Source organism: Solanum verrucosum, unplaced genomic scaffold (assembly GCF_900185275.1).
Source record: "Solanum verrucosum unplaced genomic scaffold, falcon-dt-bn FXZP01000023.1, whole genome shotgun sequence".
Taxonomy (NCBI): Eukaryota; Viridiplantae; Streptophyta; class Magnoliopsida; order Solanales; family Solanaceae; genus Solanum; species Solanum verrucosum.
This window is the reverse complement of record NW_026019842.1, coordinates 612,325-684,413: the sequence shown is the minus strand read 5'-3', so window position 1 is coordinate 684,413 and position 72,089 is coordinate 612,325. Positions and strand designations below refer to the sequence as shown.

The 72,089-nt window shown below is 37.6% G+C and overlaps 3 protein-coding genes across 3 annotated transcripts; 2 read left to right on the top strand and 1 right to left on the bottom strand.

Annotated features, from left to right (window-relative positions):
- The first annotated feature begins 6,350 nt into the window (after positions 1–6,350).
- Positions 6,351–7,633, top strand: LOC125816458 (uncharacterized). Its single transcript, XM_049496072.1, has 2 exons — positions 6,351–6,413; positions 6,497–7,633. The coding sequence occupies exons 1-2, from the start codon at positions 6,351–6,353 to the stop codon at positions 7,631–7,633; spliced, it is 1,200 nt and encodes a 399-aa protein (XP_049352029.1).
- Positions 7,634–48,608: 40,975 nt separating this feature from the next.
- Positions 48,609–53,937, top strand: LOC125816274 (sodium-dependent phosphate transport protein 1, chloroplastic). Its single transcript, XM_049495862.1, has 9 exons — positions 48,609–49,129; positions 49,211–49,366; positions 49,458–49,673; positions 49,934–50,143; positions 51,375–51,512; positions 51,873–51,974; positions 52,307–52,372; positions 52,579–52,663; positions 53,456–53,937. The coding sequence occupies exons 1-9, from the start codon at positions 48,665–48,667 to the stop codon at positions 53,551–53,553; spliced, it is 1,536 nt and encodes a 511-aa protein (XP_049351819.1). The 5' UTR covers positions 48,609–48,664; the 3' UTR covers positions 53,554–53,937.
- Positions 53,938–58,204: 4,267 nt separating this feature from the next.
- Positions 58,205–59,378, bottom strand: LOC125816300 (josephin-like protein). Its single transcript, XM_049495886.1, has 2 exons — positions 59,237–59,378; positions 58,205–58,882 (listed from the first exon to the last, which is right to left on the bottom strand). The coding sequence occupies exons 1-2, from the start codon at positions 59,330–59,332 to the stop codon at positions 58,418–58,420; spliced, it is 561 nt and encodes a 186-aa protein (XP_049351843.1). The 5' UTR covers positions 59,333–59,378; the 3' UTR covers positions 58,205–58,417.
- Between the last annotated feature and the right edge of the window lie 12,711 nt (positions 59,379–72,089).

Below are 72,089 nucleotides of genomic sequence, written 5' to 3'. Positions count from 1 at the left end.
TACCTTTGAGGCATCATGGAAAGCCGCTTCAAGAGTCTCATAGTGCTTAAGCTTCAAGGAATTCAAGATATCATACCTCAAGTTTGCCACGAATCGTATCACCGTACATTCCATATTCTCTTCAATTTAAGACTTCATTTGCAAGTTCTCAAACTCATCATAATATTCTTCCACAGTTTTGGTACCTTGCCTCAACATGTACACCTTCTTGAGAACCTCTTGGTAGTAATTTGGAGTCAAGTATCTCAACTCCAAAAGTGCAATCAACTCTTGCCAAGTAGGTAACTCATAGTTATGATGGCTCTCCCTTTCCCTCCTCTTGGACTCCCACCAGGTTGATGCGTACCCCTCAAATTGCGTGAGAGCATACTTCGCCTTCAAAGTTTCTGAGATATTTTTTGTGAGAAAGATCCGCTCACTTTGAATTTTCCATTCCAAGAACTCATCGGGGTCACTACTTCCTTTGAACCTTGGAAGTGTGACCTTGATAGTGTTCAAGCCCCTATCTTGATGATCATTCCTCTCCCTAAACCTATTTCCTCTATTTCCCATCCTATCGCCTCTATATCCCATCCTATCTCCTCTATATCCCATTCTATCTCCTATATTCCCATATTCTTGATCTCCCATGTCTTGGTCCCACCACAAGTCCCGAGGTCGTACTCCTTCCCTTCGTACTCCATTTCCATCCCTACCCCTAAGCTCCCAAAACTCATCATTATTGAACTCCTCATGAATTTCATCATAGAGAGGATTTTGGTATTGGTAGTCTTGGTAGGGCATTTGTGGTGCATTTTGTGGATGTGATGTGGGTTCATGAAAAGATGCATTTGAATCATTTCGAAATGGTGTTTGGTATTGGACTTGGTTGGCCACAAAAGGAAGATTCTCCTGTGGCGGGTGATAGGGTTGTGGATTTGGATGTGGCGTAGGCTGTCTTAAGTGGTTTGGAGGGTTGGGAGTTTGGAAAGTGGGGCGTTGGTAATTTCGGGTTCAGCTTTGTGGAGGAGAACATAGATTATGAGCTTGTCCCGGAGCAAGGGTGGTGGAATGCACCGATGCCCTCCTTATCTCCTCATATTCGGGTTGAATTGCTTTCCTTCTATTCTCATTTTCCACCCGTACCAACCTTTCCTCCATACCTCCCATCCTTCCATTCATTTCCGCTACTTGCTTAGAGATGTTGGCGAGAACCTCCATGATGTTCTCCAAGCTCTCCCCAATTGGACTTGTATTAGACATGATACCTACAAAACTCAACAAACGAGATTAGTAGAAAAGCCTCACGTCACTCGTATGTAGCTCTCAACTCATCTTCTATGGTGTTGTCTCAAAATTGATAGCGAACTAGCTCCGTTCAATCAACTCAAGATCACATATCCTTTGTGATGGAGTGGATTCTTGCGACTCTTGAAAGAAGGACGACCCAAAAAAAGAAAAAAAAACTAACGGACTTGAATCAAGAAGGTTATCAACGAATTAAGATGACAAAAGTAGAAGAAGAAGTACCAAAAAAAATTCGGACTCAAAATAAACCAAGTAACAAAAGTAGAAGAATTACTTCTTGTTACTTAATTTGAAGGATCAAAGAAAAGATTTGATGATTAAAACTAGTTAAAAGTAATTAAAGATGTTAATTAATTGTTAAATAGCTGAAAATTAGAAGAAAAATGAGTTTAGAGGAAGAAGAAGTGAATTTGGACACTTAGAAAAGAAATTATGCCTCAAAGAAGTCCATCACTTGTAAGACTTTGATTGGATGATTTGATGATTAAAACTAGTTAACAAGTAATTAAAGATGATAATTAATTGTTAAATAGTTGAGGAATTGAAGGGAAAAATGTTAGAAAAAAGAATCACGAAGTTTGGACACTTAGAAAATTTTCTAGGTCCAAAAAACTTCCATACTTGGAATATTTTTGGGGTCTTAAAAAAAACCTGCAGGTTTTGGTCTCTGAAACTGACGCACACGCGCGTCAGGTGCGACTGGGCGTCGCTGGCAGGTTGTCTGTTGTGCTGGCTGCTGATGTGTCGATCCACGTGGCACTTTTTTTTTTTTTTTTTTCAGATTTCGTTTTTTTTTCTTTGTTTCTTTCTTTCTTTCAAAATTCCACTAATGGACCCCAAAAAAAACACCTTTGACCAACTTTGACTTGAAAAGTTGGATCAAATGTACTTTCTTCTTTCTTCTTCTTCAAGAGCAAGTTGAAGACACCAAGAACACATAGAAAACCAAGAACACACACTAAACCCCAATACACTAAAATCAACTCGAAATTGGCTCAAAATTTAGAATTTTCTTCCCTTCAACTAAGAGAACAAAACCCACTAATTATTAACCTTCAATTTCTCCTCAATCAAAAGACCCATTTTCAAAATTTGAAGAGTTTAAAAAGCATGAAACACTTCAATGGTAACTTCACTTCTACAAATCCAAATTGAACAAAATTTGAAACCTAGACTCAAAAAACACTAGGGAACAAGGATCTAGTGTCAAAAAACAATAAATCAAAACAAAAAAAAAATTAAAAAAATTCAGATTTTTTTTTTTGACAATTTTTTGGACTCGTTTTTTAAACCAAGACTAGATTTGTAAGAACAAATCTAAACCTAGGCTCTTGATACCAAATGATAACGATCAAGGAAGGAAAGGAATAAAGAAAGAAAGGATATGTGGATTAATACTCAAGTTATTGAAATTATGGGCAACAAGGGACTAAAACCCTCACCTCCCAATTGACTTCAACAACCTAAATTCAACCCAAGGAAGAATAATCAAATGAAACCAAGAATCACAAAGGGGTAACACTTTGATTAATCAAACACAAGAAGTTAACAAGCAATCCCAAGAGTTCACCCTAATTACTCACTAATTACTCACTAAGAAGATACTATAATTTGAGAGTCAATATTCAATATAGTCTAAGTCTTCCCAAAATAAAAGAGACTACTATTTATACTAAAAAAATAAACAAGACACTTTTTGACAATTTTACCCTTAATAAGATAAGGGCCTTGTTTGGTTGCCTTCTTTTGTGAATTCTTGAATTCATGAAAAGGTCATTTCCACACATGGCCTCTTTCCTTCTTCCTTCTCATTTTGATGTACCTTACACACATTGTATGTTTTTCTTTGGTGACCTTCAAGCTTCTCTAATGCTTCCCTTTTCATGAACATTGCTTGTAGGCCTTGGAGATCCTTTGCTTGACTCCATGTGAATGGTCTTGAGGGGTATATGCCACTCATGTTAGTGTCATTCATGCTGCCTATGTTATCATATAGAGGTCGGAAAACGGAACAAAAATTGTTTCTTTAACTTGGAACCTTACAAACACAGTAGTTTTTTTTTATCAATAGTGGGGCAGGCCTTTTTATTAAATAAAATAAAATTAAACCCTCCCAAAAAAAAACCCTAGTAAAACACCAACAAAAAAAAACACTCAAAAACAAATAAAAATAAAAATAAAAATATATGACAAACAAAGAAAATGAAAAGATTCTAGAGTTGTGAGAAAATGCTAGGAAATGTTTTAAAAAGGCTTTGAGGGTAGTTTTGTAATTATTTAATCTAATGCAAGTGTTAAAATGCTATGTATTACTAATACCTAGAATTACTTGGTATTAGTAATATATAACTTAATACACAATAGAGCGTATAACTAATGCTTGCATTAGTTATACATGACATGAAAAAGTGTACCAAACAAGGTACTTCTAATACACACACCTAAGGCATGCATTATATTTTCTAATACACTCTACCAAACGACCCCTTAGTGTGAATTGGGGGAAGATGCCTAGTTATTCTTACTCTCCTTCTTAGATACAATGTTTTAGGATTGATCGACACTATTTTGGGTTTGGTACCAGCTAGTTGAGGGTTTATATGTGATGCTGCATGTTGTATGTACTACTGATGAGTCCATGATTTGTACTCATTTAGGCTTTATTTGGATAGATTTAGTGTCCTCAAATGCTTCTTTTGTGTTAATAACTGATTCCAGGTATTTGGATTCAGGAACAAAGCCTGGACACTAATGTGCAAAAAAGGAACGAAGCGAGCTAAAGGAATGAAGAAATGAAGGCCTGGTGATCGCCAATGCCACTCGGCGAATCACCAAGTTTCCACTCTACCGCCTAAAGTTATAGAATGTTGGAGCTGAAATGGGGGTAACTTCGGTGAGCAGCAGTTCCATTCGGCGTGTCGCTGATCACTTCGGCGAGGGATGACCAGGTCGCCAAAAGTGCTGATGGGCGAGATAAATGGAGAAAGGGCGACTCACAAAATAATTCGGTGATCCCGATTTGGATCGCCTAAAACTACAGTAGTTGGACCAAGAAGAAATGAAAAATGAAGGTGAGAGGAAGGACAATTGGTGGGTCACCGAACTGTCGGTGAAGCCCAACTTACCTCACCGATTGGACTTAAACAGTCACACATCAGAGTTGTTAAAATTGATTTTTGCTAGAGAGAGAAAACATTTAGAAATGTGAGGAACACAAGATTGAGAGTAAAATCACTACCATTGTGGATTTCAAGTGATTTTAGCAAGGTTTTTCGTTGAAATTTTGTAATAGAGAAGATTGTCGTTGATTTTAAATTTTAAATTTTCATTTTTACCTAGTTATGGTAAGCATGGCAGATGTTGATTTTCATCTTTTTCCTATGATTGGCTAAAACCCTCTCCTTGGAGTTTTGACTATGTGACTACTAAGTGGTTGTCATTGATTTGTGAATAATGGTGTTAATTTGAAGTGGGTCTAATTTGCTGCTGTATTTTGAGCTCATCTTGCATGATTGATGTCACTAGTTCAGTGTTTTGTGCTTGCTCGAGAGAGAAGTGTAAAGAAAAAGTAGCAAGTCTAGCATCCTTAGTAGTGGGTCGCCATGATTTCAGCTTGAGAAAGTGAAACATGGAACCTATCCTTTGTATCTAGCTCGAGAGAGTGGATTTTATGAGGACAAGGGCTGGGCATCTTCCGTCTAGTGTTGAAGTTTGAGAGAATTCGACAAAGATAAGGTAATTGTTTGAGAGAAAATTGCTTTACATATAGTCCTACCTACCCACGACAATTTATCCCATTGTGAGCATCAATGTTCATCCACTAAGTTGAACTCAATAATTAGTTGGTCAATTCCCCATGTGTTACCTCATTATTTTATCATTTCATGTTAAGTGTTGAATTGGATGGATAATAATAACCTTAAATTCGAAGCTTAAACCAAAAAGGTACAGTAAGTGTTTAGTTGAAAAGATTATTGTCATACTTCTATAATTGAATTCGAAAGAGAAGCTACTCTGTGGGATCGACCCCAACTCATTTAGTTGGGTTATACACTTACTAGCTATCTTTGACACTTAGAACTGGATGAAGTGTCATTGAAACGTTAATCAAAATGGTGCCACTATCGGAGAGAAGCGGTACTTAGAATTCTTTGATTGAACATTTTATTTGTGAAGTATTTGGTTGTAGTTGAATTGGCTTAGGCTACATTGTGTAGTGTTGGTTGTACTACATAGAAGTACAAATGAGTGAGGAAGAGGTGAATAGTAGTTAAGCAGGTCATCGGGACGATATCGATGATATAAATAGTGTTTAAAAACCATCTCATGCAGGTAAAATAGGTGCAATTTGCATACCACAAGCTGATGGGAATGAAATATTTGAGGTCACTGGCACGACTCTTCATCTATTGGAATGAGAGGACTCTATGGAGGGCTAGAGCATAAAGACCCACATGAGCATGTAAGAAGTTTTACAGAGGTGTACATCCCGTTGTCATTCAACAATGTGTCACAAGAGTCAATTTGACTTCGGTTATTTCCACTCTCTTTGACAGGGGAGGCTAGCAAGTGGTTGGCCGAGTTACCAAACAACTCCATCACATCATGGGAGGAGTTGATTATAGCATTCAATACAAGATTCTTTCTCCCATCAAAGATGATGAAGCTTAAACACGACATTCAAGGTTTCAAGCGATGGGAGGGTGAACCCATCCATGAAACGTGGATGAGGTTTAGGAAACTCTTACTTAAATGCCCAACTCATGGGCTACCAAACGATCTGCTCCTCCAATATTTTTACCGGAGTCTTGATTCGATTAATAAAGGAGTGGCTGATCAATTGGTACGAGGGGGAATAATGTTACGATCATTTGAGGTGGCTTCATTTCTTCTTGATGACATGACTAAAATAAATCAAACGTGGTACACTCAAGAGGATCAAGTCTCTCAGTTTTGTTTTAGATTGACACAAGAACAACTTGATAAAGAGAGAGAGAGGGATGAAAACATCAAGAATATGTTGACCCAAATGGAATTTCTACAAGAGCATATGAAGGAGACATATGGAGTGTTTAGAGTTGAGGAAGGTTCTTCCTCCGATTACTCAAGGCCGGGGGAGAATCAAGGTTTGAACTCCAAGAGATACGAGGAGGGTTTCTACCCACGCTATTTGCAGTGGGGCAGGAATCAAGGTTGAAACTATCACAAGGGAGAAGAGCAAAGAAGATACTATCAAGATTGGGCTGAGCAAAGCGACTATTGGAAAAGAGAGGAGGATCATGAAGAGGACCACACTCACACAAGTGAGAGCCCTAAATCGAGAGGGAGTGCAAGTAGTCCGAGGGTGAATGATTTCTTGTCACGCATCCTTGATAAAGTCGAAGGCTCAGATGACTTGTTAAAAGGGATAAAATCCGACTTTTCATCATTGAACAATAAAGCGAACTCTCACGTAGATGCAATCAAGATACTTAAAGGTCAGTTGAGTTCACTTTCATCACAATTGAAACCAAAAATGATAATGAAAGATGATGTTAGAGAGCTGGTTGTGGTGACTCGAAGTGGAAAGGTAGAAATAGGCGATGTGAAGGGAAATGAGGAAGCTCAAGTGCATGAAGAAGACAAAGGGATGGATAAAGACGAGGCACCTATCCATCAAAGCATTGCCAAAGGACCACAAAAGAATATGGAGAAACACAATAAAAGCCCAAAAGTTATGCAACCTTTACCCAAAATAACTCATCCATTTCCTCAATGTCTAAAGAAGAAGAATGAGGATGAGAAGTTCAAGAAATTTTTATCGGTGTTCAAGACATTATCTATTAATCTTACCCTAGTGGAAGCATTGTTGAAAATGTTGGGGTACGCCAAATTTATGAAGGAGTTAGTCACAAAGAAAAGGAGCTTGGATTTTGAAACAATCGAAGTCTCCCATAGTTGTAGTGCAATTATGACTAAGGAGCTAATCAAAAAGAGAGAAGATCCTGGAGCATTCACCATCCCGTGCACCATAGGCATGCTCCAATTTACTAAAGCCCTATGCGATTTAGGAGCAAGCATCAACTTGATGCTATATGCGATCTACAAACAACTTGGGTTGGGGGAACCAAAAGCCACAACAATGAGACTTTTGATGGCGGACCAATCACTTAAACATCCTGTGGGGATACTATATGACATCTTGGTAAAGGTTGACCGATTTATTTTCCTGGCTGATTTTGTCATTCTAGATTGTGAAATAGATGTTGAAATTTTCATTATTTTGGGAAGACCATTCTTGGCAACCGGAAGAGCGTTGGTGGATGTTGAGAGCGGAGAATTGAAGTTTTGGGTGAATGAAAATTAAGTGACCTTTAATGTGTGTAAGTTAATGAAAGACCCAAGTGATATTCGTGTGGTCTCCACTGTTGATGTTATTGATGAGGCGGTGGCTAGTGTAAGCCATTTGATATGGATGAGTGAGCAACTTGAAGTCGTGCTTGCTAACTATGACGAGTTCAAAATTCAAGGTTATGAAGAGGTAGTAGCAGCTCTATCAGGTTTGGGGGGTATTCAAAGACTTTGTTGAAGTTGGACATTGATTTAAAAAATTGAGAAATTCTTTGTGCAAACCCATCAATAGAAGATCCACCAAATCTAGAGTTGAAAGTACTTCCCTCCCATCTCTAATATGCTTTCTTGGGGGCAAATAAAAATTTACCGGTGATCATTGCAGTTGATTTGCTTGATTGGCAGATAAAATTACTTCTTGAGGTGTTGAGAAGGCATATCAAAGCTATAGGGTGGACTATCACTGACATAGTGGGCATTCCTCCCAGTATTTGCACTCACAAAATTCAGCTTGATAGTGATTGTAAGCTAAGTGTTGAACATCAGCGGAGATTGAACCCACCGATGCAAGAAGTGGTGAAAAAGGAGATAATAAAGTGGTTGGACGCAGGGGTAATCTACCCTATTGCGGATAGCAAATGGGTAAGTCCAGTACAATGTGTACCGAAAAAGGGAGGCATCACGGTAGTCCTAAATGAAAAATGGGAGCTTGTATCTATGAGATCGGTGACCAGGTGGAGAGTATGCTTAGATTATCAGAAGCTAAATTCGTCGGCTGAAGAGGATCACTTTCCTATGCCCTTTATGGATCAAATGCTTGATCAACTCTCCGAGAGAGGTTGTATTGCCTTTTAGATGGATATTCCAATTATAACCAAATCTCCATTGCTCTGGAAGACCAAGAGAAAACAACATTTACGTGCCCATATGGTACTTTTGCCTTCAAATGGATGTCGTTTGGTTTATGTAATGCTCCAGCTACATTTCAACGTTGCTTGTTAGCTATTTTTGCTGACATGGTGGAGGATTCAATTGAAGAATTTATGGATGACTTCTCGATTGTGGGTGGCACTTTTGAAGCATGTTTAGAGTACTTAGGACAAGTTCTCCAAAGATGTGTGGAGACAAATTTACTCCTAAATTGGGAAATGTGTCATTACATGGTTAAGGAAGGTATAGTGCTTGGTCACAAAAGGGGTTAGAGGTTGACAAAGCAAAGATTGAAGTGATTGACAAGTTACCTCCACCAATTTCGGTAAAGGGTGTTCGTAGTTTTTTGGGACATGTCGGGTTTTACCAGAGGTTGATCAAAGACTTCTCAAAGATTGCTCATCCTCTATGCAAACTCTTGGAGAAAGAGGTGAAATTCCACTTTGATGATGTTGCATGATAGATTTCAAGTGCTTGAAAGAAAAAATTGTTTCCACCCCAATCATCATTAGTCCTGATTGGTCAGAATCTTTCGAAGTAATGTGTGATGCAAGCGGCACGACATTAGGTGTTTTATTGGGGCAAAAATGCAACAAACTTTTTCACCCTATTTACTACGCAAGAAAACCTCTAAACAATTCTCAACGTAACTATACAGTTACTGAACAATAGTTACTTGCGGTAGTTTATGCATTTGAGAAGTTCCGGGCATACTTGCTAGGTACTAAAGTGATTGTTCATACTGATCATGCTGCATTGCGTTACCTGATGGCAAAGAAACACGCCAAGCCAAGATTGATAAGGTGGGTGCTTCTATTGCAAGAATTCGACTTTGAGGTCAAAGATAGAAGAGGTTGTGAAAACCACTTATCAAGATTGGAAGGCAAGGAGAATGACGAGCTAGAGATCGACATAAATGATGTTTTCCCTATGAGCAGGTATTCACGGTAACTCTCAAACAACCTCTTTGGTATGTAGATTTTGCCAATTATGTAGTTTTTGGATTAATGTCGGATAAACTGAACTTCTACCAAAAAAAGAGGTTCTTATTTGATATTAAGAAGTTCTTTTGGGATGAACCATATTTATTCAGAGAGTGTGCTGACCATATTATTAGAAGATGTGTTCCGGAAGAAGAAGCCATTGAAATTTTCCATGCTTGTCATGCTTCACCGGTTGGAGGTCATCATGGTGGTGTACGTACAACTGCTAAAGTTCTACAAAGTGGGTACTACTGGCCGTCTCTCTACAAAGATGCTCATGAGTTTGTTAAGAAGTGCACTCAATGTCAGAAACAAGGTGGAGTGTCCAAGAGACACGAGTTGCCTCTTACGCCCATTTTAGAAGTTGAGCTATTTGATGTTTGGGGAATAGATTTTATGGGCCTATTTGTGAGTTCATTTGGTAATAAGTATATCTTGGTGGCTGTTGATTATGTTTCAAAATGGGTGGAGGTTGTTGCACTTCCAAACAATGAGGGAAAAAACATTATTCAATTCCTAAAACGCTGCATCTTTGCGAGATTTGGTAGTCCTCGGGCTATTATTAGGGATGGGGGATCCCACATTTGCAACAAGTGGTTCTCAGCTGCATTGAGCAAGTATGGAGTGAAACACAAAGTAGAAACTCTGTATCATCCCCAAACAAGTGGCCAGGTCGAAGTATCAAACCGGGAGATCAAAAGCATCTTGGCCAAGAGAGTGAATGCTAATAGAACTGATTGGTCTTGAAAACTCGATGATGCATTAAAGGCATATCGTACCGCATACAAAACACCAATCGGGATGTCTCCGTATCAGCTAGTTTTTGGTAAATCTTGCCATCTACCAGTTGAATTGGAACACAAAGCACTGTAGGCATTGAAAGCTTTAAATCTAGACTGGATAAAGACCTCAAAAGAGAGAGTAGAGTAGTTATATGAGTTGGACGAATTCAGATTCGAAGCTTATGAAAGTTCATCCCTTTACAAGGAAAAGATGAAGAAATGGCATGATGCTAAAATCCTTAAGAGGGAGTTTAGAGTGGGAGACTGGTGTTACTATACAACTCTTGACTTAGACATTTTCTAGGAAAGCTCAAGTCCAAATGGTTAGGACCATCTAGAGTGACACAAGTGTTCACAAATGGTGCCATTGAGGTTGAAGGTGAAGAAGGACCTGCATTTAAGGTGAATGGGAAACGCTTGAAATTATAGTTTAGCGAGTGCCAAGAGATTTCTCTAAAGAGGTGGTGTACTTGGAAGATGCTTGAGAGCATTTCCACGTCGTCCTATGACGTTAGATTAAGGTGACTCTTAGAAGGCAACCCAAGTAGTAGTGTTTTAAAATAATGTGTGTTGATTTTACAGGTGCGAGATTTTGTGCTAGAGGAAGATGCTATTGGCGAATCGCCGAATCCATTCGGCAAGCACAACATTATCCGCCCTATGGACTTCATAAATGGGGCTGAGATTCTGGAACATTCGGAGGGGACCTTCATCACTTGGCGAATCGCCGATGTGATTAGGGAACCTAATTTTTCTCGCCCTTTTACTTCATCGCTGACAGCGTATCTCAATGATAGATCAGCAAAGTTCTAAGTCCATTATGCGAGTCGCCGACCTGTTCGGCGACCTCCTGCATCCCCACCAAATCTCCCCTTTCTGGAAGTGTCACCCACGGGAACAAAAGGTAATATTATGCTCATTGGGCGAACCGCCGAAGCATTCAACGACTGTTTCATTTTCTTGCCAACTGGGCGCTTAGTGAAGATTCCTTGTCACATTGCTTTGCATATTTACATACTAGAATTTTATCTTTATTTGCTAGTTTTCTTTTATTATTTTATTTTGCTTTTTGTTTTATTTGCGGTAGTGTCCATTCTCAATCACATTGGGGACAATGTTGCATGATTTCGGTGGGGGTAGCACTTGGTCAATGAATTCCTCTGTGTTCTTGGACCCTCTGGATTGCATTTAATTGTAGCAATTCTCTTGCAAATTTGAGTATCGGTCTTGATCAATACCGATGACTTGAATAGTGCTCATAATCAAACAAAAATGAATGTGCGTCTAGGATGAGGCCAAATGAAGTTGCATAGGCAATATGTGAACTTTTTGCATCTCATTGTGGTTAGCTGGTTATTGAATGAGTCTCTTATGATGAGTATTGCACACTACAGAAAGTGTGAAGTCTTGTTTGACATTGGTAGAAATGCCTTGTGTGATGAGCTTACCGTGAACCATGTGTGATTACACCTAGAATTTGCCTAGTTGGTCCGGTTGACTAAGTGATGCAATCTCTTGAAGTGATTTTAGGCAACTTTGAAGAGTGAAACAATTTGCCATTATACCTCTTTTGTGGCCTACCTGGTGAGTATGTGATCTTTGCTTGAATACCCTTTGAGCCTTAACCCTTTTCTTGGAAGAAACTTGATGAAATTGTGACTTTTCTTTATTCCTCACACATAATCCTCATGATTTGAATAGCCAACTTAGGCCAAAAGCCTAAGTTGGGGGTGTGGTGGAAGGAAAAGGTAAATCAAGAAATGCAAAGAAGTCCACCTTTGAGCCACAGTTTTGAAAAATATGGAACCCCTCCATACAAGAAAAAGAGGGGAACAAGAAAAAAAATGAAAAACCGAATAAAGTTGCAAAAGAAAATGGGGTGTCCAAAGTTTCATGGAAAATGAATAATGGAGTGAATTTTTTGAGCATGAATGAGAGTTGTGGAAGAAAAGGAAAGAAAGTGTTGTTCAAACCATATTTCATGAGGACAGCAGTCACTAAACCTAAATGACCATACCTTTGCACTCAGGCCCATTACAATCCTTGAAAAGACCTTTTTGATCTTGAGTAAGTTGAAACAAGTGTTGATTGGAAAATAAGGGCAAACCTATGGGTGAAGTCATGCATGTGCTCATCTTTGTGAGTGTGAGTGTTGTTTTTTATTTCAGAACTATAAATTGTTGAACCATTGTGTGTAAATAAGGAATCATTCTTTGTGTGAGGGCATTTGAGTACCTTTGTTGAGCTTGAACTTGCATTTGAAGCAAGTATTGTAAACTTGAGAATCTTTGATAATGGTGAGTCACAACTTGAATATTTGAGAGCACAATTGATCCATGTATGAGTAAGTTGAGTCTTTTTGTGTGCATTCATGATTGAGTCTTGTGTAGCACCATTTGAGACATTCCTTTTGAACTGCCGAACTTGAGTTTTGCTTGAGGACAAACAAAACTTTAAGTTGGGAGGTGTTGATGAGTCCACGATTTGGACTCATTTAGGGCTTTATTTGGATAGATTTAGTGTCCTCAAATGCTTATTTTTGTGCCAATAACTGATGTAAAATCCTTGATTTCCAAGTATTTGGATGTAGGAATAAAGCATGGACACTAATGTGCAAAAAAGGAATGAAACGAGCTAAAGGAATGAAGAAATAAAGGCCTGGTGATCGCTAATGTCACTCGGCGAATCGCCAAGTTGCCACTCTACCACCTAAAGTTATAGAATGCTGGAGCTGAACTGGGGGTAACTTCGGCGAGCAGCAGTTCCATTCGGCATGTCGCCAATCGCTTCGCTAAGGGATGACCAGGTCGCCAAAAGTGCTGATGGAGATTCAAACAAGTGTTGATGGGCAAGATAAAAAAAGAAAGGGTGACTCGCGGAATCATCCGGCAATCCCGATCCGGATCGCCTAAAATTACAGTTGTTGGACCAAGAAAAAGTGAAAAATGAAGGCGAGAGGAAGGACAATTGGCAAGTCACCGAACTGTCGGTGAAGCTTGACTTACCTCGCCGATTGGTCTTAAATAGTCACATATCAGACTTGTTTAAATTGATTTTTTCCAGAGAGAAAGCATTCAGAAACGTGAGGAACACAAGATTGAGAGTAAAAAACACTACCATTACAAATTTCAAGTTATTTTACCAATGTTTTTCTTTGAAATTTTGTAATAGAGAAGATTGTTGTTGATTTTAACTTTCAAATTTCATTTTTACCTAGTTATGGTAAACCTGTTAGATGTTGATTTTCATCTTTTTGCTATGATTGGCTAAAACCCTCTCTTTGGGGTTTTGACTATGTGACTAATTTTTGAGTTTTACTAAGTAGGTATCATTGATTTGTGAATAATGGTGTTAATTTGAAGTGGGTCTGATTTGCTGCTGCATTTTGAGGTCATCTTGCATGATTGATGTCACTAGTTCAATGTTTTGTGCTTGCTCGAGAGAGAAGTGCAAAGCCAAAGTAGCAAGTCTAGCATCCTTAGTAGTGGGTCGCCATGATTTCAGCTTGAGAAAGTGAAACATGGAACCTAGCCTTTGTATCTACCTCGAGAGAGTGGATTTGATGAGGACAAGGGTTAGGCATCTTCCGTTTAGTGTTGAAGTTCGAGAGAATTCAACAAAGATAAGGTAATTGTTCGAGAGAAAATTGCTTTACATATAGTCCTACCTACCCACGACAATTTATCCTATTATGAGCATCAATGTTCATCCACTTAGTTGAACTCAATGATTGGTTAGTCAATTCCCCAAATGTTACCTCATTATTTGTTCATTTCGTGTTAAGTGTTGAATTGGATTGATAATTATAACCTAAAATTTGAAGCTTAAACCAAAAAGGTGCAGTAAGTGTTCAGTTGAAAAGATGATTGTCATATTTCTATAATTGAATTCGAAGGAAAAGCTATTGTCTGTGGGATCGAGCCCAACTCATTTAGTTGGGTTATCTACTTATTAGCGATCGTTGACACTGAGAACTGGTTGAAGTGTCTTTGAAACGTTAATCAACTACTTGCATTAGTTACTTATTAATTGAAGCATGACCGGCCTTAGTCTAGGATATACTAGAATGACCTTAGACTCGCGAGCCTTGTAGCCATGTTATTGTATTCGGCGTCATTTGGATGGACTAGATCTTTATAGACTGGGTAGCAGACTTGGGTCTGATAGTATGAGCCGTATTTTAGGTTTTTTTGCAGCTTGTGGACTTTCTATCTTTTCTCCCTATTTTTGCAGCTTCGATGCGTTCTCAGAGGTTTTACGCTTTCTCGGTATTGGAGTATTTCAGGCTTGGAGCCTTTTCATGATTCTTTGTGAGTGGATGTAGATCCATGGTTGCTTGGAGCCTATTTTAGAACCTCTTCAGAGTCCATACGCCCCTGGGTCACTCTTGCTAGTTGTGCATCTTACTCCCCTGGGAGAAGACTGGCTGGTTGGGCGGCCTTGATATTTGATATCCTCTTTAGAGTCGACATGCCCCTCGGTCACTCTTACTAGCTGGACTGGAAGTAGAATCGCTGGCTGGGTGGCCTATATTGATTGTCACTCTTTCTAGATTGGTTCAGAGTTGACTGGATATGATGGTTACTTGGGCTGGGAGTTCGGCTTTCTATTTGTGGTACTTATCTCTCAGTATACTCAGTTATATTGTGTACTTGTCTGGCCTATGGAGTCCATTCTGGTTTTATTTAAACTTGCGCCCAAATGTACCTTCTGGCTTATGGGGTCCAGCTAGATTTAGTTTAGTTATACTGAGATTTACTTTCTGTATGCTCGTATACTTTCTTTATTATTCGTCTTTCCTATGCAATCGGCCTATGATGCCTACTGGAGTAGCTTTGCTTTGGTACTTATGCTACACTCTAAATCATTTTTGTGAAAAATGTCCTAGTACCAACTGCCACCGGTGACCCTTTGTGCTATCTTTTGCAGCTTGTGGGGATCGGAGACGAGGGTGAGTACTTAACATCCTGGACCATCCCGTCTGCTTCTATTTTTATGTCTAGCTAGTATTTTTCCTTTGATACGGCTTTTTGTGGTTCACTTTTGGGACTTGTATTTTCTCGTGTTAGAAAACTATGTGCTCCTGACTTCTAGGTTTTGGGAGGGGTTTCTACTGTATATATTTTGATTTTCTTCTATTTTTGTCTTATTTTTCTTACTAGTGTTACTTTTGTCTAGTTCTACCGTTATACTCACTACTTGTCAATCTGGGTACAGGGTTGGCTTACCTATTTATATGGGTTGTAGTAGGTGTCACCATGACCTGTAAAATGGGGTTGTGGCAAGTTGTTATGATAGCTCCAGGTGTATCGGTCTAACTTGTACAGAGCTAATACCTAATAAAGTTCAGTGGATATGTGCGGTGACGTTTGTATCCTATCTTTTGGAGGCTACAGGGTATCTTTAGGAATTCTTATTTTTTGTATCACTTTCGTGCAACATGTGTGTTATTGGTTTCTTGGAATCTCACTTGAATCACTATTTTCGTAGGATCGCTCGTACGTGCCCCACGGTGGCACGGGGTAGGGGTTGACCTCCCCTACCTGGTAGGGATGAAATACCACCAAGATAAAGAGAGAGGTCTGGAGATGATAACGTTCAAACTATTCTCTAAAACCAATCTAAAGAGTAAGCGATCATCGTCAATATAAGTACCTAACTAAGAGTCGGGGTCGAATCCCATAGAGAATGATACAAGGCAAGGAATTCTACCAAGAAATTGAGAGTGTAAATCAATTCATTTGTAGCAATCAGAATAAAGGGTGGATGATTCGACCAAATTTACGAAAAAGGGTTTTGTTATCAAGATTCAAAACTAAACTAAGATTTAGAAATTCAAATAAGTAACAAGTAATCTAGGGGTGCGGGTATTGGAAATTGATATCACGTAGGGGTAATTGCGGTGCTCTATAGTGATGAACACTCATAGATAGGATTGGTCATCTTCAATGACACTAATCTTCTATCAATCTCATAGCATCAGTTCATAGAATCTCCTTTCAGCCTCATCTTTGCGCATAACTAATAACCCAATACCTTACACTAGTATATCTTTTGATGTAGGGCAAAAATATCTGACGTATAATCTCTATTTTCAAGAAAATTATAGAACTCAAACCTAAATTGAAAGATATCGAACTAATTACCCACTCCAATCAATCTCTTTCGAGCATTAACTCGAGATCGGAAATAGGAATTGAGTTTGCAACCTTAACCTAAAAGTTAACCCCATGCTAATTAGCCGAAATCCATATATGAACAACAACAAACAGAGCATAACACAGTACCCGCTACATTAAATCAACACCCAACCTCATAATTCCACCCCTAGACTTTGGGGTATTAGCCACCTAACACAAAGTGTAAAGAAATTATACATTTCATGAAAAATGCCATGGGTAATATGAAATTAAGCAATTATAAGCAATACCCACTTTGAATTCAACTTCAATTTATCAATTTCAAGAGCAAAGTTGAAAACCCCAAAACTAAAAGTATTCTTACAAATAAAATGGTTCTCTCTCTAAAATTCTATAAAAAGTTTTCAGACTAGTGTCTCTAAAAGATTTTGCTCTCTCCCTTAGATTCAGAACTTCTCTTTCTCACCTTTGGGGTATTTTAGTTTCCCAAAAATTTGGCCCAAAACTCAATGTGTGACCATTTCAGCAACGTTAGTCGAGCTTGCCGAGCACATTCGGTGAGTCGCCAATTGTTCCTTATCTCGCATTTCTCTTTCTTTAGACTTCATGTGTTTGAACCTCAATCGGAAAGCTCGTTTGAGTCCACCTTTCACATTTGGCGGATCATGGAGTACCACCTTTGTTCGTCTTTTCATCCTTCAATTTTCTCCATGTACTGTCACCTTTGGCGATGGTCAGCAAGTTTACCTTTTGCATTTGGCGAATCTTTGTTCTTGTTTGAGTTTGCCGATCTGCCTTAGTTACTTCAAGTGTTGAGCATTGTCAATTTGGGCGAGATCGTGCAAATTTGATGACCCACCCTTTCTATTAAGCGATCAACATTGTGGAGTTTACAGTTCTTTTCATATTTCTGGCCATTTTTTCAAACATTCATCTTTGCCTTGTCCCTTAGCATTCATACCTGCAAATCCTCAAAATATCATTAGAATAGGACCTAATTAGGAATCGAGGACATGAACTGTTGAACTAAATAGGCCTCAAATAAGTGTAAATCTACCACTCATTAACACCCCCAACTTAAACTTTTGTTCGTCCTCAAGTAAATCAAGAACACAATTAGTTCAACAAGGGTGTCTACAACAGTTCTCAATGAGAGTTAACATGCAAGTTTCATTACAAGACTAATCTCAATAACATGCTACACTCAATCATGATAAAAAAAAAACTTCAAATAATTACTAGTCAGTATGAAACCAAGCTCAAGCTCACTATAGCTTCTTTTCTAATGTAAGACCATGTTTCAATGAACGCATTCAAGTTCCCTCACATCAAGAATGATTATTTTCTCTCACAAAGAAAATCAATAAAGAAGTAAGGAATTAACACAACTCTCACTCTCCTAAAAGAAAAATACATGCAAGCTTCATCTCATAGGTTTGCCCATATTTATAATCATCACACAAGCTAGTTCATACAAGATCTCAAGGGTCTTTTAGGCTTGTAATGGAGCTAAGAGTTAAGGTATGGTCAATTTGGCTTAGTGACTTTACCTTTTCAAAGCATTGTTGCAATAACCTTCACCACTTCTCAAGTTCTTTTCATTCTTTTTCATTTGAGAACTCAAACTTTAACTTGTCAATAATTTTATTGGAAATCCCTTTTTTATTTCACCAAACTCTATTTTTCATTACAATTTTTCAAATGTTGTTCATCACAATTTTTTTATAAGGAGAGGTACCTTCTTTTTGTAATACACTTCAAAGTTGAGTCTCATCTCATCTTTCTTTTTCTTTCACTTGGCTTTCCTTCCTCCTTCCTTTCCAAACCCCTAACTTAGGTTTTTTTGCCTAAGTTGGCTATTCAAACAAACAAATACTTTGTAAAGGATTTTGGGTGTGAAGTTAGGGACAATTTGGTTCAAAAGGTTTCAATATGGTTGTCCACCAATGGTTTAGGCTCAAATGGTGCCAAAATTATTGCACACCCTCACAAGGTAGTCACTAAAAGGATATGGATATTTGGGTTCCCTCTCAATATTTCTGCCTAAGATCATTTCCTACACTTACCAAATATAGACAATTAGACTAACAAGGCAAATTCTAGGATTTCACAAGAATTCTTCCAAGTAAAACCTTACCACTAATGGCACTTCATACATAATCATTTTTCACAGCCCAACAAGATCAAAAGCTTACATGCAATGCTCATTGCAAGGCTCACATCAAAATGCAGCTAGTCAACACAAGATTCAAAAAGATCACTCAAAAGTGCAACCACATCGATTTCTTCCTTGGAACACAAACATTGGACACCATGCTCATCATGAGTTCTATTTTAGATATTAATATTGAATGCAATCGATCCCTGAATTATTATCAATAAAAACTCAAGTATTTCACGTTTTTCAAAACTCTTTGGGAAAAAGATAATTTAGAAAGAGACAAAGTGAGATCAACCAATCGAACCACTATAAAAGAAACAACCAAAATAGTACAATCATCCAAAAATAAGTTTGAAAGTAACAAAATACAATAAAAGTGGGAATATTGGCACAGGTGCCCTCACCCCTAATGAGTCCACAAATTGGACTCATTTAGGGATATATTTTGATAGAATTAGTGTCCTCAAATGCACATTTTATCTCAATAACTGATGAAAAACCTTGAGTTTCAGGTATTTGAGTTGAGAGACAAAGCATGGACGCTATCGAGCAAAAAGGAACAAGGCAGCTAAAAAGAATGAAGAAATGAATGTCGGACGATCATCGAGCCCAGTTGGCGAGTCGCCGATAGGCCTGAAAATCGTCTTTTGTTCTAGTGTACTAAGCACTGAAGGGAAAGATCAAGTTGGCGATGAAATGAAGCAGTCGGCGTGTCGCCAAGCAGTTCCGCGAAGCAGTACCATATCGTCCAACGACTTAAAATGTGAAGAGGTTGAAGACTAAATCAGGAAGGCGATGAAATCGACCAAAAGACGAATTGCCGAGTGTATCGGCGATCCTGACTAACTGCGTTGAATGGTCCTCCACAACACAAATTTTCAAACACTATAAATACTTATTTTAAATTTCTAGCTTACTATCATTTCTATTATTCGAGCTTTTTATAGTTTTTGGGAGATTTTAAGTTTTAGAGGGTTTTGGAGACTTTATTCTAAGACCTTGAATATTCAAAGGGTTTCAACTTCAAGAAATTGGGCGTGGGTCTCGAAGATTCTTCACTCTTGATGTGTTTTAAGACTTAATTCTTCATACCCAGTTGATGGAAATTGATATTGGTATAAATGTTTATCTCTTTTACATGTCTAGCTAAAACCCCAATTCTTGGGGTGTGATGTGAATATGGGCTAAATTATCTGTTGGGTCTTGCTTGTTGATGGTTTATTTGTTGTTTACATGTGATTTCATTTAGTAGTTGTGTATGAACTTAATGGGATTGTAGTTACAAATACGATTTCATCTTTGTGTTTTTGGCTTGCTCGAGAGAGAGGTTGTAAAACTAAGACTACTAAATTGATAGCCGGTGGTATTGGGTCGACATGGGTTCAGTTCGAGAGACTGAATCCTAGTCCTTCTCCAACATATTCAGCTCGGGAGAGTGAATGGGCTAAGGTAGAGGTTGTGCTTAATGCGGTAACTCGGTGTTCGAGAGAAACCGAGTTAATTCGGGGTAAATTGCTCGAGAGAGAATTTACCCATACTATAGTCTAGCCTAGTCACAAATGTTCAACAATTTACTATCAAAATCATGTGCTCGATAGTCTAGTTTATCCCGTATTCCTATAGCATCCCAAGAATCTCGTCTCCCTATCTCGTTTCCTCATAATTTTGCTCTTTTTATTGATTAGTTAATACAAACCCCCCATTGATAATTGACGATTGCGTCACCCCTTAAAGTTAGTATGTTTGTATTCGATAATGTTTATAGCTATGACTAATTAGAACTTAATTTTATTTTTCTATTAATTCTCAAAATCACTCCCTGTGGGAACGATCCCAACCCTTGGTTGGGTTGTATCACTACAGACAGTCGTTGGCACTTGAATCGAAGTAGTGTCCTGATACGTGAAGTCAAAATGGCGCCGCTGCCAGGGAGTGGTGTCCGTTGTGAATTTTTAGTTTTGTAAATTTTTTGTTCTTGTTAGTTGTAGTTCCACTTACTTAATTTTTAGTTTTGTTTTATTTGGTTCTGTGACTATTTTAGGAAGCATTAGTGTTAATGGTAGCAACGGCAGCCAGGTGGGCCACCAAGATGACATCAGAAATCTCAACGATGTCCAAGAGCCCAACATTAATGACCCCATCTCATGGGAGGTACTGGGGCCATCCGTTTACCTCCAACTGAGGGAAATGCAGTGTTCCACATAACGAGCACTATGTTGCAACTCTTGCAACTAAAGGGACTTTTCAGTGGATTGGCTCATGAGGATCCTCACGAGCATCTTCGAAACTTCGAGAATGTGTGTGGACCATTCTCTTTCAAAAACATCTCTCATGAGTTAGTTTGATTAAGGTTATTCCCTTTCTCGTTGGTGGGAGAGACGTGCAAGTGGCTGGCGAAGTTGCCACGCGAACCCATCACTTCTTGGGAGGAATTGGTAAACGCATTTCAAGTGCAATTTTCCCTCCCTCGAAGATGATGACTCTTCGGGACAACATTCAGAGTTTTAAACGTCTAGAGGGTGAGACAATCCATGAGATTTGGTTGCGATTCAAAAAAGTTAGTGCTCCAATGCCCAACTCATGGTCTGCCCGACAATGTTTTGCTGCAGTACTTTTACCGAAGTTTGGACTCGGTAAACAAAGGTGTTGCTAACCAACTTTCACCTAGAGGCTTGATGCAGCAACCGTATGTAATAGCAGCCCAACTTTTAGATGGCATGATGACCATAAACAGAGCGTGGTACACTTGTGAAGACCAGGTCTCCCCTCTCACATTCAAGCTATCTAAGGAGCAGATGGAAAAAGATCATGAGAGAGACCAACATGGCCAAAATCATGACACAGCTTGACATTTTATCCAAAAATGTCATAGGGGCTGGTGCCCGTAGTGTCAATGCCGTGGGGGTCGGGTGTGCAAATCCTGAGGAGATAAAGTTTGAAGCCTTGTATAATGAAGAGGTAAATTTTCTAGGCAACCAAGGCAGTGGTTATCGTTCAAACTACCCGATGGAGGGTGGCAACAAAGGTTGGGCTAGAGAGGATGGTTGGAAGGATCGCGACAGAGAATGGAGGGACAAAAATCCTAAATGGAAGAATGGGGAGAATGACAGATATGTGCCTCCCCATGAGCGCCAAAAGCCGAAGGATTCGGAAGGTGGTAGGTCTGAGGATATGCTCTCTCGTATTCTCAACAAAATTGAAGGGTCAGACAAAATTTTAAAAGAAATGAAAGAAGAAGTGTCCACCCTTATCCAGACCGTCACCACCCATTCAGTGTCGATAAAGCAGTTGGAGACCCAAATGGGTCATATATCGTCTCATCTCAATCCTAGACAGAAGGGGGGTTTGCCTAGTGATACTATGGCTAACCCCAAGAATGAGGTTTGAAGGTGGACTTGCATCGTGCCACGATGTTAACTAAGGCGTTGTTGGGGAGACAACCCAAAACCCTTTATTTATTGCTTTTTGTTTGTTGCAAAATAATGGTGTGTTGGTTGTGCAGGATAAAGTGTGGAAAATGCTAAGAAATAAGGAGATTGGCGAGCAAAATGGTCCAGTCTGCGCATCGCTGAAGAGGTCGGCGACCCCGACTCAGACCGCCGTCTGACTCAAGACAACTTTAATACTCTGTTTGGATCATTGTTACCCATTGTATTGTATTGTATCGTTACTATACCTACAATGTTTGTTTTGATTGTTACTTAAAATAAATTGTATTGTATTGTTAAATTTTGTTGTTACGTAACAATGAAAACCCCCATTTCATGGAACAACCAATTTGGTGTGTTCCCATTATTACTTAATTTCATTTTCCAATTATATCTTTACATAATATTTCATAATACTATTTTACCATTTACCTTATATTTAATTCTAGTCAAACTTCCTACCCTAAAATAATTAAGGATATTTAGTAAATTTATAAATTACAATACTATTCGATACAGTCAAACCAAATAATAAAAATATTATTAAACAACAACAAACAATACAGTCTAGTCAAACATTGTATTTACCATACAATATAGTACAATAGAGTACAATACAATACAATACATTATGAAACAATGGGTAACAATGATCCAAATAGAGTGTAAGAGATAATCTGTAAAACTCGATGGGCCGAAGAAATTATTAGCGAGTCGCCGACGAGATCGGCGATTCCTATTTTTATCGTCGTTTGAACTCCCAAATTAACTAGGGGGTTCTGTAAAACTCGGCGAAGTAAGTGATTGCTCGGCGTGACGCCGAATGGTTCAGCGGTCACGACTAATGTCACCGAGTGGCCAAGAACTGGACGATCTTTGAAGCCAAAGGTTTAAATTCTCAAACTCTTTCACTTTTATGCACTTTCACTCTCCCAACCACACACATGCACTTTATTCCCTATATTCTTGCATTCTCTAAGTGTTTTAGTCTCGATTTGTGCTCGGAACTCAGATTACATTGCTGCCTAGCGATTCAATCCCAATTTATTCAGTATCAAAGGGTTGGTTTCTGAATCCTGAGCCAGTTTTATGGATTTTATAATCAAATGCAATGATATTATCGTGTTGAATTGTGTTGGGTTTCTATGTTAAGAGTTAATTTGTTTGAATGCCTGATTTAATTTCATAATCTTGCCCGTAGTATTTTGATTGTCAAGTTCCCGTAATTGTATGCCTTAAAATGGATTAAAATTCGAAGGGTTTTGTTTGGGTGTTATGGGTCCTACCTTAATTTAACTAGTGCATGATTTGATTTTGTTTTCGGGGGTTGCAGGGTTGACTTCGAGAAGTTGGGTTGAAAATAGGCATGTTGAGTCATTTAGCGAGCTGGGTCGAGCTCGTCGAACCACTCGGCGGTTTGCCTAACGTCCCCATCTCGCCCTTGATTTTATGCTTTATTTGATGATTGATTTTGAAACCTTCGGCGAGAAGCCTGATGTCGCCAAAAACACTCGGCGACTCACCGAAAGGCTTTTTTTTAGCCCTTTGTCTGCACCCCTGGAACTTTTTGCACTGTAACTTTCGGCGAGATTGTCCTTGTTCGCCAAAAGCTATCGGCGACCCACCGAATGGTTTCCCACATCGCCCTCTTTCTGCAGTTTTGAGCCAATTCCTTCGGCAAGCTCGATCTAGCCCGCCTAAGAAACTTAGCGACTCGCCAACTGGTTTGGTGAAGTCTGTCTGCAAATGTTTTGTTGTGCTTTTGTTTAAGTTTTTCTAACTTCTGTTCAAGATTTTGCAGTCATGACTAAATCAAAAGTTGTTAAAAGAATAACACCAGCCCAAGAGAAGTCCAAAGGGATTGTGATAAATGAGGATGCAGCTACGTCGAAAGGCAAAGCTACGAAACTACCCACAACTACTCGGAAAGGCAATGGCAAGAGGCCCACATCTGCCAGGAAGACCATTACCCTAGACCCTAATATTCATTCATGGTCCCGGGGATTCTGCAGGGCGGTGCATGTTTCTGGAGGACTTACACTCAACAGAACTTGGTGAATCTGGCATTGTAGTTCCTCCTGAGGTGACTCCGGGCACTAATGCCCAAGTCCAGAATGCTACTCCAGGCGTTGAGGCCCAAACAGATGGAGAGACTGCATAGACAGGATCCCCTCTTTACCTAATTATGTTTGCATTTGAGGACAAATGTTTTCAAAATATGGTGGGGTGAGGCCCATATTTGTGTGCTATTCATGAGTTTTCGTTTTGATTGTGTGTTTGGTTCATTGAGATTAAATTGTGTTTTAACACTACTTTTTGTTGATATTTAAGCTTATGGCTCCATCTGTTTTTATTGCAAATGATTTTGACCCTTCCAAAAAAAAAAATCATTTTTGCCACCTCTTGTATGCACTCGAATGTGGTTGTTCTTTAGCAAATTTGAGTCTCGGTTTTTATCAATACCGATGAATTGAATAATGCTTATAATTTAACGAACATGAATGTACGACTACGATGAGACCTGATGAAGTTGCATAGATAGTATGTGAACTCTTTCCATCTCGTTGTGATTAGCCATTTATCAAATCAATTCTCTTGAGATGACCATTTCACACTAGCGAAAGTGTGGAGTCTTGTTTGACTTTAGTGTCGATGCCTTGTGTGATAAGCTTACCTTGAACCATGCATGATAACACCTAGAATTTGCCCCGTCGGTCCAGTCGACTAAGTAAGGCTATCTCTTGATATGATCTTAGGCAACTTCAAAGAGTGTGAGCCAACTTGACATATACCCATTTTGTGGCCTACTTTTTGAGTGTGTGAACCTCTTTTGAACACCCCTTGGTCCTTACCTTTCTTTGGAAGAAACTTGATTAAAACATGACCTTTCTTAATCTACTACCTATAAGCCTCTTGAATTGTGGTTGATCAAATAGCCAACTTAGGCCAAAAGTCTAAGTTGGGGGTGTGGTGAAAAGAGAAAACAAGTCAAGAAGTTTGAGAAAAGTCCTTTTTAACCCATGGTGTTGAAATAAAATGGAACCCCTTCATAAAAAAAAGAATGAAAAAGTTGTGGAATAAAGTACGAAAGATATGGGGGTTCCGAACAATCCATGGAAGTGAATAATGGATGACTTACGAGTACTAAATAAAATGATGAAAAAAGAAGAAATGGAGTGTTAAAAGCACCACATTTCACGAGGATGAAAGTCACTGAGCCTAAAGGACCATACCTTTGCACTCAGCCCCATTACAAGCCTTGAAAAGACCTTTTTTATCTTGAGTGAGCTGAAACAACTGTTGATTGGAAAATACAAGCAAACTTATGGTGAAAGCATGCATTGTGTTCTTCTTTATGAGAGTGAGCATTGCATTTTATTTTGGAACGTTAAATGATTAAACCATTGTGTGTGAATATGGAATCATTCTTTGTGTGAGGGCATTCAAGTACCTTTGTTGAGCTCGAACTTGCATTTGAAGCAAGTACAGTGAGCTTGAAAATCTTTGATAATGGTGTGTCACAACTTGACTCTTTGGGTATACAATTGATCCTTGCATGAGTAAGTTAAGCCTTATTGTGTACATTCATGATTGAGTCTTGTGTAGCACTGTTTGAGACATCCTTTTTGAACTACTGAACTTGAGTTTTACTTGAGGACAAGCAAAATTCTAAGTTGGGGGTGTTGATGAGCCCACAAATTGGACTCATTTAGGGCTATATTTTGAAAGAATTAGTGTCCTCAAATGAACATTTTATCTCAATAACTGATAAAAAACCTTGAGTTTCAGGTATTTCAGTTAAGAGATAGAGCATGGACGTTATCGAACAAAAAGGAACAAGGCGGCTGAAAAGAACGAAGAAATGAAGGCCTGAAGATCGCCGAGCCTAGTTGGCGAGTCATCGATAAGCCTGGATATAGCGTTTTGTTCCAGTGTGCTGAGCCCTGAAGGGAAAGATAAAGTTGGCGATGAAATGGAGTAGTCCGCGTGTCACCCAGCAATTCCGCGAAGCAGTACCATATCGCCCAACGACTCTAAATGCGAAGAGGTTGAAGGCTAAATCAGGAAGGCGATGAAATCGACCAAAAGGCGGATCGCCGAGTGTATCGGCGATCCCCACTAACTGCGCCGAATGGTCCTCCGCAACTAAAATTTTCAAACAATATAAATACTAATTTTAAATTTTTAGCTTAGTATCACTTCTATTATTCGAACTTTTTTACAGTTTTTCGGAGAGTTTAAGTTTTAGAGGTTTTTGGAGACTTTGTTCTAAAACCTTGAAGATTTAAAGAGTTTCAACTCCAAGAAATTAGATGTGGGTCTCAAAAATTCTTCACTCTTGACGTGTTTTAAGACTTAATTTTTCATATCCAGTTGATGGAAATTGATATTGGTATAATGTTTTATCTCTTTTACATGTCGAGCTAAAACCTCAATTCTTGGGGTGTGATTATGTGAATATGGGCTAAAATATATGTTGGGTCTTACTTGTTGATGGTTTATTTGTTGTTTAAATGTGATTTCATTTAGTAGTTGTGTATGAACTTAATGGGATTGAAGTTGCAAATGCAATTTCATCTTAGTGTTTTTGGTTTGCTCGAGAGAGAGGTCGTAAAACTAAGACTACTAAATTGATAGCCGGTGATATTTGGTTGACATGGGTTTAGCTCAAGAGAGTGAATCCTAGTCCTTCTCCCACACATTTAGCTCGAGAGAGTGAATGGGCTAGGCAGAGGTTGTGCTTAATAGGGCAAATCGGTGTTCGAGAGAAATTGAGTTTCGGGGTAAGTTGCTCGAGAGAGAATTTACCCCTACTATAGTCTAGCCTAGTCACAAATGTTCAACAATTTACTATCAAAAACATGTACCAATAGTATAGTTTATCCCGTATTCCTATCACATCCCAAGAATATCGTTTCCTCATAATTTTGCTCTTTTTATTGATTAGTTAATACAAACCCCCCATTGATAATTGACGCTTGCATCACCCTTATAGTTAATATGTTTGTATTCGATAATGTTTATAGCTATGACTAATTAGAACTTAATTTTATTTTTCTATTAATTCTCGAAACCACTCCCTGTGGGAACGATCCCAACCCTTGGTTGGGTTATATCACTACATGCGATCATTGGCACTTGAACCGAAGTAGTGTCCTGATACATGAAGTCAACCCCCACCAAAATAGTAAAAGCAGTGTCCTCAATACGAAATAAGTAAAAGAGTATGGGAGGAGAGGTAAAATTCCTTTTCATAAGCTATGCCTATGGAGTGCTCTCATCTGGAGTCTCGGGAGGAGTGTCATCATCCTGGGCATTAGTGCCCGACAATATGATCACATGAGATAGCAATGTAGGATCAATAGTGCCTGACACATCAATAGGAGGAACGGTGGAGTCTGTAGGAACTCCATTGGTGCCAGCTGTGGAGGTATCCTCAAGAAATCTCTCTAATGTCACGTGGACCATCGTCTCCTCAATGTCGTGCAACTTAGTCAATGCCAGTGCAATCCTCTACTCATCCTTCTCTCTCTAAATCTCCTCCTCATCAATTTTTTCAACCAAATAATCATTCACTCTATCATCCTCTCTCTCATCACTTGCCTCAAAAATTGTAGCATCAAGAATCCCCACATCACACCCACTCGGTTACACAACCACACTTGGAGGAAGCTTACCACTAGGCATAATTAGGGGCATAGATAGGCGCATCAAGTAGGGGAACCTCGCCCCAGAACATCGATATATCTGTAGACCTCAGTTGGTCTACATTAGCCCTTAGAGTATTTATCTAACCCCTCATCGAAGATAGCATAGTCGAACTAACCTCAACCTTCTCGGGCCTCGAGCCTAGAGGTGAGGTTATCCAACCTCACAATATGTGACTCAATAGAGGCCTCACACTAAGTGAACCTAACCCTTAGTGGAGCTAAGAAAAACTCAATAGCCCTATCAATCATCTCGAGAAAATTTGTTTCAACCTTCATATCCACAGACCAAGAAAAATTGCCAATTTGATAAAACATAGCCTAGGTCAATGGGGGATGGGAGATAGGAGTCGGGACAGGTGCAACAGTAACAGTGGAATTAAAAGTTACTAAGAAAGGTTGTGGTATACATGACTGCTCCATAAAAAAAGCAGATGGAGTGGCCTCATCAACAGGAGTAGCAGGATCAACCACGGGCATAGCGTCGGGTGGCGGCGGATTTCTCCGAGCCGCATCATCCCATAGACAATTAGCCTTAATCATGTGGATGTCATTAGAAGAGGTTGGGTTGATCCACAGTTCCCCCGAAATGGAACTCCAGCAACTTCACATAACTGAGTGATCACAATTGGGAATGGAAACGAAGTTTGCTCTTGCTTGACCCTCATTAATATCTCATCAGCAATAGTTGACCCCACATTAATCTTCTCTCTATTGATAATTTTACCAACTAACATAACTTTTGGGTGTTGGAGGATGGACTCATTCTGTGAAGGCATAATATTACTAATAATGAATCCAAACCAGTATCGGGCCCCAACATTTAAGTCTTTTTCTCTATTCTCGAACCATCAGCCATCCAAGAGGGAGAGATGTTAGAGATGAGGGGTGCGGACCAACCTTTTAATGAGTCAAGGTCATGTTATAGCTGCAGAGTAAACACTCTCGGGATCATTCTCAAGAGTGTATAGAGTAGTGTTAATTTCACCCGCGTGGCACTGTACCATCTTCCCACGAACCTCAACTTCATCTAATGGCTTGCACAGTGTGTCGTTTCTCTTCTTCGAAAAAGTTTGTGCATAGGCAATGTAAAACTCTCTCATCCAAGATGGAACATATGGATCAAGAGGCTTTGTAAACCCTTCAAGGTTGTGAAGTTTAATTAGATCCCAGATCGCAAGCTGGTCACTCATGACACCATGTTGTTTTCTCTCCAGTGTCCTTGATCCTGTTAAGGACTCTTGGATAAATAATTGAGAGAACACAAGAAACATAAGCCAAAGTAGAAGAGGGTTGCACCAATTTTGACCTAATGTCCATTTTTTTCCTTGCAACCACCTTCTTAGGTTTTTCACTCCCATGCGTAGAGGCGTGGAGTGGTTGTTTGTGGGCCTCAGATGGCTCATTGATAGTTATCCCCCTATGCTTTTTAAATGGAGAAGGAGATTCCTATTAGATTTTGTAGCCAAAGTCACAACTCGCTTTCCTTTTGTTCTAGCCATATCCCGCAAAACACAATCATACAAACATAGAATCGGTGAAAGTTAGTTTAAATCAAAATCCAAAAGAAAACATAGTTCAAAAATGTTATGAGGCTCTTCTACTAGGAATGTGGTCCATCTAATAGGTTAGGCGAGCTTAGTTTAGCTAGTCGAAATGGATAGTACAAAATTTTGAAGAACTCAAGCATATTGAGAGGAATCAACTCTAGCTAAGACAAGTTCGCCGAACATGTAGTGTTCAGCCTAGTGCCTATTTTCATGAAAAAAATCAACATACGCAATAATACCCATTTTCCAATCAGATATAAAATATACCCATATGTTTTTTCTACCCATAGGTACTCAAACTTCCCCCAATTATCACAACTTATTACTCAAAATGATGATTTACCCTTTAGAAAGTTAGCACTCCATCTATCATTAGACAAAATCATGTGATTAGAGCAACATTCGGCTAATCATAGTTCACCCACATTAGATTCAATAAAGACCCAGTATATATTATAAGTCAATTTCAACATTTAACCAGATCAATCATTTTTACAATTTTCAAGCACAGACTCAAATATTTAACTCATAGGTACTACTCAATACGATATATTTAGCACTATCCTATGAATTCAACCAACAAAAGCTTCAAATGGCCTTTAGCCCATATCAAAAAACAAAAGTTTAAGTGCAAACAATGAGATATGAATTGAACACCAACCTCCAGTAGTAATAAAGCACAATAAATGAGAGAAGGTAGGGTTGAGTCGCAAATGCAAGCAAGACAATACACTCTAAGTACTCAAAAAGCACACACATAAAGAATTCTCACTCTAAAATATGATATTGGAAGCTTAGGAAAGAAAAAGAGCTCAAAGACAGTAAAAAAATTGTTTTTGAAAATGAAAGACCCTATGCCTTTTTATGGCAGGCACATTCGACAGGCTATGACTAACATCGCTGAGTGCATTCAGCGAATTGTCGAAGGAGCTGAAGCTTGCCGAAGAGACCTGAACGGATACAAAACCTGAAGGCTAATTTGGTGAACTCGATATAGTCTTCATAGTGTACTTCGATGGATCACCGTTTGGAGCTCTAATCACCTAAGTATATAGTACATTTTTTTACTTTTTCCAACTCAAAAAGCTGACAAGAATGAGTCCTCATAATGCCTTCGGCTGATCCTCGTTATGGTTTTGGCATAGCCTAATTTTTCCTTGGCAACACTTTGACTTCTTTTCAACCTGCACTCATAACACACATTATTCAAAGCAATAAAACAAAAGTAAAACTTGGGTTTCCTCCCCAGAAGTATATTATTTAACGTCGTACCACAACATAGTTCTTAATTCCTCAATAATCATTTTTGGAATTTGGGATGGTGTCACTAGGTAATGTTCTACTTTGCCTCGAATTGAGATGGGTGGAGATCTGGCACATTTGAGTCTCCAATTATTTGATAGACACCGAATGAGAGGTCACGGTTTGAGATAAGGTGGAGAAAACATTTTTCAATTCTTTTATCACTTGTTGGACCCTACAACCTTGTTGAAGATCCTTGTGAGCATTTCCTCGAATCAATTTCATTGTAGACCAGCTGGTTCTTTCGGTCATGGACGATCATGGGGAGGAAAATGCGTATCTTATTCAACCTCCCTATCTCTCTAATTTCCACCTCTCCAATCTTTCCAACCAGTATCTCTTTCGTTGTTCCAAACTTAGTTCCCACCTTGTCATTGGTAGTTTGAGTGAGAACACCCCATTTGGTTTCCTATATGTTGTACTTCCTCATTGTATAATGACTCAAACTGGGCATCCTCTAGGTACTACCCACTATTTGTTCCAACTGCATTCACTAATTCAATCCACCTTCCATGCATATTTAGACAACAAATCGAGTTGGGTCATCATTTTGGCCATGTTTATATCTTGCTCATGGTCCTTCTTAATTTATTCTTTGCTCATGCTTAGTTGTAGAGTATACACTTGGTCTTCTCTAGTATTCCATGCTCTCTTAACTTTGGTCATGTCATCTAGAAATAATGATGCTACTTTATATGGTTGTCGTATTAATCTACCTTGGGCAAGTTGATCATCAACACCTTTATTGAATGAATCAAGGTTGTAATAGAAGTATTGCAGCAACGTACAAATGGTCTGGAACACCATGTGTTGGACATTGCAAGAGTAATATCCTAAACCGCAACCATACAAGCCCTTAGCATTCGTCATAGCATTTATAATAGAAAAATAGTGGAAAATTTAAAACTTTTTCATAATATAACACAAGACTTAAACAATCACCTCATTTAAACCTTTAATACAAAATCGAAGTACTACGTCTCAAGGTAGCCATCTGAAAACACGACTACAACACAAGAGGGACATAGCCCTTACAATACAAAAGAACTACTATCTAGTACATTGAACTTAAGGAAACTATTTGACATAAAGGTCCTTGAATCTTTAAGGACACACCTAAACTTGGGAATAGTAAGTCAAGCTTATCACTTCTAGGAAAGGCCCTTTAGCCACCATCACCTACACTTGGTGTAAAAATATGAAGAAGAATGGTGTTAGTACAAGAATGCACTGAGAATGATAACCATGCAAAACATGTTTTTAAAAGGGACATTTAGTTGGAAACCATGCATCATGCCTTTTAAGAGAAACTTTAATAACATCTAGTACAATAGGCTCAATATAAACCACATACATCATCATACATATGGAAACCATTCATAATTGCACATAGAGCCACTTATAACATTTTAGGCACATGCAATGCATACAATACATTACCTTCCTCTTTATCTTAACTCCTTTCCTCAAGCAACCCTTAGGGAATACTTGATGCAATGTATCACCTTAAGGTTACCAAGGGTGAACTTACACATAGCCTTCATCAATCCAACCACATATATTCATAGAGTCATAAGCACACCATAAGACATAGTCTTCACATAGGAACCATCACCTAAGACAACCCCCAAGTCACACTAGTGCAATGTGCAAGTACCATCCCATAATACTACTCACACCAAGTGTTCCTAGGAAGCCACCATAGACTAGGCACATCATATTCAACAAGTCATAACATCTTCATTTAACATTAGACATAAGACCAACATACTTCATAACATCATATAAGGACTCATTCATTTACTACATCATTAGTCATAACCCAATTAGTTCATATCATAGGTAAACAACCGTCACAATCCCTTCACAAGCTCACTTGTGCAATGTACACATGGAGTCCCATACCCCCACATATACTAAGCAAACCCATTAAGAAGTCATAAATGTAATTCACATGCATAATCATACTTCATGTCTTGACATAAGTAAAGTCAACCTTAACATGTTTTCATATTAACATACATAAAGCCTAATCATAACCTCCCTTAGAGTCCACTTATGCAATGAATAAGTAGGGTCCATAGTCCTACCTACACTAAGTAACTCTTCAAGAAATCATGACTAGAGTTCATATTCTTATCTTAGTTCATTTCTTAACTTTCGGGAGACATTGCCATAACCGACATAGACCATGTTAGCTACATGGAATCCAGTGTTCTACTCCCACACTGAAAAGAGATGGTACTACTTGCTAACGTAGGACCTACATACGTAATAGCTATCTAGTGGATCCACTAAGCTAAAACCTACGGGGGCACGTAGTTATGGAACAAGGAGATTCCTACTAGAAACCTTGACTTGCTAGGCGTGGAGGTTTCCATCTCATGAGACAACATCTATGTTGGGAACCCGAACTTGCTAAACATGAAGGTTCTCTTGTAGGAAACCGGACTTGCTAAACGTGAATCGCCCACTCTCATTTTTCATGTTCACTCGGTTCTAAGCTCCAACTCCCTTTTTAAACATCTTTAAGCCTTTATTTAACATTAGTTCATAAAATAGGCTTTAGGGACTTAATCCCTCATATCATATAGCTCGAAGGTTTCTAAGATGAGAATGACCTTTCATCATAGAACCTACATTATGTGAGAATAACCTTTCACATAGTCATACCATATTCATAACATAGTCTAGTTTAGAGTACAATTGAGGAAACCTTTCAAGAGACTCACTTTCACTAGATTATCATAAACCTTATTCATTCATTCGTGTATGTGTGTGTACATATGTGAGAAAGCCTTTCACATAAACACCTTCATGCAACACATATTCATACCTTTCTAATCGTACACTTTGCATGTATAATAAGATGTAAGGGTGCATAAAAAAGTTAACCTTTCAATAGACACCATAACACATCATATTCATAGCTATACATGTAGAGTGTGTGTGTGCATATTGGTCCTCATAGTGACATAATAGCAATAACATTGATATTAAGTGTACTGCCCTTCAAGGGATCACAACACATTCACAATGTCCCCAAATCATGAGCAATTCACATATAAAGCCTTTAGGGATTCTAGACCACACACCCACACTTCATCATAGGAGACAAGGACACATTCAACATTGAATAGGTACTCCTAACATGTATAAGATCACACATTCATATAGGGGTCATATAGGTAGGGGTCATTCCACTATAGTACTTAACATAATCAATCATGTAGACCACACCTTATCCCTAACATTATCATTCACATTATACTCCTCATCATCAACACATTTTAAACATCATGCTAGCATTGAGGATTTCATACATAACCTTCATAGCACAACTTCATAAACATATGCATCATAATCATCAATTCACTTCACATCTATTGCCTTCAAGGCCATGATCTAAACATGCATAGATAGACAAGAAGTAAACATCGCCACCATAAGTGGACCAAACCACACAACATCAATTCTCATACTATAGACTAGAAGTTAGGTCAACTTACCAATTCTCCAAGCCATGATCACCATGGATCAATCCTCAACAATTCATAATCGATTGAAATAGATAGAAATAGTAACCAACAATGTAATTCAATAACATAAACATAATCTAAGTACAATCCTATAAACAAAGGGATCAACCCATAACTTTGCCCATAAGGCCATAATTCTCAACTCATCAATATACCAACAATTCAACATGAATAATTATAAATAATCATAGGAAACATCAATACAATCTAATTTAAACACAATTTCACCAATAGAGATCATGTTCACAAAGACCCACATCATAGGCCAATTTTTGAGAATTTGGGGATCATGGGTTATTCAAGAATTCCTTTGATAATTATCTTTAAAACCTTAATTCTACATTAATTCATCAATATAATGATTTCGAAAATAGTTTGACAAGCGACCCATGTTTAGATTGAAAATTGGGAATTTTGGTCTTTGAATCACTTTTGAAATTTTTTGATAGAACTCCTTGAATGAGAGGTTATTCAAGAATCAAGAGTTACCATACCTTAATTATTGAAGACCCATGAAATTGAAGAATAAATCAGTTTAAAACTCATCTTCTAGCTTGAGCTTCATCAAAATCTTCAATGGAGTTTTTGAGAGAATCTACTTTTGAGAGGGAAGGGTCAATTTGAAGAATGGGATCTAATTCTAGGTTTTGGGGTTTTAACCAACTTAAAATACCCTAAAATAGGTAGAATAATCGTTTATAATAATTTCCCAAAGTACCCAAACTACCCCTCACTTAGTTGGACCTTTTAAACAAGTCAAACTTGAGTTTTATTTTTGCAGATTTCGTCAGGAAACAAGTCCGCGATGCGGAGGTGTTCCATGGAGTTTCTGGAGAATAAATTCTGAGACAGTAGAGTCCGCGACAAGCCCGCGACGCGGACCAAAAATTTGGCCTACGGTGGAGCTAGTCCGCGACGCGGACATGCTCCCTCCATGCACATTTTCAAGCTGCCTTGGCAGCTTATTTGGCCAAGGGTTGGGGTCCTCCTCAGGAACCCTTAGGGTGGTCCCGGGGAGTCGTACCTAAACGTTTTGACCCTAAAAATATTTATTAAGACACTAGGGTCACCTCCACTGACTTTAGACTCCAAACAACACATAAAAACATGAACAACATACTAGAACACACCAACACGTAAAAGACTAGTTTCCAAACTTCTTGGTCGTCCCTTGATGTTTGTCTTCCAAACTCTTTAAAACTGACTACAAAGGCTATTCTTCATTATTTTATCAAGTTATTAATGCATAAAACCCATGTGAGGCTCTAGTTTATCCTACTTCATTTTGAGGGTTGTTATAGAGACAATGTTAAAGACTTCCGCTTCGTTTTATGAAACTTTGATATTATTGGAAAATGTTTTAATTTCCGCGCCATTTTCTATTATCTTATGTTATGATATGCTAAGAGGCTTTTATTATTATTTTCGGAGTCTTGTACGCCGTTTCATGTCTAGGGTGTACCCCTGGGTCGTGACACATGACAAACTTGGTATCAAAAAACAAGGTTTATAAAGTTCCTAGGTAGTCTCATAAGTCACGTCGAATAGAATCTTGTTCATGAGGTGAAGCACGCCACATTTATGAATGAGAGGTTATAAGATGTTTAGGAAACTCCACTTCTTTCATTACTCTTAAATCGTGCGATAAAGTTTAAATCTATAATGTCTCTCTCCTAATCCTTATCTTATGCTCTACAGGATATGGCCACTCGAATGGAATATGCTAGGAGGAATGTGGGAGAGAATGTGGAACGGAAGCTCCCATGCAAGCTCATTAATCTCTGGTCGACCCTTTGGCCGAGCAAGTAACTAATGTGGAGTTAGGGCTACTTTTCAAGTGTTCGCTCAAGCCATGATGGCTCAAGCCAATAGAGAGGTTGTGGTCCCCATGAACCCAAATGTGGGTACGGTAGCAACTAGAGTGAGAGACTTAACTAAAATCCTCCGAATTTTCATGGTTCTAAGGTTGAGGAAGATCCTCTAGAGATTATTGATGAGATGCATAAGGTGTTTATGATCATGGAGTGATGTTGGCGGAAACGGTGGAATTAGCCGCTTATAACATTAAGGGTGTTGCTCAAATATATTTCAAATCCAATGGAAAGAAGAGAGGGTAGAAGAAGTGGGTCCTCTTGATTGGGAAAAGTTAAAAGTTGCTTTCCTTGATAGGTTTTGTCCCTTTGAGATGAGGGAGGAAAAGGTGTTTGAATCCATTAACCTTCGTCAAGAAAATATGAGTGTGAGGAATATTCTTTGAAGTACACACAATTGTTCAGCTATGCTCCAACTATGATTGTCGATCCTAGGGCAAGGATGAGTAAGTTTGTTTCGAAAGTGTCTGAAATGTTTGTTAAGGAATGTCGTACCGCGATGCTTATCAATGATATGGAAATTTCTCGTCTCATGGTTCATGCTCAACAAATTGAAGAGGAGAAACTTAAGGAAACCTCTAAGGAGGCAAAGAGGGCAAAAACCAGTGATGGTGACTTTTTACATTCAAGGTCCAAGAGACATGGTTGTTCTATGTTCCGACAAAGGTTTTTCGGTCAAGGTTCCTTCAATGATCCTCCTAAGTTCAACAAAGATAGGGTGTCTAACCCTAAGCCTCATGGAGGGAATGGTGGTGGATCTTCATTGTCTATTTGTGGGAGGTGTGGAAGGAAACACAAGGGTAAGTGCTTAGCCGGCATAGACGGTTGCTTCGGTTGTGGTAAGAGTGTTCATAAAATAAGGGATTGTCCAGTGCTTACCACTAAGGAGAGAGAAGGTAAGTAATCTTTGCCTAATGGTTCGGGTTAAAGTGCTCCAAAGGAAAATCGATTTTGTGCTCTTCGGACTCGTCATAAGCAAAAGGGTTCTCCCGATGTGGTTACCAGTAAAGTCTTCCAACTTGATGTTTATGCTTTACTTGATCATGGTGCTACCTTGTCATTTGTGACGCCATATGTGGCCATGAGTTTTAATATTCTTCTAGATATATTATTAGATCTTTTTTCAGTTTATACTCCAATTGGTGATTCTATTGTGGCTAAGAGGGTCTATAGAAAGTGGCATGTCTCCTTGTCACTTATGTTGATCTTGTAGAGCTTGATATGTTAGATTTTTATTCTATCCTTGGTATGGATTGACTGCATTCATGTTATGCTTCTATTGATTATAGAACTCATGTAGTCAAGTTTCAGTTTCTAAATGAACCAATCCTAGAATGGAATGGGGAAATTATATGCCTAAGAGTAAGCTTGTTTCTTGTCTTAAAGGTAGGAAGATGATCTCTACGGGTTGCATATTCCATATGGTTTGGGTTAGGGACAATACATCAAAAATGATCAGTAGCGGCAATTAATTCTTAATTACCGCTAAATATGTATTTTTAGCGGCAATTCGCACTCTTTGTATATGTCCCTTAAGCCTTTAGCGACATTGGTTCTAATGGCACTTAACTAATGCCGGTACAGACTTTAGAACTCTTTATTAATGTCAATATTTATTGCCGTTAAAAGTTGTTTTTATTGTAGTGGGATATCGATTCTGAAGCCCCTACTCTTAAGTCGGTCCCCATTGTTAATGAGTTTCCGAAAGTGTTCCCTAATGATTTACATGGTGTTCCTCCCGAAAAGAAAATAGACTTCGGTATTGACATTCTCCCAAATACGCAACCTATCTCTATTCCTTCTTACCAAATGGCTCTGGCAGAACTTAGAGTTAAAGTAGTGATATACCGTGAGTTTACGGTATTTTTGATGCATTTCACTTAGAGTTTGTGTGTCTTGGAATATTTTGTTATTTGATATAATGTTTTTATGTAATCTTTTGTAGGAAATTGGTTTGGAAGAGATTGACTGAAAAATGGATTGAAAAGGCAGCAGCAACTGACGAAGCCAATGACGGACCGTAGGTCCAATGACGACCCGTAGGTGATGCAGCGTAAGTGTGAGTTAAAGGAAGTCTGACAAAGTGTGGAACCACAGAGGCCAATGATGGACCGTAGGTCGAATGACGGACCATCTTGTACAACTGTCGTTCTGATCAGAAAGAAAGGTTCCAGTACTTGAACCACGGAGGGGACCTACGGACTATAGGTCAACCCACGGGTCGTAGGTCTGGTCATCAGTGAAAACCGCGTCCTGAACCAAATGTTCCTTATTTTCTTTTCCTAGTTGGTTTTGGAGTTAAACACTATAAATATTAGTTGTTATTTTCATTTTTTGGTTGTTAGACAATATTGGAGACTTTTGTTTTGGCCTTTTGGAATCATTTTGAAAACAATTATCAATTTAATTCTGGAAGTTAGTTTATACAATTTTGCACTTTGAATTTCAATTCAAGATTTCAGTTTTCATCTATTCTAATTATAAGTTCATGATTTCTTTTAACCCTAATATAAATTGTGAATTCTCAAGCATGAGTAGCTAAATCCACAACTAGGGTTGTGGGAACCATGAGCAATTAACAATGTATGACTAATAACTAAGTAATTCTTGAATAGTGTTTATGCATGTATTGTTAATCTTTTCGTTTAAAAGTTTTTCTAGCGGTGCACAATGTTAGAACTCGCCCCATTCCTACTTGCCTTACCAAGGGGGTAATGAATGAGAAAAAGATTAAACAACAAAGATTTAGTTAAGGATTTGTTGCTATCTAATAGTCTGACTTTAATCAGTTAACAGGAGGGTGAATACCCAACTCAATTGACACGATGACTAATCTGGGGTAAATGTAAGGGTTAGTAAAACACACACTTGTAGACTTACCAAGTTGCGAATGAAAGTTCCTACTTGGATTATCAATCACTTATGGATACCTAACTTATCAGCCTTGCATGTCAAACACTAAGATCGAATTACTATTATTAGGAATATTGTGTTAAGAGCTTCTGGAGAACACATATACCATAGTTTTCATTTTATATTGATATTTTAACTGTGAATCTTGTTTACTTGTTACTTAGTCATGCAAATCAACAATCTGTTATTTTATTTACAAAACCCCCTGTTTACTTTTCTCGAAAATAGTTTGACTAAAAAGAGATAATTGTGAGTTAAGTTTAAGTCTGAACCATATTCCTCTTGGGATCGACCCCAACCTACAAGTTGGGTTTTTTATTTGACAACGATCGCTTATACTTCTTTCGGGAGGTGTAATTTGGGCGTATCAAGTAGCAATTTAAAGATTTGTTAGATAAGGGTTTCATCGGACCAAGTATATCTCCATGGGGATCTCTAGTTTATTTGTTACCAAGAAGGATGGTTTACTTCGTATGTGTATTGACTAGCGACGATTGAAAAAGGTTACTGTTAAGAATAAATATCCTCTCCCAAGGATAGATGATTTGTCTGATCAACTTTAAGGGTCAAGTTACTTCTCTACGATTGACCTCCGTTCGGTTATCACCAATTGAGGGTGAAAGAAGATGCAACTTTTCGAACTCGGTATGGTCATTATGAGTTATCACAAATTAAGGGTGAAAGAAAATGACATTCCAAAGAAAACTCTTCAAACTCGGTATGGTCATTATGATTTTTTGGTGATGTCGTTTGGTTTGACTAATGCTTTGGCCGTGTTTAGGGATTACATGAATAGGGTGCTTAGACAATACCTAGATATGTTTTTTATTGTTTTCACTGATGACATATTTATCTATTCGATAAGTGAGAAGGAGCATACCGATCATTTGAGGATTGTGTTGCAAGTCCTCAAGAACCAACAACTCTTTGCAAAGTTCAGTAAATGTGAAGTTTGGCTACGGTCCATGGCTTTTCTTGGTCACATTATTTCTGGTAAGGGTATTGAGGTAGATCCTAAGAAGACGGATGCGGTTAAGAGTTGTGCTAGACCTTAATCCCCTTCGGATATTAGAAGTTTCTTGGGTTTGGTTGGTTACTATAGAAGGTTTGTTGAGGGGTTTTCTTCGATTTCCTCTCCATTGGCGGCATTGACCCAAAATAAGGTTAAGTTCATATGGTCCGAAGCATGAGAAAAGAGTTTCCAAGAATTGAAAGATAAACTCACTACCGCTCCGGTGTTAACTTTACCAGAAAGAACTGATGGATTTGTTGTTTATTGTGATGCTTCAAGAATCGAGTTAGGATGTTTCCTTAAGCAAAACGAGGAAGTCATTGCCTATGCTTCAAGGCAACGTAAGATTCATGAAAAGAATTACCCTACACATGACCTTGAGATAGTGGCGGTTGTGTTTCCTCTAAAGATTTGGAGGCATTACTTTTATGGTATTCATGTTGATGTCTTTACCAACAACAAAAGTTTGCAATATGTGCTTAAACAAAAAGATCTAAATCTTCACCAAAGAAGGTAGCTTGAGTTATTGAAGGATTATGACATGAGTGTTCTCTATCACCCCAGCAAGGCGAATGTGGTGGTGAATGCTCTTAGTCGATTATCAATGGGTAGTGTTGCTCATATTGAGGATGATAAGAAGGAGTTGGTACGAGATGTTCACAAATTGGCTCGATTGTGTGTTCGATTGGATGACTCTACCCAAGGTGGTGTTATGGTTCATAATGGTTCAGAATCATCTTTGGTGGCAGATGTGAAAGCCAAGCAAGGTCTTGATCCAACTTTGGTTGAAATGAAAGTAGTGGTGCTTAAGAAGTCTGTTAAGGCTTTCTCCCAAGAGGGAGATGGTGTGCTTCGATATCAAGGTAGTTTGTGTGTTTCAAATGTTGATAACTTGAGAGAAAAGATCTTGGTAGAAGCCCATAATTCTTGATATTCCATTAACCCGAGAGCCACCAATATGTACTCTAACTTGTGGGAGATCTATTGGTGTAAAGAGATGAAAAGGGATATTGCAGAATTTGTGGTTAAGTTTCCTAATTGTCAACAAGTGAAAGTTAAGCATCAAAAGCAGGGAAGTTTATCTCAAGCTATAAGCATTCCTACTTGGAAGTGGGAAGATTTGAATATGGACTTCATTGTTGGTTTACCACACACCCGGCAAAAACATGACTTGATTTAGGTTATTATAGATAGAATGACAAAATCAGCTCATTTCATTCCCATCAACGTTTCTTATTCTGCAGAGGACTATGCTAAGTTGTATTTGAGGGAAATGGTTAGGTTGCACGGAGTGCCCTTATCCAGTATCTCCTATGTTGGTACCCAATAACTTCTTAGTTTTGGAAATCTTTCCAAAAGGGTCTTGGTACTCGTGTTAAGATTAGCACGGTCTTTCATCCGCAAACCGATAGGAAAGCGGAGTGTACTATCCAAACTTTGGAAGATATGTTGAGAACATGTGTAATTGGCTTCAAGGGTAATTGGGATGTTCACTTGCCTTTGATTGAGTTTGCATATAATAATAGTTATCACTCAAGAATTGGAATGGCTCCATTTGAGTCTCTTTATGGTAGAAGGTGTAGATCTCCTATAAGTTGGTTTGAAGTTGGTGAAGTTTCCCTAATAGGTCCTGAGTTGGTGCACGAGGCTATAGAGAAAGTTTGACTTATTAGAGAAAGGTTGAAAACAGCTCAAAGTTGACAAAAGTCCTATGCCGATGTTAGAAAAAGAGATCTTGAGTTTAATGTACATGATTGAGTCTACTTGAAATTTCACCCATGAACGGTGTAGTAAGATTTGGGAAGAAAAGGAAGCTTAGTCTCTACTCTGTGGGGCCATATCAGATTTTGAGGTGAATTGGCAAAGTCGCTAATGAACTTGAATTGCATAATTATTTGGCATCGGTACATCACATTTTCCATGTATCCTTATTTAAAAATGTGTTGGAGATCTGACATCTATAGTTCCCTTAGAAGGTTTGGGAGTTAAGGAGAATCTTTCTTACGGGGAAGTTCCGGTTGAGATTTTAGACCGACAAGTTCAGAAGTTGAGAAACAAAGAAGTTGCTTCCATTAAGGTTCTTTGGTAGAATCAGTTGAGGGTGCTACTTGGGAGGCCGAGACCGATATGATGTTCCATTGTCCTCATCTCTTTCCTTTCGTCCCTACTAGCTTGAGGTATTCAGTTCCTCATGGTTTACTCTTTTGGTGTCATATGTCTTAGATATTCTCATGATTTCCTCATTTATGCATGTTCATAAAAAGCTTAATTTCTTAGAAGAAGAGCTAACTTGATTGATTTCTTCATGTTTTTGTGCATTTGAGAACGAGATACATATAGACTTCATGATATGATGTTTTGAACATGCTTTAGCTTGGAGTTAATGTTTCCTCCTCGGATATGTGCATTATGTGATTGCATTCATGTTGGGTTGTTAGGTTAAGTTCCTACCCTTCCTTATGATGTCTTGAATCTCATTCAAGGACGATTGTTCCCAAGAGGGAGATCATGTAACACCTCAGATTCAAAAAGGATGAAAATTGCAAGTTTTCAAGATATAGTGCCAGACCCGATGGAGCCATCAACGGCTCGTGGGTCTGACACATAGCCCATAGATTGGCTCATGGTTGGCCATTCCAAGTTCTCCAAAAATGTCCAAGTTTTAATATTTGCATACGGTTCACCGGGACGGTCCGTTGTCCTATGCACAAGTCATAGGTAGGTCTCGTAGGTGAGTCCAAGACTTAGAGAAATTTTAGGATCAAAACTTAAGAACCACAACTGAGGTGTACGGCTCGTAGGTAGGCCCACAGGCCGTATATGGGTCTCATCGTTGGGGTTCCAAGGTTGGTGGTCTCTGATCCCACCCACAACCGACCAGGACGGTCTGTGGTATGACCTACGGACGTTGTTGGTCTGGTCGGTAGTTATTCTTAAGAAGGCCTTTTGGGTCTTTTCCTAATTATTCTAACCTAATACTATGTCGTTTTACCTTCTATTAGAGACCTTATATAAACATTTTTACCCCAAATTTCCCCAATTGAAATCATTCTATCAGATTCCCAAAGTTGATCAAAGTTATTCCCTAAATATTTCTCTCTATTAAAGCTTGGAGAAGAATATTAGGGTTTCAAGGTCAAGCCTCCAAATTCACCATTGATTGTAAGCTCTTGGCATCAACGTATGATAGTATTCACCTATGGAGTCCTTTCCTCCATAGGGTTCCTAACTTCTCCTATTTTCACAAGGCAGAATCTCCAATGGAAGTTAGGGTTTTTACTAAATCTCATGGGTTCTTTTCAATTATGATATTATTGATTAATTTATGTCTTTTTATGCATGAATTGAAGAAATTGCATGTTCTTTATGAAATTGACAAAAAATGTTTTAAGTTGCTTTGAGAGTAAAGCATTCATGTGCTGGTAATTGTTTTTGTGAAAGGATTTCTCACCTAAAGGATTCTTAGAGTTGAAAGGTTTTCTCAACTAAACTTTGAATCAATATTTAGGAGTTATTCTAAAGAAACCCAGCTTGGATTGGCTACTTAATGTGCCTTCTATGGATGATAAGTCAAGTGGTGATTACCCATGCCTCTTAATGATAAGACAAGTTAAGATAGTGACTATTCCATGGGATTTACCTTTAGCATCGAGAGGATATTGAGATGCAAGCTCTCCCGTAGCTTAAAGTAGGGTTTCTAGTAGAAATCTCCTTATCCCATACCTATGTTCCCCTATAGGATGATTGTCTTAGATAGACATTAGTTAGTGGATCCAAATAAGCTAGAAGTTCATGATTTTACCTTGGCAAGTAGGACACCCCTTTTCGGTGTGGAGTAGACACCAGATTCCATGTTAATAGCTCACATGGTCTCAATGTCTATTAAAGGTAAATCTCCCAGAATAATGAACTAAGGTTACTTCTAGAAGTATCTCACGAATGTTTTAAATATGTTAGCTTGCATTGACTATGTTTTTATCAATTATGTTTTCTAACCCTTTTCATCTCATGATTTATCTTGGTCATTACATGTCAAGGAAAGGTCCCTTTTAGCATATTTTATACTTTTATGCATTGGTACCATACTTGGTACATTCTTTGTACTAACGTATACTATTGCCTACATTCTTTCCAAAATGTAGGGTCCGACTCTCCAATCTCACATCTTTGCGGTTAGGGATCACTTAATGGATATTGAAGATTGGTGAGTCCTCAAGATCCAAGGACTGAGCCTTTATTGCTTATTGTCTTTACTTTTCAGTATTGTATGTGATGCATGGGTTACGTCTCGATCACTCTTGATGTACTATATGGCTTTGAGACTATGTTAGTCTTCCGCTACATTTTATCAACTCTTCTGTTTTGAAATTGTCTTTTAAACTCTCTTAATTTTCTATTATCTTGTATGATGTATGCTAAGTGGCTTGTGTAGGGCGTTTCGTGGTCCTATATGCCATGTTACGCCTAGGGTATGCTTTGGGTCGTGGTTAGCCAGTCTAGAATGCCAAGTTCCAGTACTTTTTCGACGATTCACCAGGATGGCCCATCGTCCAATGCACGAGCCGTAGATAGGTTTCGTAGGTGAGTCCCAAACTTAAAAAAATTTCAGAGTCAAAGTTGAGACCCACGACAAGGCATGTACAAACCATAGGTGGACCCACGAACCGTACATGGGTCCGTCGTTGGAAGTCCCAAAATCATAGTCTATAAACTCAATCAATGACCAACCAATATGGTCTGTGGTCTGACCAACTAATCATAGGTCGGGTTGTCTATGGGAGTCGACAGTTATTTTTATGAGGCTTTTTGGGACTTTTCCTAGATTTATTCTAGCCTAATACTATGTCGTTTTATCCTCTATTAGAAACCTGTATAAACACTTTTAACCCAAAGTCTTCCAAATCGATTAATTTTCTCAAATTCTCAAAAGAGGAACAAGTCATCCTCTCAAATATTCAAGAAAAAAAAGAAGAACAAGAGTCAAATTCTCAAAAGAGGAACAAGTCATCTTCTCAAATATTCAGGAGGAAGAGGAGAAGAAGGAGGGGGAGGGGGGGAGGAGGAGGAGGAGTGGGAGTGGGAGGGAGAGGGGGAGTGGGAGGGGGAGGAGGAGGAAGAGGATGAGGAGGAGGCGGAGGCGGAGGAGGAGGAGAAGGAGGAGGATGAGAAGGAGAAGGAGGAGGATGAGGAGGAGGAGCCTATGGTTTTCAAATTAAGTCTCCAATTCCTCCATTGAAGTCAAGCTTTCCTCCATAGAGTTCCTAAAATTCTCAATTTTGAAGTTCGAAATCTCCAATTGAAGTTAGGGTTTACTCCTATGTCATGAGTTCCTTCCAATGTTGATTTATGAACTTCTATGCATGAATTCTATTGATTCCATGTTTTTAAGATGAATCCCCATGAACCCATGCTTAACTCATGTTTTACAAGCTATGATGATATAATGTGGGTTTTTAACTATGAAATATGAGTTTATGAAATTATACATGTTCTTATGAAATTGATGAAACATGATGTAAGTTTATTTTAGAGTAAAGCATATAAGTTGATTGTTGTTGTTTATTGTTGTGAAATGATTTCTCACATAATTACTCAATATATGAATGTGAGAGGTTTTTCTCACATAAAGGCTTCTAAGGTTGAAGTGTCTTCTCACCTAAAATGAATCAAGTTAAGGAGCTATTCTAAGAATGAGGCAAACGACAATTACCCATGACCTCCAATGATGAGACAAGTGGCGACTACCGATGTCTCATGAATGTTAAGGAAATCTAAGAATAATAATTATTATGTGGGAGTTTTACTTAGCACCGAGTGGACAAGTAACGATTACACATGTCCCATAAACTATGTGTCACCATAGGTTGTTTAGATATACATTAGCTAGTGGATTCACGTAAGCTAGAAGTTCATAGTTATAACCTTGGCAAGTGAGAACACCTCTTTTCGGTGTGGGGTAGACACCGAATTTCATGTTAATATCGGTCTTACATGTCGGTCAAAGGTAAATCTCCCACAATAATAAACTAAGGTTATTTCAAGAAGTATCTCACGAATGTTTTAAAAATGTTGGCTTGCATTGACCATGTTTTATGACTCATGTTTTCTAAATCTTTTATCTCATGTTTTAGCTTGGTCATCAAATGTTGCGAAAAGGTCCCTTTTAGCATGATTTCATACTTTATGCATCGTTATCATACTTAGTACATTTTTGTACTAACGCATACTCTTTGCTACATTCTCCCAAATGTAGGGTCCGACGCTCCAGATTTGCACTTCCGTGGCTAGGGTTCTCATAGTAGAATTTGAAGATTGGTGAGTCCTCATGTTCTGAGAACCAAGCTTTTATTTCATTTTGTCTTTACATTTTGGCTTGAACTTGATGTACGGGTTACGTCCTGATCATTCTTATGTACTAGATGGCTTTGAGACATTGATAGACTTCCGCTTCGTTTTATGAAACCCTTATGTTTTGAACTTGTCTTTTAAATTCCATTAAATTTCTATTATCTTGTATGATGTATGCTAAGTGAATTGTGTAGGGCCTTTCGGGATCCTACACGCCATGTTACACCTAGGGTCTACCTTGGATCGTGACACGGGGAAATGATGAAAAATGGCAGCTAACAACTGATAAATAAACTGATTTACAAGCTGAAAAATGTAGCAATGAAGAAGATAATGAAGCGGAAAATTGGACTTTACGTTCCCCGTTTAGTCGAAGTAATTCTCCAAGACGTGAAAAGGGTGATATTGGTAACTTTGAGTTACTTGTCGATCCTAATTTAAATTTACCAACTAAAAATGCTTTTGAACCATTGTTGGTTACTGATAAAGGCAACTGAAGTAATGTATGGAGATGATTATTAATAATGCTGCCCATAGTAGTCAAATACTACAAATTAAGTAGTCACATGTTGAGGTAAATTGTGGAACTTTATATTCTATTACTAAACAACCTCTCATGTTGTTGAATACTTCACAACATGAGATAACTTCACCAACGCACGAGTTTAGTAATTTCTCGCCTACAACAGAAGTTGTTGTAAGTAGGATACATGATGAATACAATCAAGATGTTTAGAAGTCTTCTCAGCCAACTTTGTCTAGGTTATCCACATGTGCAAACAATTTAGCCTCGACAAAGATGAGAAATGAGCAACCTATACAACTTAATAATGATTTAATTTAGGTAATTGATGAAGTTTTGTCCAAGTACAAAATATGGGCCGAAGTGGCTGCAGATGAAGAATATCAAAATGATGGTAGCGAAGGAGAAAGCTTACATGAGATTAGCTCACCATTTCCAGACAGTAATCTCAACCATAATGCACTTATTTTTATGCCTGAGAATAGTGAAAAAATTACAATTTTGATGGATACTCCAATTGGTAGCAACAACCACCAGAAATGGTATGGTATAATGACAATCAATAGGTCTGGGCAACCATCGATGAATTCACCGAGGCAACAACTAGATTAAGGGCATTTGGGACAACAAGAAAGTGCAATTACAAAGAAGAATTAGTCTGGGGCCTTAGGTCAGGACTTAGTCCAACTAACACTTATGCTATTGATTTGGGCGAGGAATTTTTCGACAAAGATGAGGAAGACAATATGTTAGACAATGCTTTGATAAAGTAGTTAGGGATGGAGATATCTCACCTAGGCAACAAAAGAAGTGGAAGTAACAAAAAACAAAAAGAAGACACATGGAAGACAACATAGTTGGGATGGTAAAGTGACTGGAAAATTTGTTCCAAAACACTTACCAACGCTATTGACAAAGCAAAATCATATGACAGTGTCAATAGCTTCATCAATATCCAATAAATCCAAGAAGAAATGATGAACTATCTATTATTGTTGGATAGATTTGAAGAAGAAGACAAGAGGACAATATTTTAAGTTACTTCATACGGGCAATCTATCTATTAAAATTTATACGTTTGGAGAAGGAAGTTTGAGTTTGAAAACTCAAATTTCTTCTTAGCTTTTATGTTTTTGCATTATCTAAGTATCCTCATTTGTAATATCATCATAAAGTATATTTCAAACTCTATGTTGATCATAAGATATCTGGTTCCTATTTTCTTCATGCTTGTTAATTAGTAGAGGTTCGATACTTCATTAGGATTTAGTAAGGTAAGACCTAGCCCAAACCCCCCTCCCCCTTGTACTTATTTGTGAGTTTTTTATTTTTATTTTTATTTTTAACGTCTTACTGGACTAAATGTCTCTAAGTCAGTTGTTGCGCTATATGCGTCACATGCGCCGGTCGTCCACTTGCTGACCCGTAGTCGGGGCCTCTAGCCTCTATGGGCACGTGTCGTTGGCTACGTGGGTCTTTTGTCGAAATAGAATGATTTTTCCTTTTATCTTTTTATTTATTGTGAATGGGGGAATCATTAAAACGTCACATGCCACTGTTTAGTAGTATAAATATGCAGGTAAAAAAATTAAATTAGTTCGATACAATTGAATTTTTAAATTTTGTGATATTTATGTCCACCCCTACCCCTAGCAAGGAGGTAGAAGGAGAAAAGTGTAATTAAAGGGATTATTCTGAAGCATTGGTATGTGATGCGAGACACGTGCAGGAAAGAGAACCAGTGGGCATAAGTATCCTGTGCTATGGAGTAGTAGAAAGTGGAAATGGTAGTAGCATCACCACTACATTTCCAACTGAAATATCAATCAATCCCCTTCCCTTGAGTTGTCTGGTGCTATGAGTGCCAAAGCATTTCTTCTCTCCCACTACAGCTTTTCTCCTCCCAATATACCTCGAAGAAATTTCAATGTTCATAATTCATTTTACGATACTAGTGGCAGTGGAAGAGGTCGAGGTCGAGGTCGATTTCGATATGGAGAAAGAGAGTTATTAATTAAGAGGAATAGTAGTAGTTGGAAGTTGTGGGCTGATGTCAAGTCAAAGCCCTTCAAAATTGCCGACGATGATTCTTCTTCTTTATTGAGAAAGAAAGAAGATGGAGATAACTCAGTGGGTCTACCGCAAAAGTTTCCAAAACGTTGGGTTATTGTCATTCTTTGTTTCTCCGCTTTTCTTCTTTGTAATATGGATAGAGTTAATATGAGTATCGCTATACTTCCCATGGCATCCGAGTATAACTGGACTCCTACTACTGTTGGTTTAATACAATCTTCATTTTTCTGGGGTTATCTTCTTACTCAGGTGACAAATCAATCTTCATTCTTACTACACTAATTTTTATATCCTCATTCATTCACTGTTGGGGCAATAACATTCATGTAGATAGCAGGAGGTATATGGGCAGACACTGTTGGTGGCAAGGCTGTCTTGGGATTTGGAGTAATCTGGTGGTCTGTTGCTACAGTTCTCACGCCCATTGCTGCTAAGCTTGGATTGCCCTTTTTATTTGTTGTTCGAGCTTTCATGGGAATTGGTGAGGTTGGTTGGTTTTCTTCACCTCCCTCTTTATTACTGCTGCCTGCCATACTAACTCAATTCTGATTAGCTCATTTCACTTTGTCACATCCAGGGTGTTGCTATGCCGGCAATGAATAACATTCTCTCTAAATGGGTTCCTGTATCAGAAAGAAGTAGATCTCTCGCACTCGTCTATAGTGGAATGTATCTTGGATCTGTCACTGGCTTAGCATTTTCCCCATTCCTCATACACGAATTTGGCTGGCCTTCTGTCTTCTTTTCTTTTGGTTCTTTAGGAACTGTATGGTTTGCAGTATGGCTTAGTAAGGTACAATTGTCCCTACATTCATGCAATTAATTATTACGATGAGGATCATCAAGATTGTGTTGTATATTTCTCAAAAGCTCTGTGCTGGGGACATGGGGTATATTTATATTTATTACATTTACAACTTCATTTGTAAAATAGCCACTCTGTTTGATAATAGACATACAAACCACATATATCCCTTGCAAATTCTTGAACTCGGAATTTCTTGCTAGGCCATTGGTAATGCTGCTTATTTATGTCAGAAACTTTTTATGTAGGCGTACAGTTCACCCCTGGATGATCCTACGCTACTGCCTGAAGAAAAGAAGCTTATTCTTAGTAGCAGTATTTCCAAGGAACCTGTTAAATCAATCCCTTGGAAATTGATTCTATCAAAGCCACCTGTATGGGCCTTGATAGTGTCTCACTTCTGTCACAACTGGGGGACATTTATTCTTCTTACCTGGATGCCAACATATTATCACCAGGTACAGTTTTCCATTTCCATTATGTTGCTTCATTTTCTCTCTACATGATTATGACTCACAATAATTGTTAAAAATATATGTAATTTGGTGTAAAACAAACTTTTCTTATTCTTAAATAAGATACAAATTTGTGAAGAACTTATTCACGAAGAAGGTGCCAGACCTAGAGATCTAATAGAAATAAAGATTTGACATCTTAAATATTAATCTATGATATTAGGTCCAAGTTCACCTATTTGGTTCATCAATGGATGACAGTTGCCCGATATTTATGGCATTACCCAGTGATCTCCAGAAGTGCATAAAAATATAGACCAGATCTGCCATGAAAAGCTACAGTGAAGTACCAAGTGATCCACTGATTCCTAGCATCTTCACATAAAAAGCACCTGCTGCAAAGAATAATCCTCTCTTTTGCAACCTATATTGTGTTAAGCACGCTTCGAAGGCAGCGAGATTTTGCTCGCATCAGACAAATATAAAATCCTGCATTGTCCAGATCTGTTTTTTTCTACCCAAACCTCAAACAAGTCCAAAATGGTCAATATGACTTGTAAAGTTCCTAAACATGAAATTGAATGATTTAATAAAAAAAAAGTGGTCGGGATGTTACAAGGAATTGTACCGGACAGTTTCCTATAGAGAAGTATACTGTACTGACAATTTTTTACGGTTGATTCTTACAAGTGACATTCTGCATCTGCACTGGGTATTGGAAAATAATGTAAACCTTAGAGGTGAATGCGTTTCTGAACTTGTAATGTATGTTGAAGGTATGATAACCAGTAGTAGATATGGAGATGTGTCGTATTCTTCTTTTTCATTTTCTTTTTTGTTTGTGGGGGTGGGGTTGGGGTTTGAATCAATTGGTTTACTTATGCAGTAAAGAAAGAGGTTTGATGATTGTAAGGTTGTAAACAGAAGGATAAAAGGCAGAGAAGAATGGTTTTATAGAGTTTGAGACAGTAGGGACTGAGGGTAGGAGTTTTGTTTTACAATTTCATTTATGTACTGATGTAAAGAGACACATGAATTGTTCCTACTTACCTGTCACTGTCATATCTTGAATAGTATCTAAGTCTAGAAGTACTTCACTAAATCATCAACCATGTTGCTTAATCTTCATGCCACGTTAAATGATTTCTAGTATTAAATTAGAATGTTTCCTACTTGGTGGTGGTCATAATTTTAGTGACTTCTACTTAAAGTTGTTTATGCATTGCTGCTGCAGGTATTAAAGTTTAATCTTACAGAATCGGGACTTTTTGCGGTCTTGCCATGGCTCACAATGGCAGTCACTGCAAATGTTGGTGGGTGGATTGCAGATTCACTGGTGAGGAGAGGCACATCAGTGACTGTTGTCAGAAAGGTACTACTCATTTCTATTGATGTCATTGCGATTTCAATACCCTATTTTTTTTTGTTTTCTAACGATCCCTATGAGAACAAATTTTCCTAAAAGCAGTCGTGATACTTTAATGTCTGCATGTTCAACTTACGTGTCGCAGACAGAAGATAATTTTGACTATGATTTAGTTCATTTGCATGGCTTCCTTACTTCCTAGTTGTAAAATGCCGCCATATTTAGTAGATTCCCATCCTATGCTGAAGTCAATGTATTTTCTCCTTGCAGGTTTTTTGAAATAGCACTGGTTGTATTTTTAAAGAAAATGCACCTATCTAAAATGTTAAGAACAGCTTTTATGAATTCATTTTATAATTGTTGCAGATCATGCAAACAATAGGATTTCTTGGACCTGCTTTCTTTTTAACCCAGTTGAGCCATGTTGACTCTCCAGCAATGGCAGTTCTATGTATGGCATGCAGTCAGGTTAGTCTTATATTGAACAAGAATATTTGAGTCCTGCATAGCTTTTCGACAGATATTGTTCAACTGTGAAAACTACGATGTATAACTAGTACGGAACTGTCAAAGCATGCACCATCGCTCTCAGTTTGCATATGAGTTAACACTGTGGAATGTGCAGTTTCATGTGAATGGATAGGGTAGGGCCAAGAAAATGGAAGTATTGAAGAAGTTTAATTAATAATATTGCCTTTGTTCAGATATCCATCAAATTAGTTCTTGTTGATGACATGTAATCTCTTCTTGCTTCAGCTTATAAGGTGCCACCTTTGAGATATTCTTCATTCTTGAAACAGGGAAGTGATGCTTTTTCACAATCTGGTTTGTATTCAAACCATCAGGATATTGCTCCACGGTATTCTGTGAGTATTACTTTATTGTCTTTCCACCTCTTAGTTTTGGTGTTTCTTAATGTATAATGAGCTTCAAATAATATCTATGAGTAACCGTTGTGTATTACTTTGTGTTCTCAAGACGAGAATTGTTTATGATGTATTATTGCTGCATGTTAGTATAAATATTTTATGATATTGTGGGTAACATGAGTTAAAGAAAGATACATTTTCAGGGCGTACTCCTTGGATTATCCAATACTGCTGGGGTTCTAGCAGGTGTTTTTGGCACAGCAGCGACTGGTTACATCTTGCAACATGGTATTTCATCCTTTTCATTTTAGTCTAAGATAATTTAGGGATGCCTGTGCTACAGAATTGATAACCTATATTTTTAATTTTTGGCGGTAGTGCTATTGGAAACAACCTAAAGATAGTTTGACTTCTATGTCCATGGTACTACTGAGAACTTACAAGACGTTACTAACCACGTAGAGTAAATGGATCAAGGGCTCACCTGGTTTTAGTTTCACCTGATTTCATATGTTTGTTTGTGGTAAATTAGTTCTTTGAATAATTATTGTGGATGGTTTATACGGGAAACTCTCTTTGCAACTAATAACAATAAATTGATCCTTTAAGATGATCATCTTTAAAATATGGTTTCAACAATCAGTTGTTTAGGTGATCATGATCAATTTTCTTTTACCCATTCTCATAATATAGTCATTTTCACACTCACATGCTAAGATATGCTTTGTGAAAATTAAACCATTCGAATTAAACCTGTTCTTGTTAATAATAAGGAGAGTTGCGTTCAGCTGATCAATAGACTTAACAACCACTGTCTTGTTATCATGGTTTGCAAAAGCATTAGCTTGGCAATGTAGGAGCTAAAAAAATGGTCCTTAATTGCGTCGCAATGTCAGTAACGCTTTCCACTCTTGGGGGGGGGGGGAGGAAGGCCTTATTTGCAGTCAGTATGACTACTTTTCTCATCATCTGTCAAGGTAGAACAGTGTGTTGAGTCTTGAGACCAAATAAAGACATGATAGCCCTTCAAAAGCATGTGTCCCTTAAATGAATTATATTTTCTGTTCTCTGGCTTCTCAGGTTCTTGGGATGATGTCTTTAAGGTTTCAGTTGGGCTTTACTTGGTTGGAACAGTAGTTTGGAATGCCTTTTCGACTGGTGAGAAGATCATTGATTGAAACTTGGAGACAGCAAACTTAAGCCCTTGGTGTTATGCTGGATATGCATGTGGTGCAATCAGGAAGGCGTGATTGGTTAAGAATTGGAGATGAAAAGAGTATTAGGCCCGATTTAGTTGAGAATAGGCAGGAGTATCTTTAGCAGTGTATCAGAAAATGAGGGAACAAATGTCTTTGACACTTGATTGATTTAAACAAGGAGACTCCAAGATTTCCACGAAGATACCAGACTATATTGGACTTTGATTGAACAACCTAATGAAGAAGGATACATGATTGACATAGCTTGTAAATCTGTGTAAAGTTACTAATCCAATCCTGCAGACTGCAGTAATATAGGTAAAACAGTTTTAATATCTTATTAATGTTTTGTAAGAATTAAGGCTCCTATTAGTATTTAATTCCACTGACCAAATTTGAGCTTCTTGTGTTACAGACAACAATTCCTAGTAGACTAGTTATTTTAACAAAATCGTATAGGAACCAACTTCTCTTTCTTTTGTTTTCGTAAGTAGGAACTGGTCATTCGCCAAGCATCTTAAAAGGCTCAAAATTGGGCTTGAGTTGTACAAAATTGCCAAACTTTGCCCTCTGGAAATGAGTAAAAGTATTTACAAACGAAATATTATTTTATTCAAAATCAAATTATAACTAGGTTAATTAACACCTCAGATGCAACATTTATGACCCCCATCCCTCTCAAGTCTCAACCTTCAAAACATCCCCTGCTACTGCTTTCTGAAAGAGCATCCGATTTCCCATTTTGAGTATTTTTATAAGTTCATAATATTGCTTGTGGTTTGTTTGGAGACTTGAGGGGTTTAGACGTGTTTTGAAATATTCCCAACTGTAGCAACAACTTTTGGTGGTGCAATTATGATCATGTTAGTTTGGTCGAATGCTAATGATGGGGACATTTGTTCATGCCTCCATCCTAGAGCTAAGCAAGATTGGCATTCGATGCCTTAATATACCTGAGCGAACCAGCCCATGACCTATGCACAAGAGATGAGATATATCATAAGCAAAGTTTTTTTTTGAATTTATGCCATTTGATCATTGTTATTATTCAAAAATGGTACAGATTGGCATCCCAATCATCAAGGCAGAGGTAGTCAGTCTATCCTAAGGAAAGAAAGAAAAAAATGGTCATTTCAATGAAGTAGAAATATAGGCCTGTGTAAAACTAGAAATATACGTATTGTTAATTAGTCTGCTCCTAATAGTTACGAGTTTCCTTACAAGCCTAGGAAGCTCTCTCAAGGAGGTAAAGGAGATGGGTGACTGAAGCTGGCTAGCTTATCCATAGGTCTGTTTGCTTCTCTATAACAATATATTATAGACAAGTCATGGACCTCTCGGGGGGATTTTCCATTCTCTGGAGACACGTTGGTCAAGAGGAGAGAGTTTGTTTCTCCTCGTTTTTTTTTTACTTGAAAGCAGCACACCGTGTGAGTCCATATAGCATTGCTTTTGTTTCTGGCATGTTGCTATTGCCAAGTCCAAAATTAATGATGTATGCATGTAGATAGAAGGTTTCCTTCCTTGATGATTCCTCCACCTCCGCATTCTCCATTAACACCTTCCTTCACTGTTTAGATTCAACTCATTCACTCCTGCTCTTATCCATTTGATAAGCTTGTTGCTCCTCTCATTGCAAAATGAAAAATAGAATGTTAGACTATGATCTCTAAGACTGATGGTTTTTCTGCTCCATACTTATTACTTCATCTTGTTCCAACATATAATAGCTGGGAGATTTTTGAGAATTAATGTAGTCATAGGTTCTCCATATCTCCCAAAAAAAACTAGGGTTTATGATGTGCATAAAGAGAGAGAAAAGACTGATTTCCGAGAGTAGTATGTAATTATCACAACCATAATGATAAAAGTTTCTTGTTTAGAAATTTTCCCTTGGTCTAATTTGAAGATCAAAAAAGAGAGATGGGTGGCATGATCCTTGTAAATATTCTTTCCCATGCATTCGTTCATGTGAAGGAAAAAGATTTCAAAATAATCATTAGTATTTAAAATGCTAAGGAATGAAATTAAAATATACAAATTTACTTCTTTTTTTATGAAGAAGCTGCAAAACTTAAGAAAGACACATGCAACTCATATGATTTTCAAGGGTAACGGTTAAATCAAGTACCTTGATTAACGGTTTGTAGTTTATCTTTGTCAATTGCCATGTACGAATGAAACGTCGGTGAAGTGAAATACAGGAAAAAAGAACTTACCTGTATATAACCAAAGGAATCAGCCTGTACTTTACCTCATTTTCTTGATTAGAAAATGCTCAGAACACCAACCTTTGGGTAATATTATAACAAAGTAAAGATAGTGGAACTTGGAAGAAGTACTGCTGGGAACTGAAAATACTCTTCATGTATACTTGTACTAAAAGAAAAATAAAAGATCACCCAAAGAGGAGAATCTTCATTATCAACTAAGACAAGTCCAAATCAGTCATTCTCAATTTCATCATTTTGAGCATTCTAATAAGAGAAAACTAAAGACGTTACCCTTTTAGATTCAGATTGGAGCTTAGACTAACTTGTCAGCAACAATAATTGTAAGGGAAATAGATTTGGCTTCCCAAAGAATCCAAACACAATGAAAACAACTCTGTCATGCACCATATTTGCTACTCACATTAATAAATCATGAATTCCCTCAAGCCATTTAAGCATAAAACATCAATGTGACCTGTGGAGACATACTTCTTATGTAGGCAGTTCTAGTATGCTCAAAATCAAGTCCGGATGCTAGTTAATATTTGAGTACTCGAAACAATATGGAATTTCCATCATCTTGGAATATAGTCGATGGACAAACTACAGGAGGATGCAGACTATAACCAGCAGCATATTTTATTCTGAAGATTTTCAGGTTGCTGGAGACATCTCACATTCTTTCTCTAAGGTATTCTTTAACAATCTCAGGTTAATAGTTAACGATGACTCACAAAAGGGACTGACTTTGTAAAGAAAAGAAAACACAATTATGATAAGGTTTTACTAGTGGATATGGTCAAGAGAATCCTCAAGGAACTATCAACTGTCATGCTCAGAGCTGTGAACAAGCCAAGTGGAGCCAACTGTTTGATTATCTAAGACTGGTTCGTCCGATAATTGTACTCAAGGTAAAAATAAATACACTGCCAAGATATTCACATGTCTGCATCGCTATACTCATAATTCAACATTTCAGCCAAGATATTATTGTGAAAGACCAAGGGGAAAAGCCAAGTGCCTCCAAATTTAGGATTCATTTGAGTATGTACTATATGTCCACTGTCTACCGTTTGATTTCCACCTCAGGTTCAAGGTGGAATTTTGGCTCTAGTTCGACCGACTAAATTGTTCAAGATGCTCAATTAGAGTTAAAAAGCGCAAGACATATCCATGCCACAGAATACCCAAACTCAGAAACCATGCAATATTTTCAGAAAAATAGCATCAGAAGTCAGCCAGATTTAGAAGTCATGAAATTATGTAAATATCCAGTTACACTTAAGCTGAAGCCCAGCTAAAATGGGATACTTTTCTCCTCACTCCTCAGTCCTCAGATATACCAAATCTTTGTATTATTTCCAACAGCATGTTGAACATTTTGGCATTTGGATAACCAGCAGTAACTCGATTCCGTGCTCCAGATAGATACATATACTTCCTTCCAACTTAGTGTTTTTCTATTCAATTCGGATTCAGAATGCTAGCAATGATATTCTCAAAATCAATTAGATATTCCTCTTTTTAGCATGTTCATAAATAAACAATAACACTAGAAAAGGCAGTTTGGATGCAATCAAACATTGAAAAGACAGTTCCCTTTGTGACAAAAGATTATAGTGGCTAAGAAAGTTGGACTTACACCTGGATACGAAGAGTATAACTGCAAGAGTTAATTTCGGAGAGGAGAATTAGATTCGGCAACATGATGAAATACAAATCATTCTACATGCAGCCTCTTCTTGACAATGTCACGCCTCCAAGTATCAACTCATAGCTAAAAAGAGCCACCAGGGAAGACAAAAGGCAAAAGAAGTAGCATTTCCAACTATATTTTGAATAGAAATCAGAAGGAAAAGTTCAATATTCTCCTATATAATAGCAATGCTTACAACAAAAAGTTAGTTCTTGGAGAATCATAAGCTAAAGTGAGAGCTCGACATCCCTGTTTTCTTGAACTGCAGAGAGAAATTGCAGACAAGTAGTTGAAGAACATGCAGACAGGCTCTGCTATCTTATTGGTCCAAGAACAAATAAACTGGAGGCCCAGGTTCTAGCTATTAATAAAAGCTCCATTACAAGTATGCATTTAAGTTTTTCTTTCTTCGACTAATTCTATCCCTTTGATTGGATATGCACTAAATATAATAGAGCCCAATGTCTTCCTACAGATAAAACCATAATTTTGATGTATATACTTCACCTTTTTCCTTTCTTCTGTTTCAGAGTGTTAAAAGAGCAACCAATTTTCTCATTGCCGAAAAAGTAATGGCTATTTTCAAATATAATGTGTAAGAAGAAGCTGAAATAACGAATGATACCCAAGATAGTAAGGTCATTTCATACTTTGAAGGAAGATCCACTTTGAATGGTAAATCGAACAAGAAGCAATAAAGTATACCTTTAAGATAACTCAAGTGAAAACTTGAATTATTTTCAATTATAGTCAATTGGACAGTGTAAAAGATAACTTTCAAAACAATCAATAGAATACACAGCATGTGCCCAGGGCATGTATTAATAGCAACCATGGGAACTAAAGTCTTCATAGTGCAACATGTACCCTCCATTGTGCTTCAAACAGCTCAAGTCAAAAAATGAAATCAAACTGCTGGAGAACATGTTACAACTCATTGTTTATCATTCATGACCAGTAAAACCTCAGCACCAGCAGTAATGATACGATCCAAGAACTCCCTAAGTTGTTGGGTATCTTTAAAAGCATAAGGAGCAATAAAATCACTGTCTAGATTATACCAAACCCCCTGAATACATCTTAACGTAACCCAATGTCTGCTTCTCCAAAGGCCACTAAACTTTGTAACAGGAACATTAAGAACAATTCCCATGAGCCGATCATCAGTTCCATCAAGATCAATTGAAGAAGCCCCATTTCGCTTATCATGCCAAACAACAGTTTTGGCTTTCTGTTGGAGCGCTGCAATCAATACGTTGATATCATAGTTCCCGGTGATTTCATTATGATGAGGTCTAAAAACAAGTGATACAGGATTCCAGCTTCCCTTGTTAGGGTCATCCACATCAAGTTTCTCAGCAATTTTATTTAAATCAGATCTTGTAAATGTATCTTTTCCCTGAGTAGAACCAATATGTCATCATCAAACCAACATGGGTTTTGTCCCAAAAGAAAAATTTTAAAAAAAGTGTAATCATATTTCCATTAATTGACCTAAATATATAAAAAAAAAAGGTTTGACCTAAAAATCACAGCAATCAAACTAGAAAAGTTAGTTTATGATTTAGGAGGATATGTGAGTGTAAAATATACATATATTTGATTTGAAAGAAAACCCATTCAAATGTCTCATACTAAAATTGGTAAGATTATGAGGTTGGATCAAAATTGGTATATCAGAGAAAGAAAAGAATGCAAAATTATGTACAACTGTGATATTCGGTGTAGAGAAGAAGAAGAAGAATAAGAGTACCTGGAAGAGATTGTTAAGAGAATGTAAGAGGCAAAACTGTAATCTTTGCCTCTCGTGATATATTTTTACTTCCCCTTCATCCATATTCTGCGACATGCCTAAACACACCTTCACCTTCAACTAAAACTTCCAACTCCAAATCAACACCTATTCAGCAACTCAAAAGATATTACCGCCGACTATTACTTGGACAAGCTTTTTAATTATTATTTTTTTCAGTAAGGGTTTGTTTGCCAATTCACCTTACTTGTAGTTGTGTAATAAAAGACGTAAAATTCTTCTTGAACTTGTCCGCACAACTTACTTTAGCACTTTAACTATACAAGTATTTCTTTACCCCCTAATTTAATTTGAATTGAATTGAATTTAATTACCCTTTAAAGAGTGACGTGACAAAATTTGTATCACCAACTTTTCATAAGCGCCTGTGAAAGGAAAAGACACCAAAAAAACTGACACATATCATATTTTTATTGGATAATATACTTAATAACTTATTTTACTAATTTTTAAATATTTTATTTTGAATTAACTTTTCTCTTTCTATATTTCTTTTTCTGCATCTTCTTCTTCATTTTTTTTTTCCATTTTTGTTTTTTTTTCTGCATCTTCTTCTTCATTTTTTTTTCTCTTCTCATAACTCTTTCTCTTTTTTATTCTTTTCATTTTGTTCAAGTAAACATTTACTTTCAAATATAACTTCTTCCACATTTTTTCTTCTTTTTTTCTTTTCTATTTTTAATCGTTTCTTTCTTTTTTTTACAATTTTTTTGGTGTTTGATTCACCCACCATTTTTTACATCAAAGATTATTAGATCTATCAGTTTAAAGCGTTATCAGAATGAAGTTGACTTCCATTAAAAAAAATCGAAGATATTGTTGGCAAAAGATTAACTATGGAGATTTCGCCCAATTCATTAATAATTTTTCATTTTTATGCAAATAATTTTTTAAATTTTTGAGGAAGGTGGTATCATATAACTAAATTGAAAATGTAATTGAAATTTGAATTATAGTTTGTATATTGAGGAGTAAATTCATTGATGGGTTTAATTTTTGGCTCAATATTTTAAAAAAAATAATTATTATGGAGATTTAAGCAATTAATTAGGAATTTTGTTAATATACACGTGGACGAATGAAAACACATGTGACTCAACAACACTCAGCCTTCAACTGGGCTGGTGATGGGAGGGTTGAAAAATATCACTTAAAAGATGTTAAAGGGGTATATAAACACTCGTGTAGTTTAAGTACTAAAGTAAGTTTTTGTACCAAGTTCAGATTTTTTTTAATGTATTTTCCCTTTATATTGTGTCACATGTTTTGTAGGTTATATAATTACTTGGACAATAAATAATTGAATATAATTGATCGGGTTAATTACACTCTCCAATTTTCAAGAGTAGATATGAATTGTTGATTTATTTTTTTATTATTATTATTTTAGTTTGTGAATTGCAAATTTCTTCCTTTTATTTTTGTTGTTTTTAGTATTTTAATTTATTATTTTTTATTATTATAATGTTTTCTAAAAATATATTTATATTTCATTTTCTTCTAATTCTCAACTTTTACTTCATGTGATTCCATGCAATTTTTCGTATTATTTTTTTAAGAAAAATTATTTTATGTTTAATGTTATTAATAAGCTAATTTTGAACTAAAGTAGAATTCACTGTTGAATAAAATTATACACTTACGTTTTTTTTCTTCTTTTAAATCATATTTGTGTATGTTATGTTGAAATTTGTCATAAGAGTATTATATTAAATATTTTGTTCTGAATTTAGAACTTATGTTATATTTTTCAATTTCATTTTTTTAGTAGTATTGACTTGATATTTCACATTGCAAGTCATTTATCTTTTAATTAGACTTGATAGATTATTTTTTTTGTCAAATATTTTAAATTTTATGACATTGTATAGTATTATTTTCTTGTCAAACATATATTTTATGATATTAATAGAAATCTTGTATTTTTAGTTTTTACGGTTAATTTAATTAAAATATACTAATTTTAAAAAATATAAATCAATAACTTTTTTTATAATATCAAGAGAAAATACATAAAGACCCCATTAAACTACTACATATTTTTCAAAAAGACATTTAAACTTTGCGGAGGTCCTATGAGCCCCCTAAATAATTTTATATTGGTATTATAATACTCCCTCCGTTTCAAAAAGAAATGGTCTAATTTGACTTGGATCGAAGTTTAAGAAAAGAAAGAAGACTTTTTAATCTTGTGGTTCTAAATTAAAGTTATATCAAATGTACCAAAATGCATTTTAATCCTGTGGCCTTAAACATGTCACGTGGAAAGTTAAAGTTAAAGTGTTGCCAAAAAAGAAAGGGGTCATTCTTTTTTAAACAGACTTAAAAGGAAATTAAGTCATTCTTTTTTAAACGAAGGGAGTACCATTTATTGTAATATGGCAAAGAAAATGTAACTCACTCACTTTGAGAGCGTGAGAGAGATGAACCAAGGTGTTTACTATTGTTTTTCTCTTTGCTGATACTTTTTTATTTTTATTTTCAAATTTTATTTTCTATTAAATTCTTTGTTTTCCTGGTCTTCTTCAACAACTTTGATAGTAATTTCCGTTATTGTGTTTGATTTATTTAATAGGAATGATCAAAAGGTAAAAAAATTACAAGAAAAAAATAAAGAGGAGATGGTTACTATTAACCTTCATTTTATGTGGTGATAAAGTATTTTATGGTGATAAAGAGATGCTTTTTGAATTGCATTGATAATGAAATTCATCGTTGATGTGTAGTTTTTGATAGAGATGATGAAAGATAATAAAAATCCAAAGGAAAAATGAACAAGGAGATGGTCACTTCTAGTCACCATTTTATTTGGTGAAAAAGCATTTTCCGACAAAAAAAATAAATCATTCTTCCTCCATTTCTATAGTCTACAGCGACATCCTGTTTTCTATTAACCAATTATCAGTGATCTTCCTTAATATTCTATCACTTTTCTCTTCTTTACCTATTTGTGTTGAAGAGGATTAGAGAAAGTGGAGGAGAAGGTGGGAGGAGGAGAGGGTTTCAGATTTCTGTTTATATTTTATATAAAATTTTTGCCTTTTTCTCTTTTTATTTTTTAAATTTATGGCATTTTAACACTTGGCAATTAATGATTGGTGCGTGACATTACTTCTTTTCTTAAAAGTGGGCCTGATCGAAAAATGAGGTAATCATATTACTTTAAAATTGTTCAGGGGGATCATAGGACCCCCGCAAAGTTTAAGTATCTTTTTTTAAAAAAAAGGTACTAGTTTAATGGGTACTTTATGTTTTTTTTCTAATATTAATTAAGAACATATGATTATTAATTAATATATTTTCAAAGATAATACATATTTAAATATTTATTTTAATATCAATTCTAAAGGCTCTTATTTGTCTAATATAAATTTTTTATTTTAGATAATTAAATTTTATTTTCTAAAAACTTAATACAATCTTATGATTGCACTTGTAATTACAGTGTGACAAACAAACAAGTCATCATAATTACTAGATTGTGTAATTACTAAGCTGATAATTACTAGCATATTAATTACACCATTTCCAATTACCATGTAACTTTCCAAACAGACCTTAAGGAGGTAAATTTTGACTTTACTTACTCATACTTAGCACAGGCTCAACACAATCAAATTTGTTACATGAAACTCAAAATTATATCAGATCATGTCGAAATGCTCGAGGCTTCTGGAGTCACTATTATAAATTACACTAAATAGCAAATTTTTCTCAGTGTTATTGATACTTACATGGTATCAGCAAATGCATAAGTAACAAAAGAGGCATAATGTAACGACCCGAACCGTCGTTAATTAGGAAGCGGAAAATGTTAGGAAAATTGGGGCCCTCAGCCCGCCAGAGCAAGCCAGATGCCGCTAGGCGGCGGCGCTCTAGTGGGATAAGTGGCCGCCAGAGCGGGAATGACAGAAAAGAACTTTAATAACGCGAAGTCTTAATTACTCTTTTTCCAAAAACACCAAAAAGAGGCGAGAATCACCCCCAGAAAACCTCAAAAGGCTGCTCTAGGCTTGGGAAGGAAGGAGAAGGAGATTTCTAGCGTAAGGATACGATAGCTTGTGGCTTTCTCGTCAAAATACACCGTCTCATCGTTCGGAAGCCTGGATTAGAGCTATAATCTCTCTACAGCTGCTTGGCGCCCATGTAGGCTAGGTTTATTTAATTGAGTAGTTGTAAATCCGTAATTCACTGTGTAGTATAGTGGTATTGACGGAAGAATTCATGCGTAGGCTTCGTGCAGCGAAAAAGAGATGATTGTACATGTATTGCTAGGTGTTACATCAGCCGTATACCGTCGGAGAGAGCCCTATCTTGTGAACTAGGGTTTGGGGATGGTTTGATTTCCTATTTTGTGTGATGTATGTCGATTGGTTGCTATATGGTATGCATGCGTATAAGCGAAGTATAAAAAGTGGTAAAGAACCTAATGAATTGATTATGAACAACGCATGCCAGGAATTTGAGTACTTGACTATATGATGTGAGTATTGTACGTTATGGATGTGATTGTGCTTGTGGTTGAAATGTTTGGATCGGGTGTCACGTACCAACACACTAACTTGTTTCGGATTAGGTGCCACGTTCCGGCACACCAACAGTTTGGGTATGAGTTCCATGAGAGGACCATTGACTTGTCATATATGTGTTTTATTGAGAATGTGGAATTGTACATCACTACTAGAAAAACAACTAGATTGTCACGCCTCAGATCTGATTAAGACGGACATGCACCCGATGTCTAAATGGCCCGAGAGAACCAACTTACAACCTGCACTTACCATACATTTAACTATGATAACTATGAAGCTATGACAAGCTTATATGCCCTGTAGTGATAAAAGACCGACATAGACATGCCCAAAACTTATGTACAACACTTGGCCGTTGAGGCCACAATTATTAAGAGACAAGACACAACCAAACTTTATATATTAGTCTACAAAGCCTCTACAAGATAGACAACTTTAATTTAGGTCGGGACAAGGCCCCGCCATACCCTTAACTACTATACGGTAACAAAATAGATGCCAAAGACTCGATTAAGCCCCGAATCAACTTGGAGCTCACCAATAGCAGCTGAGTGTCATGTGCTCCTACTGGGGAGGTCTACTAGCTGGAGTACCTGTGGCTGCAGCATGAAATGCAGCGTCCCCCGAGAGGGACGTCAGTACGAAGAATGTACTGAATATGTAAGGCAATAATATATGTAAACAAGAGCTCAATTGAAATCAAGTATCAATATGTAACTGCATAGATTAGATTAAAGACCACCCTTGTTGCTGTTGTGGGATCATGTACATTATATTCTTTTCTGTAATTTTCTTTACATTGCGATCTCTGTAAAGCATGTGGACATACGCTTATCCTCCAGAATTGTCCTCAGCCCTTCAGCCTTTACTCGATTTGTTGATTGGGGCTGAGGACCTTGTATTGAGGTTCTAATACCATTGCCTGCTCTAGACTTAGAGGTGTAGTAGTGGTAGGTTGGGGAGTCCTGGCCCTGGATGGATCATTCAGCTTCTTAGTTCGCCACTCAGCCCTCTGTGTTATTAACAGACCATCCTCATCAGAACCCACACCTTTGCTTTCAGATTGGTTGGGGTCATTTCTATAAAAGCCATTATTGTCAGTGCTTGGATTTGATAATTCAAGGGTCTTGTGTTTGCCCTTGCCTTTTTCACCTATTGTGGAAAATTAAGCAACCTTGCTTCTGAATGCATTTGCATCCTCGTTGATTGTAATCCCTTTTGTTTTACCTTGGGGTGGCCTTCTTCTTCCTCCAACTTTAGATCTAGCCATTTCTCCAAAGAATTTGGAAGAAATTAAAACAACTAAATCAAATTTAGAGGGGTAAAATTGCAAAAAAACTCGCCGAATTCTTTTGGCGGTCAAAGATTTATGACCAAAAGTTACAGAACCATTATCACAAGTGGCATGAAATTAAAGGCGAGATGGGGTCGTTTGGGGAACCGCTAAGCATGCCGAATAGTTTAAATTTATCAGAAAGGTACAACACACGACATAGAATAAAATCACTTGCAATGAGAGTATAAATATCACAATTAAATGCAGAGTTTGGAGAACCAACCTTTCAGGCAGATTAAGTCAAGACTATGATGCTAGGTAGTAGGATAGTACAGATCCAAGCACTACTAAAGCAGCTAGAATACTTACGAGGTGCGAAATTTCTAGAAATGCTAAGTAGGTGCAATTTTTGTGAAAACGAGAATGAGAGAATATGAAAAAGGTTGAAAGTCAAGACCCGTGGCTTTATAAAAACCATCCAGATCTCATTCATTCGGTGACATTAGTTGGATTTACTCCTCTAGTAGGTGATCCACCGAGTGTCTATCTACTTCTCCGACTTTTATACGACCCTCAGTCAAAGTGAGGATCCATACGGCGGTCTTTGTCGGGGTCGCCAATCTAGTCGGTGATTCACTAATTGAACTTGTGTAATTCATCCTGTAATTTTCACAAAGTTTTCATGCCCAATCCTACAAAATCAAAACACCTTTATTTCAAAAATAACATAATTAAAGCAGTTAAGGGTTTTGGGTTGCCTCCCAAATAGCATCGTAGTTAACATCGTGGCACGACGCGGGTTAACACCTAAACTTCACTTTTGGGGTTAGCCAAAATATTATTTGGCAACCCCCTGCTTTGTGCCTAATGGAGATGAGGCATAACATGACCCAAAAGAGTTTCAATTAGCTGGATAGATCTAGAGTGGGAACCACTCATATGATTTAGCACTTCTACATTTTCTCTAATCTCCACCAACACTCTATCTTGCTCATTTAGCTTTTGGAGAATGGTTAATAACATATCCTTGAAATGTCTATTTTCAATGTCCATAGATCTTCCCTACTCGGTAGGTAGTATGCATTTTCTCTTCTCTTTAGACATCACCTCTAGTTCCTTGACCTTTTTGGTGAAGTTATCCATCTGACCTAGCAAAATGATCAATTGTTGGTCCTTCTCCGTATCTTTGTTGATTTTAGCCACAAGGTCAAGGAATTTGGTTGCGGTCTCATAGGAGTATCTCTCAATGCCACCTGGGATAAGTCGGTCGATTAATCCTCTGTTGCCGGGATTGAGACTCCTATAGAAGCATTCCAGTAGAACTAGATTGGGGATCTCATGAGTTTGGCATTGTGTCAATAGTGTTTTGAACCTCAGCCACGACTCATGAAAAATTTCTCCTTTTAAATGCTTGAAGGTCAGGATGCGATCCCTGAACCTCATCACTTCTACTGGTAGGTATTCCATTGGTTCACCATCTCCATCGTGTATACTCATTATCCTGCCTCAACACACAAACAAGCTAGACAAAACTAAGAGTTAAGTAAGTAAACTACAACTAAGAAGAACAAAAATTCTATTTAACTAAGAATTCCCAAATAACACCACTACCCGGCAGCGGCGCCATTTGATGTTTGCGTAATCTAGACACAACTTCCGATGCAAGTGTCTACGATCGTACAATAGTTTAGTAACGTAACCAAGGGTTGGAATCGTCCCAAGAGAGTGGTTTTGAGAATTTATAAAAAAAAAATTACTTCTAATTAGTCGTAGCTAAAGACATTAACGAGTAAAAACATTGTAAATCAAAAGGGGGACACAAGAGTATCAATTAACAATGGGGTGTTTTGTCACAAGTAAGGTAAAAACAACAAAATAAACAAGAGTTTCTAAGTAATGAGAGGGGATCCTTGGGAATTGACAAGAATACGGGTTAAGCTAGATTATTGGGTACATGTTTGCGATAGAAATTTTATAGAGTAATAGTGACTAGGCTAAGCTTTGTATGGGAATAAGTTCTCTCTCGAGCAACTTACCCCGTTTCAAATGGGTTCCTCTCGGATACCCACTTGCCGCATCAAGACCAGCCTATGCCTTACCCCACTCACTCGCTCGAGCTGAGTGTTAGGATATGGGACTAGAGTTCACTCTCTCGAGCTGAACCTCATGTCGACCCACTCCTTAGGCCATCAATCTACTAGTCTTGGTTTCACGACTTTTCTCAGTGTCCTCAAATGCTTTATTTGTGCTATAAACTAATGTTAAATCCTTGATTTTCAGGTATATGGATTGAGGAGCAAATCAAGGACACTAACACGAAAAAAGGAACAAAACAAACTGAAGAAATGAAGAAAGGTAAGATTGGTGATCGCCAAGAGCACTTGACAAATCGCCAAGTGGCTAATTTGACTGCCTAAAGTTCCAGTGAACCAGCCCTGAGGGAAGAAACCAAGGCAGGGATAAAAAGGGGCAATCAGCGAATCATCGAGCAGTTCCGCAATGCAAAGAGAGATCGCCCAAAGTTACAGGACCAGAGGATGCTGAGAGGCAAGGCAAAAAGGCGATAGAAGATAGCAATGGGCGGTTCGCCGATTGGTTCAGCGAACATAACTTACCTCGCCTAATGTCCCTGCGTGGATTATTTTTTACGACTATAAATTAGATTTTGAACAATTAAGTTAGATGCTGAATTAGTTTAGAATACTTTTCTCTTGATTTTTTCATAGTTTCTCAGTAGACTTGAAGGATTTTGGACATTCTATTTGGAAATTTTGCAAGTGGGTTTCGAATTTTCTACAAATTAAAGCATTGTAAAGATTAATTTACTCTTACCCAGTTGATGGCTAATAAATTTGGTAAACGTGAGGGTTAGAGTCAAGGAGATGGGCAAGGGCCAAGGGAGAGGACTAAGGCAGTCCACTCTCCCCTAGACACTGCCCTAGTAGGCACGATCACCACCACGACTTGTGGTAGGGTCCATGGCACGTGGTGTGGTCCGTGGTGGAGTAGGTAGTGATCTCCCCAAAATATGCCCGAAACAAGCTCCTGTTCACGAGCCACTTCACGGCTCGTGGTGAGGACCACAACTCGTGGAGGAGAATTGGGTGTGTGAAGGTGGAAAGGAGGTGGCTAACCATTGCCTCAAGGCCCACGAGAGGGACCACAACTCGTGGCAAGAAGCACAGCTCGTGGAGCCCCTCGTGAAGTTGCCTTGTGCTTGTGGGCTAAAGGAACAAGTTGCCTAGCCACTATCACAAGTCAACGAAGGGGACCAAGGCCTGTGCTCATGAGCAGGGCTCATGGAGCCCCTCGTGGCACTTGGGTAGCTCACTTAAAGTAGGGTGTTTTGGGAAATTCCGATTTGAGTCCAATCAAAGTGTAGTCATTTTGGGTATGTTTAGGGTCACTATATAAGTCATTTCAAGTCAAATTCACCTAAATTATGTCATATTTTCCAAACACCCAAATAATTTCGAAAAGTTCATCTTCTCTCCAAAAATTCTCTCTCAAGAAAACACTTAGAAGAAAAAGAAGAAGGAAGTTGGAGCTAGGGTTCAAGGAGCAAGGTTTTCTACTCAAATTAATTGGGTATCATCGCTAAGGTATGGTAGCTTTTCATCCATGGATAAAATTCAAAGATAGAAATCCCCAAATGTTAAGGTTTTATTCCAAAGTCATGGGTTCATTTCAAAATCAATTCTAATGGTTGAATTATGTTGTATTAGGTATGAGTTGATGACTTCTTATAGCCTTTATGATGAATTCCCCAAGAACTTATGAAACCCCCATATTTCTCAATTATGATCTTGTGATGTGGGTTTGTTGATGAAAGAAAGATGTTATGAAACTATGCATGTAGTGATTCGGTTACTTCAACTACGGTTATATCCATGTTTAATGTAGTGAATTCTAGATGTGTTGATTGATACGAGCTTTGATCCTTGAAAGGTAAAATTATGATATTATGCATGTTTTGTGAAGTTTATGTATATGCTTTAAGAACTCTGTGGGAGTGAAGTGTTTATGATTATGATGTAGTTGTATAATTGTGAAAGGATATTCTCATATAGACACTTATGCATGATTATGATATGATGAGAAAGGTTTTCTCACAATATGATGATTCTAGGGTTAAAAGGCTTTCTCACCTATAGAATCTATATGAAGATATGGATGATGAAAGGTTATTCTCACGCATGATCTATGAGCTATCTTATGAATTATGTTGGATTTAGTGTCAAGACATTCTTCCATGAATATGAAATTAAGTCAAGACTTAATATTAACTCTGCGGGAATTAATGCTTAGCATCGAGCAGATATTGTATATGAGATAAAAGTTTTTACATAGTTGAGTGCGGCTTTCCAATGAGTTCCTTTTACGGTAGTTGAGTCCGAGTTCCTAAAGTATGTCTCATGAGATGGAAACCTTCTACCTTAGTTGAGTCCAGGTTTCTAGTAGCAATCTCCTTATCCCATAAACTATGTGCCCTCATAGGTATTTATCTAGTGGATCCACATAAACTAAGAGTATGGTTCTACCTTAGGCAAGTAGAGAAAACCTTTATGTGTGGGAGTCACCAGAATCCATGTTAGCTCACGTGGTTTCATGTTGGTTAAGGCTTATTCCCACAAAAACAACAATATGAACAAGAATATGAATTATGAACTATGGTTATTCAAGAAGTTTTACTTCGCATGGGTGAAATTTATAAGGTCGTATTCATGCAATGCATAAGTATGCTTTGAGGGTATTTATGAAATGTTTCTCTTATATTATGATGATCTTTGTAATGAATATGCTTATGACTTATGCTTTATCCACTATCTCCATAATGATTTTTTAACTTAGTAAATTGCATGCATTCAAATAAAATGTCCCTTTTTGCATGTTTTCAATTTTTTTACGCATGACTATCAAACTTAGTGCATTTTTGTACTAACATTTACTTTTCCTACATTTTCCCCAGGTGTAGGGTCCGGTTCTCAAGGTTATCATCGTTGTGCCTTAAGCTTGGAATTACTTATTCTCCTAGCATGTTTGTCAGTCCTCATGATTCGAGGATGGATGTTATCTCATTGTAGGTCATTTCTTGTATTTTCTTTTTGGACTCAGTTGTATGTGATGTGTCCCTGTTATCATATGATTATTGTAATAGATGGCTTTGTTGAGACTTAGAGTCTAGACTTTCGCTTTTCTTTTATGAAAAATTTAGACTTGAAATGTGTTTTACTCTTATTATTCTATTGCTTATGTTATGATATGTTAAGTGGCTTGTATGGAGTCCTTCGGGGTTCTTTACGCCATGTTACAACTAGGGGGTACTCCTGGGTCGTGACAATTGGCGTGATAGGTGTGCAAATTGGAGAGAAATGGATGATGATATAGATCTTTATGTGCCTCCTCATGACCGACCAAAACTTTATGACCAATGATATTCTTGCCCACATCCTAAACAAGGTAGAAGGATCGGATAAGGTGTTCAAGGAGATCAAGGCTGATTTCTCCTCGTTGAATCAAATGGTGACCTTTTATTCGGTTTCGATAAAATAACTTGAGACCTAAATGATTTAAATTTCTACTCACTTGAATCTGACACCTAAAAGGGGGTCTTCCTAGTGATACCATGGCCAATCCGAAGAATGATAATGTTCAATGTTAGGTCATCATGATCCGGAGTGGGAAAGTTGTTGAAAGTGATGAGCCAAATGATAATAATGAAAGTTCAAGCAAATGGAAAGCCATTGTTTTTTTATAATGATGCACTTGCCGAAGAGTTGAATAATGAAGCCTCCAATGAGGTTGATGGTGCACCCATTGCTCCCGGTGATGGTAAAAAGTCAAATGTTGGGCTGACGCCTCCTTTGGTAGCTAAAAAACCGATCCCCAAAGTCATTCCACCATTTCCTCAAATATTGAAGAAGATGGATGAAGACGCAAAGTTCAAAAAAATTATTTCCGTCTTCAAAACTCTTTTCATCAATCTTCCTTTGGTTCATGAATTTTTAGAAATGTCAGGTTATGCAAAGTTTATGAAAGAGTTTGTCATAATGAAGAGATGTATGGATCTTGAGACGATTGAAGTATCCCATAGTTGTAGTTCCATTATGTCAAGAAACGTGGTTGTCAAGAAGGATGATCTGGGGGAATTTACTATTACTTGCACTATCATGATGTTCAAATTTGCTAAAGCATTGTGTGATTTGAGGGATACTATTAATATGATTCCCTATGCCATATTCAAGCAACTTGGGCGAAATGAGCCTCAACCTACCACTATGCGTCTTCTCATGGCCGACCGCTGTATCAAATGCCCTGTTGGCATACTTTATAACATTTTGGTGAAGGTGGATAAATTATATTTTCGGATTATTCTTTGTAGGCTATTCTTGGCAATCATGTTGGGGTCCGTATTATTCTTTGTAGGCTATTCTTGGCTATCGGCAAAGCTTTTCTTGATGTGGAAAGTGGTGAACTAAAATTTTGGGTAAATGGTGAGGAAGCTACATTCAATGTTTTTAAATCGATGAAGCAACCAAGTGACCTCCATATGTTATCAGTCATTGACGTGATTGATTAAGTGGTTGCTAGTGTATGTGAATTTTCTTGTGTTGGTGAATCTTCGGATGTCATCCTTTTGATCTATGATGGGGGGGATTTCAAGATTATGATTAATTAGCAGTTTCTCTATTGGGTTTAGGTTCGTATTCTAAGAGCCCTTTGAAACTTGATATCGATTTGAAGAATAGGGAAAGTCCTCCCGCAATGCCTTCTATTCAAGAACCACCAAAGCTCGAATTGAAAGTATTTCCACCTTACCATTGTTATGTATTCTTGGGAGCCAATAATATTTTAGCCGTGATTATTGCTTCGGATTTTCTTGAATGGAAAGTGCAAACGCTTGTTAGTGTATTGAAGAGATTTATCATAGCTATTGGGTGGATAATTGCCGACATTGTGGGAATTCTTCATTGTATTTGTATTT

Excerpts from the sequence above, each read along its gene's own strand:
- LOC125816458 (XM_049496072.1), top strand. The coding sequence starts at position 6,351 with ATGGAGTGTTTAGAGTTGAGGAAGGTTCTTCCTCCGATTACTCAAGGC. Across the intron at positions 6,414-6,496 it reads AAGGCCGGGGGAGAATCAAG|GGAGAAGAGCAAAGAAGATA; the intron begins GTTTGAACTCCA and ends AACTATCACAAG.
- LOC125816300 (XM_049495886.1), bottom strand. The coding sequence starts at position 59,332 with ATGTCGCAGAATATGGATGAAGGGGAAGTAAAAATATATCACGAGAGG. Across the intron at positions 58,883-59,236 it reads CTCTTAACAATCTCTTCCAG|GGAAAAGATACATTTACAAG; the intron begins GTACTCTTATTC and ends GGTTCTACTCAG.
- LOC125816274 (XM_049495862.1), top strand. The coding sequence starts at position 48,665 with ATGAGTGCCAAAGCATTTCTTCTCTCCCACTACAGCTTTTCTCCTCCC. Across the intron at positions 49,130-49,210 it reads GGGGTTATCTTCTTACTCAG|ATAGCAGGAGGTATATGGGC; the intron begins GTGACAAATCAA and ends ACATTCATGTAG. Across the intron at positions 50,144-51,374 it reads TGCCAACATATTATCACCAG|GTATTAAAGTTTAATCTTAC; the intron begins GTACAGTTTTCC and ends TTGCTGCTGCAG.